Source organism: Beta vulgaris, chromosome 3 (genome assembly GCF_026745355.1).
Source record: "Beta vulgaris subsp. vulgaris cultivar EL10 chromosome 3, EL10.2, whole genome shotgun sequence".
NCBI classification, from domain to species: domain Eukaryota; kingdom Viridiplantae; phylum Streptophyta; class Magnoliopsida; order Caryophyllales; family Amaranthaceae; genus Beta; species Beta vulgaris.
The window spans coordinates 40,843,428-40,915,516 of NC_079204.1; the positions used below are offsets into that span (position 1 = coordinate 40,843,428).

At 35.8% G+C, this 72,089-nt stretch overlaps 3 protein-coding genes across 4 annotated transcripts; 1 reads left to right on the plus strand and 2 right to left on the minus strand.

Moving 5' to 3' along the window:
* The first annotated feature begins 803 nt into the window (after window positions 1–803).
* LOC104884209 (putative pectinesterase/pectinesterase inhibitor 28) lies at window positions 804–17,717 on the plus strand. The gene is made up of 4 exons (XM_010668819.4): window positions 804–1,594; window positions 3,163–3,520; window positions 5,404–5,763; window positions 16,842–17,717. The coding sequence occupies exons 1-4, from the start codon at window positions 1,241–1,243 to the stop codon at window positions 17,537–17,539; spliced, it is 1,770 nt and encodes a 589-aa protein (XP_010667121.3). The 5' UTR covers window positions 804–1,240; the 3' UTR covers window positions 17,540–17,717.
* Window positions 17,718–18,973: 1,256 nt separating this feature from the next.
* Window positions 18,974–42,854, minus strand: LOC104884208 (probable acyl-CoA dehydrogenase IBR3). Of its 2 annotated transcripts, none has more exons than XM_057393715.1 (17): window positions 42,579–42,854; window positions 37,386–37,520; window positions 37,122–37,262; window positions 36,848–36,983; window positions 35,664–35,845; window positions 35,396–35,473; window positions 34,428–34,547; window positions 31,131–31,229; window positions 30,908–31,025; window positions 30,243–30,508; window positions 25,480–25,674; window positions 22,544–22,686; window positions 20,842–20,926; window positions 20,531–20,740; window positions 20,270–20,422; window positions 20,021–20,125; window positions 18,974–19,619 (listed from the first exon to the last, which is right to left on the minus strand). In XM_057393715.1, the coding sequence occupies exons 1-17, from the start codon at window positions 42,723–42,725 to the stop codon at window positions 19,428–19,430; spliced, it is 2,505 nt and encodes an 834-aa protein (XP_057249698.1). In that variant the 5' UTR covers window positions 42,726–42,854; the 3' UTR covers window positions 18,974–19,427. The 2 variants fall into 2 exon arrangements, with proteins under 2 accessions (XP_057249698.1, XP_010667120.2); XM_010668818.4 differs by having other exon boundaries at window positions 35,664–35,849; window positions 36,852–36,983; window positions 42,579–42,852.
* An 8,052-nt stretch (window positions 42,855–50,906) lies between these two features.
* On the minus strand, window positions 50,907–51,350 carry LOC130590814 (uncharacterized). The gene has a single exon (XM_057393374.1). The coding sequence runs from the start codon at window positions 51,348–51,350 to the stop codon at window positions 50,907–50,909; it is 444 nt and encodes a 147-aa protein (XP_057249357.1).
* Window positions 51,351–72,089: the final 20,739 nt, after the last annotated feature.

Here is a 72,089-nt window from a genome sequence, read left to right on the forward strand (position 1 = left end):
ATGCATCGATTTTCTCTTATCTTTTCTTCTCCAAGCTAAGGGTGTTTAACCTCCTCTAGTTGTGGGTTTTTAGTTGCATGCTCCACCACCACACACCACCACCACGACGCAGCGTCACCTTCACTCTCTCCTCTCCTCCTCTTCTGGTAATTCCCCTCTTCTTCATTTTTTTTACTTTCCAAAAACATTAATGCAAATTGTTCGATTCTAAGCTAAGGGTGTTAGTTGTTTTTACTAAAATGTAGTGGGAACTGATTTTGGTAGGTTTGTAGTTGCTCTAGTTGGGTTAGGTGAATTATTAACCTCTCAAAGAAGAGAGAACAGAGATAATATAGTGAAACGAGTGTGTTTTTTTCTTCACATGAGTTAGGAGTTAGGACTTAGGAGTAGTGAATAAGAGATATTGGAGGAGAGTGAAAATAGTTAAGATGAGAAAGTAATGATGGATGGAGTAAGAGTAGAGTATGATGTAGAAGGTGGGCAGGGGTGTGGGAGGGTGCGCAGGGGTGGGGAGGGTGTGTGTGGGGGTGGGGGAGGGCTCGGGATGCTAGGCAGGGGGTGGGGGAGGGTGGGCAGGGTGTGGGGGAGGGCTAGGGAGGGTGGGTAGGGGGTGGGGGAAAGTAGGAATGATGGGGAAGATGTGTGTGGTGGTGGGGAGGGGGTGGGGATGGTGTTGTTTTTACTGAATTTGCTTGTCGTAATTCATATTATGTGATAAATGTGCAACTCTTTTAGTCATATACACATGATTTCCTAACAAGTCATCATTATGTCGCCTCTAATGACAATGTGGTAAGAATTGAACAAAATGTCATAGAAGCTATTTGTTTATAGGAAGAAAAATTGATAGGTTAAATTTTTTTCTTCATGTGATATTGCGTATATAATATTTTCTAAAAATTGATAAAAGAACAGCTAAGCACTTGTTATAACAACAACATTCAAGCTCTGTAAAAAAAAAAAAAAAAAAACATTCAAGCTGCATATTTTTAGCCTTTCATAATTATTTGTGTAATAGCGTGTGATTAAACTACATTACTTATACAAAAAAGCTTAATTATATTTAGAAAACTTCATCACAAAAATGGCCTGTCATTTGCTCCGTTCTCTTTTGTTGATCTTTGCTTGAAGGAAAAAAAAAACAACCACCTCGTAGAAAAATTAAGGAAAAAAAAGTAGGAGAAAGAAGACAACAAAAACCCCTTCACTTGTTGATATATGAACCTTAGGAATTGGTGAAATGGCAGGAGATAATGAATTTAATGTCAAAGAAAGGAAGAAAGAGAGGGTAGCAGTTTTAGGGGTATTTTCTGTAATGTTGTTAGCAATGGTTGTGGCCGTGACAGTTGGTATAAAAGGCACCGGTCATACTGATACATCGTATGAAGAGGAAGAGGATGATGATGGCTTGGCGACGTCGTCGAAGGCGGTCCGATCCATATGCCAAATGGTTGAGTATCAACGTGCCTGTGAAAGAACCCTTGCTCACGCCCACACCACGAACCCTAAGAAGCTTGTTCAGACCACTTTCAACGCTGCAATGGAAAAGCTTGAAGGTGCCTTGACCAATTCTAGTACCATCAAGGCAGCAAAGGTAAGTATATAAGATACTTTGTGAATGGCATTTATTGGTTTCAAACCCCACAAATGAGATTGGGATGCATAATATATCACTTTAAGATATTTTATTTAAGAAGAGTTAATGGTAGGATTATTACTAGACCATTCAAAAATCATAAGCATAATGTGTATAATTTGAAAACAACAGAGAGGAGACGTATGTATATATTGTAGATTATCAATAAACGTAATAAGGACGCCAAAAACCTTAGAATACATATATAATATATCACCTATGATAAACATAAATATATAATCACTTTTGTGCTTATTTGTTAGTAAATCTCCTAACATGCATGTCTTCACATGAATGTGGTAGTAATTCATAAAATGGACATTATGGGTGAACTTCTGTTTTACCTCTTATTTTTTCCAATAATTTTGAGAAACATGCATAATTCATGCATCAAACTGTTTATCCTAGCGTTAATAAAGAAGCATCTTTACCGCAAATCGTGGACTTGTTACTCATACAGAGATAAGTAAGCTAATAGAACATAATGGTTTTTTAAAGATCAACAATGAAGGTTAATTAAGAATATCCCCTTAACTTATATTTACTTCTAGCTGCAACACTTTTTTGGGGGGTCAAACTATGTAGTATATGTTGATTATATATTTTCACTAATATACATAAAAATATATATTTGTGATATATCTTTCATATATTTCTCTAATATCTAATATCCTTCCAATGTGCACGTTCAAAATAGGAAAATATATATGTCATAAATTACTTTATAAAACTATTTTTTGTGAAAAGAATGTTACAATGAAATGGATATTAAAGCCAAAATCTGTTATAAAGCTGCCTTTTGGCCGAATTTTGGTTGTTTACCACCTTTTTCGGCGTTCACCTTTTTCTTTTTCCCGTTATTTTCTCTCTTTTACTCTTCATGTTCAGCAAAATTTGCCAAACAATCGTATTCACTCGTACCAATTTTCAAATGATCTATTGAATATTTTTAGTGAAAATAGATGGGAAATGAAGGGGAAAAGTGAAAAACAAAAGAAGTAAGTCAACATCCTGAAAGTAGTTCAACGGTCGAAATTATGGTAAACGTAGCTTCGTACACCATTTTGCTCTAATAGGTAGTTTCTTACAACATTTTTTATGTAAGGTTGATTTTAAAAAAAATGTAATTTGGACAAGATTTCTTTCAAAATATAAAAGTTAACCATTTCCATGTACATAACTAAAGATGTTAATAGTGAAAGTTGTGTCCTAAAACTCTGTAAAGACAGAAGTTACAACTAATATTAAAACGTGGAACAATGAATTTCTTACAGCTCAAGATAATTCCTTGATCTTTTAATTTGTCCTTACTATGGGCATAATTGATTTTTATTTAGCTTAAGGTTTCTTTAAAAATAAACTCTTTTGAAACCCATAATTTGATTTTCAAGAAGGCAGGAAAAATTTAACTTCAACACCTCTGTTGTCATTGTGATTATATATGTTTTCGATTGTTTAAATATTTGCGCTTATATTGAATATGATTATTCGCCTAATATATATATCAATCTTTTACATTGAAATAGGATGATCGTAGGAATGCAGGAGCATTGGAAACATGTAAACAAGTGGTAGAGTATGCAATTACAGATCTTAAAAGATCAATAGACCAAATGGATCATTTTGATATGCATAAGAAGGAGGAGCATGTTGAGAACATGAGGATTTGGCTAAGTGGAGCCATGACATCCCAGGAGACTTGTATCGAGGCATTCCAAAATACCACCGGTGATGCCGGGGAAAAGATGAAGCTATTTTTGAATGCTTCACGAGAACTTACCAGTAATGGCCTCGACGTAGCAACAGAGCTCTCTACCGGTTTTAAGTCTTTGAATATATCTCACCAAAATCACAAGCACAAGCGGATGCTTCTCGAGGAACAAGGTACATTGCTTTGTTTAATTTGAACATGTAACTTAAGAGTAAATCATTCGATAATTTTTATCATAAAGTGACCATACGAGCTTTAATATTGATGAAGCATCTATTTATAAAGTTATCTTTAATTTGGAGCAATCTATATAAAAAATTACCTTAATATGAATCAAATGGACATAGGATAGTCTTTTGGGCATGAGTAATGGTTTTTAATGCAAATGGAACATCTTAATAAAGAATAAATGCTTTCAAAATAGGAAAACGCAGCAACTAAATAAAAATGGAGTGAATATAAGTTAAATAATTTCATTTAGCTACCAGATAACTAACACTACATAGCTTATAAACAATTTAAGTTTCATGAATTAAAGCATTTTCAAAACGAATAAAGATATGTTCCCACTCTTTTTCTGGTTTCAATAGGTTGCAAATGACTAGGACTTATGGAAACATTTCAAAAACAAGAAAATTATAATCTTGGAGATTTTTGTTTTACACAGCTAAAAGTTATTATGTTGTCAATTGCAACAAAAGAATTTTGTTTTCTAAAATTGACATCCATATGTAAGTGAATTCTAAGGAAAAGCAAAGATAGTCATTGAGGCTTGCTTTTTATATTTCTTTATACTTCCTTTGCTTTCTCATAATTCTATAAGATGGGTTGAGCACGCGATTTTGATTTAAGGATAAAGGTAAACTGACAAACTAGTTCAAAGAACTCAAACAATCAAACAGGGATACGAGTGGAGGCTTGGGTTATTAGGATTCAAAAAGTATTGGTGTATCATCGTGAGAGGCCATTTGGCCTCTCACAGGATGTACTAAAGTAAGAGTTACTTTTATATTACTGGTACTAAAGCTCAAAATTGGGGCCAAAGTAAGTATAATTGGGGCCAAAATAAGTACAATCGGTACCAAAACTTAAATTTGATATCAAAGTCCACTTACACTAGGTATCAAAATAAGAGTTATTTTGGTATTGGTACCAATTTTACTGAACTTTGCTATAAATTGATACCAAAGTTCGGATCTGTTTTTTGTCTTTTTGCACAAAATATCAAAAATGCCTCTGTGAGTGGCCATTTTGGCCTCTCACAATAAGACGCATATTCAAGCTTTATGAGTGGCCATTTTGGCCTTCTATATGTAACCTACCTGATGCAAGTATTAAAAGATAGCGAAAGCATGTAATGTCATAATGTAGTTTTACTTATCCAATACCTAAACCTCATGCCATGCACACTAGAAAAAAATCCTTTATCATAATAAATTTGCTAATTCTAAAAAAATTAAATAAACTTATATTTCTAATATTTATTTCAACTTTAATCTACGGGTGTCAGTTTTAAAAGTTTTTTTTTATTATGATCAATTTAGTGAAATATGTAAAGTTGTGTAATTGATAATGTGATAATTAAGGTTTTGTAAATTATACTAATGGTTACAACATTTTTTCTTCGTCTTAAAATAATTATCTTTAATTAAATTTAATTCTAATAAATAAAAAAATTTAAGAAAATTGATGAGTTTAAGTCAATAAAAATCAATTTCAACTAGTTAAAATGTTTTCATTTCAATAGATGGCAGTTGAAGAAAATAAGGTTCTAACAAAGTTGTTGTAGCCATTTATACATATTGACATAAATTCGACTTGTAAACTACTAAATTTATTTTGTTATTACTCAAATACGTTGGTCTAAATTGATAGTATATCATAGTGTTAAAATTCCAAACATTATTGCAACTAAAAACAACGGAGGAGATCACTTCAAAAAAAAAAAAAAATGAACGAAGGATATATATAATTGTTTATTGTTGGGATTTTACTTATCTATATGGATTGGTTTGAAAAGTATGCTAAAATAGGTATCACTATAACCACTTCTCAGGCGAGGCTAAAAACAAAGAGGAGATTCCACATTGGGTAGATACAAAGCAGCAAAAGCTCCTTCATGCGAGAGGACCAAATGTGAAGGCAGATGTAGTGGTAGCTAAAGATGGGAGCGGCAACTTCAAAACCATAACAGAGGCCTTAAAGCAAGCACCCATTATAGATGCAACAAAGGTGGAAAAAGGTACAAATAAAACGTTTGTGATTTACATTAAGGAAGGTGTTTATGAGGAAGAAGTTCAAGTGGAGGCAAATATGTGGTTTATTATGTTGATTGGTGATGGACCTACTAAGACTAAAATCACTGGGAAGAAGAACTTTGCTGATGGTTTTGTCCTCTTCAAAACCGCAACTGTCTGTAAGATATTCTCATAAGCTGCTTCTTCTCAATCTCTTTTTTTTCTTCTGTTGTTGCATGCATTTAAAATTGTTGAACCCACGTATGTTGTGCACATGTGAGTTGTCCCACATTGGAGAAAGATGAGAGAAAGTACCACAATATAAGCTAGAGGAGCTACTCCTACTATTGCCGATTGCTTTTGGTATGGAACCTCCTTTGGGCATGTATGTGGACCAAACTCTCCTCCTCCATATTGGGTTGCCCAAGCCCATTTTCAGTCATATCAAATTTAACAAAAATTGATAAGTTAACAATTTTTTTTAATAAGTTAAGACTTATAAGATGGCAGATTAAATGGACAGTTTGGTAGAACTACTAATTTAGGTAGTTGAAATTTTGTCGATTAACATTATACAAGGAAAAACTGATGACATTGCAATGTCACATTAGTGCTGCATTCAATGAAGTGATTAACACAGAATTTCATCATCTTTAGTGTTATCTCCCTTCATTCATTCATACTCTCTTAACTGTATAGTACAGCCCCATGCAGCCTTTTATATTGGCGGCACAAAATAATATCACCCTAGGTTTTAGGACCAACCTCTTACAGAGAGACACATAAGCACACTAGAAAACAAAGAACATATTCAACCTAGAAAGCATAAATACATCAGTGGGCCTATAGCACTTTTGGACTGAAATATATCTGGACCACTACTATTGCTCCTGTATAAGGACCCAGTATGGACTGTATATAGACCACTACTTTCATCACTCCCCCTCAAGATGTGAGTGAGGAGGAAGTTGAACTCCCAGCTTGGACAAGAGTTTCTGATGCTGTTGAATTGAGAGAAGTTTGGTGAATACATCTGCAACTTGCTGCTTGCTAGGCACATAGGAGGGAACAATCACACCTTCACTTGTTTTGTCTCTGATAAAATGACAGTCAATATCTACATGCTTGGTTTTTTCGTGATGCACTGGATTGGAAGCAATGGCAAGGGCTGCCTGATTGTCACAGTAAAGAGGAGTCTTGTCCATATGAGTGACTCCAAGATCCTTGAATAATTGGTTTAGCCACATAACTTCACAAATGGTCAAGGCCATTGACCTATACTCTGCTTCAGCACTACTTCTAGCCACTACAGACTGCCTTTTGGACTTCCATGAAATAGGAGAGTTGCCAAGAAGGATGCAAAAACCAGATGTTGATCTTCTAGTGCTGGCACATCCTGCCCAGTCACTGTCACAGAATGCTTGAAGATGAGCCTGAGAGCAATTTGCAAGAAGGATCCCTTGATTTATAGACCTTGAGAGGTACCTAAGCACCCTTTTGGCAGCTTGCATGTGAACTGTGGTAGGTTGATGCATGAACCTACTAAGAACATGGACAGTAAATGTCACATCTAGTCTAGTTAAAGACAAATAGATTAGCTTACCAACAAGCCTCTGATAAGGTTCAGCTTGAGGTAAAGGGGCACCTGCTGTTGTGCTTAGCTTGGTGTGACTATCCATGGGCAGTCTAATAGGCTTGCAGTTGATCATACCATATTCATGAAGATGATCTTGAACATATTTCTTCTGTGAGAGGAAGATACCTTGTTTGCATTGATCAACCTCAATTCCAAGGAAATACCTTAGTATTCCCAAGTCCTTCATCTGAAAATGGCAGCTCAATAACCTTTTTGTGTCTTGAATTTCATTCATATCATTGCTAGCAATGATGAGATCATCCACATAGACTAGGATTATGAGTATTGTACCCATTTTCTGTTTGCTAAACAGAGAGTAGTCAGACTTTGCTTGAACAAACCCATGTTGTTTCAGAGCACTGCTAAGTTTAGAGAACCATTGTCTGGGTGCTTGTTTAAGCCCATACAATGATTTCTGTAGTTTGCACACCTTAGTGTTTTAGGATATTTCTCATACACTCCATGTTGTTGCACTTCAAGCCTGTGACCCAGTCCTAGATATCTAGGTGGTAGCTTCATATAGACATGTTCTTGTAATTCTCCATGAAGGAAGGCATTTTTTACATCCATCTGATGTAAATGCCAACCTTGGATGGCAGCTATGGGAAGTAAAGACCTAACTGTGGCCATTTTTGCCACAGGGGCAAAAGTTTGCTCATAGTCAACACCATACTTTTGCCTATTCCCTAGGATTACAAGTCTAGCCTTGTATCTGCTTACACTTCCATCTGAGTTATACTTTATTTGTATAACCATTTGCTTCCTATGGCAGTTTTGTTGTGAGGGAGATCAGTAATGGACCAGGTTTGATTATCTTCAAGAGCATTCAGCTCTTCATTCATTGCTTCTACCCATCTGCTATCTTTGAGAGCTTCTTTAAATCCAGTGGGTTCATGTTGAGTGAGGGATTGAGACATGAAACATGAAAAAAGAGGGATGGTGTGTGTAACAGCCCGAATTCTCCCGACCAGCTTAGAGAGGATTAAGCACAGCGAAAGAAACTTTGGTCGAGATAACCCGAACTATTACCATCACACTCACCGAACTACATCGGAGAGTGTGGAACTCAATTCCCAACTCTATTTAAATAAATTAACTATTATAACTATGCTCTGATTCTCAGACTCTATTCCCATGAATTTCTACAGAAAATCCGGCAGAGTTTCCTTTGAAAATAGGACAACGCTAAAGCGAGAAATAATATGAACCTGTTGCAATTTCAATTTATAAAATATTTCCAAATCCCAGAACTCAACAATCTCAACGTTTCGCGGAGAAACAACCAGCAGAGAATCAGGAGCACTTAGCTAGCGATTCTTAAATAAAGAAAATATATTATAGAAATTAACGATTAACTATTACAAGTGGAGCGTCCTCACTTCAATAACAAATATAATACTGCACCATCTCGTATCCGTCTTCTGCTTGAAAAAAAAACTCACGGCTACAACCTGAAACATTTAAGATACTGCCACCCACCAAGTGACAGGCCACAGAAATGACAAAACAATGTACACACATCAGCAAAGCTGAGTACTAAACCCGTAAATAAGAGTAACACATGCTTTGGTGGTTTTTACTTGAAAACGACTCAGCAGTCAACATCGCGATTGTCTAACATGCATAACATCAACTAATGTTGACAACATACTTATACATCTTTATCTGATTGTTCCTTTTTACTACATCGTCGTCAATAAGCAACCCAACACGTGACTTCAAACAATCTTGTAAGAGATACATATCTCATATAGAAACTAATTAGTTAACTTTTCAACATATCACGATCCTTATAAGGAATCTGGGTTTACCAACTTTGATATAAGCAATATACTTTACTTCCTTTAATTGATTTCTTATCAGAAATCCAAACTTATGTTTTCATACTCTATCAATCACTTTCTTATATTCTATAAACAACCTCTTATCAGGCATAAATATCATAACTTTCACTATAACGATTCCTTATCGGAAATCCACATAACAATTATGTTCCTTATCGGGAATCCAACATTGGTATCACTTACCAAGATATGCCTCCTTATCAGGAAACCACTATCAATATTTGTATTCATATACTGAATAAACATTCATTACTTACCTGATATGATTCCTTATCGGGAATCCAATATCGAAACAACTTCACAATACGATTCCTTATCGGGAATCCTTATCGATATAACTTTCCTACTTTCGATGACATTCTTTTCAACCAGGGGAAAGAGAACGCGGCGGAGGAGACAAAGCTTACACTCCGACAGTGGGGGTCGTCACCCAACCATTCACTTTACTTTTGGCCAATAACCGCGACTAGTCCGGAGTACATTTTCCGCTGATTTCATCAGCCATCCACAGGTTTCACATTACCTGATATAACGCCCGATTATCGCCCCACAGAGCAATGGGCAGGTTTCCTGTGGCCCCCAAGGTTCACAGTCCATGGGGCACTGTTCATGTCACCTCATCCGTCGACTCAGACGAGGCTACTTTCCCCTTTCAAATTCCTTTCGATGATCATTCATAACACAACCAATCATTCTTGGAACTCATCCGCTAGCTTTATTAATTATAAACGATTGTTGCATAACCAACCACACTAGAAGACTTCACTCTAGAAAATATAATCACATGCTATCGTGCTTTCTTATGAATTTCAAGGTCAGTGTAGTTATGTGATTAGATTCAACTCAATTTCAATCATAGAACTTATAAATTACCACAACTCATAAGCAATCATATCTGGTGAATACCAACAACAATAGCAAATGGTCTCTCAGCTAGAATTAACTAACGAGAGTTACTAAACCAACTCCATACAACACATACTTTTGCGTATAGATAATTCATATTCTTTTTCACTTCACCAATATCTATATGGACTCATCTTAATAATGATAATAATGATTATCAAGCATCAACCATACTGGCAATAGGTCTCTCACCTAGAATTAACTAGGGAGAGTTAACTTACACATCCCAACTTGAGGTTCTTAAGACAATATTGATATGAAGTAGTTACTATTAGCTAAATACTTATTACAAAATCAACGATGTATTCACTCACAATAATGTACTCATAATCACATAGGCCAAGTCCAACTCATGTCCTTAGAGTACGACTCATACATATATTTGAGGCCTCTTTAAGGTATTTCACAACTTATATTTATTACGTAGTTGAACTCAAGCACTAATATAAACTAGTAGATACTAATCTGATAATCTAACTTTATTACTTTACTCCATCTATAGTCATTAAACGGAAACTCTTTATAAAACGCATCCTTGAAACATTACTAGGTAAGTTACTTCAATACTCTCCATTTCATCAAGATTGGTCAATTATATTAACTATTCCCAGCTCCAACCAACTCACATCCTTTATTAAAAGTCAATCAAACCGAATCTCTTATAAGTTAACCTTGATTAACTCAACTTTCAATCATGAAACAAAGAAGTGGATAATGTTTTGCCTTATAACCATCATAGGAATAGCGTACTGAACTACCAACTTTATTTAGCAAGTATTACTAAAAGAGTAGACATCTCAATCCCTTTTAGTAAATTATAAATAGTGTTCTAACTTTACTACATTAAGCCGTTTATAGGGTATTCCCTCATCACATTAACTCGATTATAATAGGAGATGGACCTTGCAATAGAGTTTACTTCTAACAATCTTGATATTATCAATACTTAATTAATCCTTTTTCTTTCTTTAGTTAACTGAACTGACATAACCAATTCCTTCTTAAAAGTTATACAAATAGTCATTGGCTAATCTATATATATATTAAGAACTTCTTAATCGTGATACTTTTAACTTACCAAGAACAATAAACTGAAATTATTACTATTCATGGCAATACGATAACCGTAGAAAGATTAACAACATTCTACTATCATTAGGACCAAAGGAACTTACATTACCCTTACTAAGTCATAGCTTTTAAATCCTATTAATTCAATGACGCACATAACTCAACTTGTTCAATTTCCTTAGTTAACAACCATCAACACCACAACATTAATGATACTCGGGAACTACTCCCACTGATTTCCGAAATATAAACCCATTTCGACTAACTTAGTTAATACAAACCATCCCATAAATCTTAATGGCAATTTCTAATTAAGATTATTAATCTAATTGTATAACTCACTATTTAATGTAACTAGAATAAAGCTTCCCATTAATCAAATGAAACTAGTAACTTTTATTGAGCTAACTTAAGAATTTCTAATCATACTTCTTTACCACAACCAACAACAAATCAACTATGTTTATTAATAAAGTGAAGGAGCTACTCCAATTTGAGTTTGTCGCAACCAATTCACAACCAAAGTGCCATACTTGATCAATCAACCAACATAAATACAAATCAAGTTGATATATCAATTCACCACAACACTAATCCAGCAACATCAACTATAATTATCGCAACATTAACCACCACCACCACCACAAGTTCAACACCACACAACAATAACGACAACACAGTGACAACAACGACCACACAGCAACAACACAACTGCCATAATAACAAAAACATTTCAACAACATCATTGGCTTTCTAATTTAAACACAATCGTTTAATATAGCTATTCACATAATCAACCACAGTAATAACAACAACAGTGGAGCAACAACAACCATTATAATCTCCACTTTAAACTAATATTCCATAATCATAATCAAATCTTGAATGAAACAAGAATCCAATTCTAGATTAACTTAGTAAAATCTAATTTAGGTTCAACTTACACAAACCAACAAGGATAATTACACTTGTGCTTAATCAGAATTTCAAAAGGGAAACAAAGAGGTGTGGGTGTACCTCTGCTCTTGTGAACAGCGAAGAACAAAGGAGAACCGAGAAACAGAGGGGTCGAGGGAGATTTCCGAAGCTTCAGGGCACATCATCGGAGCTTCGCGAGGCTTGCTGAGCGCCGGCGAGATAGCAGCAGGCCACGGTGGCCAACATCGCCACAACCGCAGCAGCCACAACCGACAACAGCAGCAACAACACCCGCGGTGGCTTGCGAGCAACACCGCCACGACGAAATACGAACACAGGAGAGAGAGAAACCAGAGAGTTTTAGCGACAGCAGGCGACAAGTTTCCGGCGAGATTGGGTAACACCGGCGAGCTTAGGTAACGCCGGTGAGGCAAGAGCGCAGGCGAGAGAGGGAGTTCGAGGGGCTGGGTTTTGGGTTTCACGGGAGAGAGGGAAAATAGGGTTTGGGGTTTAGAATACCCGAGAAGGAAATAGAAGAGCTAAGAGGTGGGCTTTTGGCTTATCACTAAACCGACAAAGGGGATGGGTTTGGATTTGGGTTTTGTTTCATCTAAAATAAACCAACTCTAGTTCGGAACTTTCGACAAATACTACTCAAATGATTTTAAATAACTAAAATCCAAAACATATATATAATATAGATAACTTCACAAAATTAAACAAATAAATATATTACAAATACAACACAATAAATATCCATAGTCCAACTCAAATATAAATAAGAGTATCTGAAAAATAATTAAATAAATAACTATGATTAGCTTTTAATAAAAGCTTTTTAAAACAAGTCTGTTACAGTGTGTGTTTGGGTTACATAGTTAATTTTGTGAGGGGTTAAGTTTTTTGTGGTGGTGTTGGCTGTGATGTAGTCTTGATGCCATACAGGTGTTTTATGAGTTCGATCTCATGGATCTCCTTACTTCCCTCTCTTCTCTTGTTTCTTCTGGTTCATGGGTAACCAGCTGCTCTTCTTCTTCCTGCCTTCCTTCATTTCCTTCTGCATCATCATCAGCACAGCTCCCCCTTATCATTTCCTTCCTTTCATTCCTTCCAGTCTCACCATTAAACACCTTGTAAGGGAACACACTTTCATAAAATTTAACATCTCTACTTACAAATGTTACATTTGTAAATAGATTTAGTAGTTTATATCCCTTTTGAGTGAAGGGGTACCCAAGAAATACACATGGTACACCCTTTGCATTAAATTTATCTTTCTCTGTACTTGGATTACTAGCACTAGCAAAGCAACCAAATGACTTTAAATGATCATAAGTAGGGGCAGTGTGATACAATACCTCATATGGTGTCTTGTTGTTCAGAATGACACTTGGCAGCCTGTTTGTGATGTGTACACCACACAACACACAGTCACCCCAGTACTGAAGTGGGAGACCACTTTGAAACCTGAGAGCCCTGGCCATCTCCAGGATGTTCCTATGCTTTCTCTCTGCCCTTCCATTTTGCTCAGGCCTGTCCACAAAGCTTGTTTGATGGATAATGCCCAGCTTTGCAAAGAATGGTCTACATTTTTTATCATCAAATTCAAGGGCATTGTCACTTCTAATCACCTTCACATTCTTCTCAAATTGTGTCCTTCCCATATGCACAAAATTTTCTATTGCTTCAAATGCACTAGATTTGTGCTTCAAGAGATGCACCCATGTGACCCTACTAAAATCATCAACAATGGTGAATCTTTGATTGTGTCTTGTTGCACATCTGTAGGGACCCCATATATCTATATGGACCAACTCAAATAGTCTTGATGCCCTAGATTCACTGATGTTAAATGGAAGCTTTGTGAATCTAGAGAGAGGACAAGTGATGCAGATGTTGTTCTTCTCCAAGTTGAACCCTTTAAGGTTCTTGATTTTACAGATTCTCTGTTGTGGAGCATGACCAAGCCTCCAGTGCCAGAGAGTTGCACCTGAGACATTTGGTACATGTTCAATAGTGCCAGGAACCTTCACATGAGTTTCAGCACTCATAGCATGACTACATTCTTTTTTCTTCTTGCTATCACCCTTTTCAGCCTCTTTCCTTTTCCATTCATTCACTATCTCATTCAGAGGTTTGTCAATTAAATAATACAAACCATGCATTGCCCTTCCTACTCCCAACACCTTCTTGTTTCTGACATCATAAATGATACAGAAATCTGAGTGAAAGTCCACCTTACAATCTTCATCTCTTGCAAGCTTTTGCATAGAGAGAAGATTGTGTCTGAAAGTAGGTATGTAGAGCACATTCTTAAGCTGTAGATCACATTTCAGCACAGCTTCTCCAGTGTGAGATATCACTGTTGTCTCTCCTATAGGAAGATTAATTCTCTGCTCCTTCTCCATTCTAATGGAGTTCTTCAGCATACTTAGAGATCCAGTCATATGGTCTGAAGCACCTGAGTCAATAGATTTTATACAATCAGCTAGATTACAGCTCACCATTCCTGCATAGCTGTAGTCCATTTCTTCTTCTATATCAGACCCTTGAGTCTTGGAGGGAGTTGGCAACAATTTCATGAGCTGCTCAAGCTGTTGAGCAGTAATGGTGGCACTCCCTCCTGCAGACGTTCCACTTTCTATACTGCTCTTCACATGTGCAGCACTTCTTCCTCCTCTATTGTTTCTTCCTCCTCTACTCCATGTTCCCCCTCTGTAACTATTCCATGGCTCTCTAACTTTCTCCTTGCCATCTCTCTGATACTTAGGGTTCTTAGTAGGATACCTTATAATCCTCCAGCATTTCTCTTTTGTGTGGCCTACTTTCCCACACTCTGCACAGCTTACTTCAACACTTTTGCTCAACATTGCAGTGGCTTCATATTCTTCTTTTACAGGCCTCAACACTTCCCTTTGACTTTCTTCTTGATGCAGATAACTGCACGCCACATCTACTGAGGGCAAGGGGTTCATCATCAAAATGTGACTTCTTTGCACACTATATCCTTCATCCGATCCATTCAACAACCGAAATAATTTTTGTTCCTCCTGTTGCTCATTCATAGCTTTTACAAAAGCATTTACTTCATTTGTCATATTGTTTATAGGTGGAAGGCTACTAAGAGAATCAAGTTCGTCCCATAACCCTCTCAATTCTGTGTAATAATCAGTAATATTCTTGTCACCTTGCTTAGTTTCATACACTTGCTTCGACAGTTTATACTTCCTAGACCCATTTGTCACCTCATATCTCTTCTCAAGCTGTTTCCATATTTCAGCTGAGCTATTCATGAACATAACTGATTTCTTTATGGATTCACTCACATTCCCTATAATCCAAGATATCACCATGTTATTGCAAGTATCCCATGCCTCTTGCTTTACAGCATCACTGGCATCTCTCTTTACCAAACCAGTCACAAACCCAAGTTTCCTTTTTGAGGCTAGACCTATTTCTAAGGATCTTTTCCAGGACCTATAGTTTGAAGAACCCTGAAGCTTCTCAACAACAATGGAGTTACTTCCATCTGAGGGATGGAGATATAGAGGACTACCATTATCTATTCCAGGTACCAATTTTTTTTAAAACAAACAACAACTAACAGAGATTTACTGATTACAGACAGCAGAGCAAGAACAAAAATGCAAACTTTCTTGCTTTAAGCCCAGATTCACAATTGAAGATTTTAGAGGAGAAGATTAAAACGAACCTGATGCTCTGATACCATGATGACATTGCAATGTCACATTAGTGCTGCATTCAATGAAGTAATTAACACAGAATTTCATCATCTTTAGTGTTATCTCCCTTCATTCATTCATACTCTCTTAACTGTATAGTACAGCCCCATGCAGCCTTTTATGTTGGCGGCACAAAATAATATCACCCTAGGTTTGAGGACCAACCTCTTACAAAGAGACGCATAAGCACACTAGAAAACAAAGAACATAATCAACCTAGAAAGCATAAATACATCAGTGGGCCTATAGCACTTTTGGACTGAAATATATCTGGATCACTACTACTGCTCCTGTATAAGGACCCAGTATGGACTGTATATAGACCACTACTTTCATCAAAAACTACTATGGTAATGACGGAGATAATGAAAAACTTCATAACTTTAATTTGAAAAGGTTACTCAAAGTAGCATATCAATTTAAATCATTTTTAATCCTTACAATTAAAGATAGATGCTAGATAACTCAAATGATTTCAACACCTCAAACAATTTTGCTATTTATCATTTAAGATAACTGGAATAAGTTATCAAATATAGATTTGAAATTAGCATACAGAAGATAAGAACTGGCAAAATGTGTTAACTCCTTTAGAACAGAAAAAAATAATAATGAAAAGTCCCTTACCTTTCTCCTAATTAAGTGAAAACAACAAACATTAACAATGGGATGTTTGGTACTTGAAAATTTTCATCTAATCCGCGGTAATCATGTAAAGGTAGGTTTTCACCCTAAATAAAATGTAAAGGTAGGTGTTTTAATCCATTTATTAGAAGTCTAAACAAGTAAATTTGCCTAAATCTAATAAAAAATATTAAGTTCGTCGATTAATTTTTTTTGGCTTAGTAGGATAAAAATGAATTTTATGTTTTAGAAAATAAAATTGATTTTAAAATTTTTAGAAGCCCATTAAGTTCCTACAAAGTAAATTGAGTAATAAAATATTTTCTTTCATTTATAATTTAAAAGCAATACGCCAACAACAAACTAACCTAAACATATTCCAAATGTATAAAACAATTGTCTAATTAGATAAAATTTGCACCAAACCTTAAAGTGTCCTTAAATAATTAATCAATGTGGATGTTCATTTACTCATACCTACTGTGGTTTTTTTTTTTTTTTTTGAACAAATGCAGCAATATTTGGGCACAATTTTATTGCCAAGGACATCGGATTCGAGAACTCAGCTGGTGCAGAAAAGCACCAAGCAATAGCTCTCTTAGTCCAATCTGACAAGTCAGTTTTCTATAATTGCCATATAAACGGTTACCAAGACACTTTGTATGCCCATAGCTATCGACAATTTTATCGACATTGCACCGTTTCGGGCACCATCGACTTCATCTTTGGTAACGCTGCTGCCGTGTTCCAAAATTGCAAGCTTGTAATTCGCAAGCCTTTAGAAGATGAAGGATGTGTTATAACTGCCCAAGCTCGACAACATGTGAGAGAGCCAACAGGGTTCGTCCTACAAAATTGTACCATTATGGCTGATCCATTGTACTACCCACTTCGCCTAAAGAGCAAAGCCTTCTTGGGACATCCATGGAAGAAGTTTTCTCGAACGATAATCATGCAATCTTTCTTACCCGACTCGATAGCTCCTGAAGGGTGGAAACCATGGATGGGGACATTTGGGCAAAGTAGTTGCTTTTTTAGTGAGTATGAGAATAGAGGTCCTGGTGCAACATTGCTAGGTCGAGTTAAGTGGCCTGGGATTAAGAAGATTACTCCACAACATGCTGATGGATTTACACCTAGCAAATTTTATCAAGGTAATCATTGGATTATTCCTACTGGAGTACCTTATGAGCCTGGGATGATGCATACATAGAATTAGCTACAAAAAAATTAAGATGGTGATCAAAGCTTATTGATAGGTAGATCTAGTTTAGTAGTGTATATAATAATGTAATGATTGTAAATTAAAGATTTGAATTAAATGTTTAAAACCTAAGTGTTACTATTATCTTCTTCTTTTCGTAATAATTTGTTCATTTTCTATCATTAATCCAAGCATGAAGCTCTCCTAGTTCAAAATCCTTTAGTCCTAAATTTTCAATAATGTGACGATGATGAACAACATTCTCCACATCAAGAGATCTTTTCAATTAAACTAGGCTTTGTCATGTGCTCATCAATTTGTAACTTGTGATTTGTTGTGAACTCCTAAATCAAGTTTGAATTCTCAAATTCATGGATGCAAATTTTCTTAGTAGGTCATACAATCCTGCTTATCCATAGAGCATACCCAGCCATTGAACTTTAATGCTAGCATGAAGAGAGGAGTATGATAAATTTTATTAAAAAATCAAGATAGAGAAAAATTTGGTAAGAAAATAAATATGTTAGCTCTTCACAATAAACCGGTTATTGACGAGGTAAGATGTTTGATGCAGACACTTGAAGGAGAAAAGAAAGCAACAGGTTTTTTAAAAAAAAAGAGTACAAAAGCATGAAAATACATCGACAGACATTAAAAAATTTAGGATCACATGGTGCAAATTGTCCCTTATATGTTGAATCAACGATTTCAAATGTGCCGAAGTATTTCATTATGACTACAAATTGAATGGAAATCATTAGAAGTAAGAAAAATATAAAAATGGGATGAATTGAGTATGAGTAAGATGGAAAAAAACTAATAAAATACTACCTCTGCTCCAAAAAGAATGCAATACTTGTAGATGGCACAAAGATTTAGAAGGGAAGTTCGTTGCGGGGTATTGTATCAATATATATATATAGATTACCAAGAGAGAAATCAGAAAATAGTTGTTTTGCGTTTGTAATCTCTCTTTCAATTTGATAGATTTTTTTCGAAAGTTCGAAAACTTTCTTTTTTGACTAAGTAATATAGTGTCATCAATCGTTGTCCTAATATTGTGATACATATACAAAATCTTTAACTTAAGCAGCGTTTGAGATACTGGTTCAACAACTCCATCTCGATTATCTTGGTCGATACATTTAAAATTTTTAGAAAGAGAAAGGGATTGTTGGTGATGTGAAATTGAAGGCTATACTTAAGTTCTTAATTAAAAGATAGGTTCTTTATTGTTTCTTGATTGAATCTTGAACTAAAAAAGTGAATCTTGAATGTTAATTCAAGACTTAGGTTCAAATTTCTTATGTATCACACACACGAAATTCAAGAACAAGGATATGAAATTATCAACTCCTAACCAAGGTTTGATAATAACTGAGATTGCATTCACTGCTAAAACTTTGGATTCACTCCTAAAACTTTAATTCCACAAGGAATAGATTAAACTCAAAACAAAACATACCTTTATTATGATGGCCGAAATCTTGGTTATATATAGTACAAGATTCTTAAACCTATTAAAACTCAAAACAAAGCATGAAAACTCCTTTTTACAGTCCACACAATATTATATTATTTTGTGACTAAATGGTTCATTGGTAAAACAGATTAGATGATCATATTACATATCAAATTTCCGTATTCCTTCCAGTCATGAAGTTGACAATAACGCGATCTAGATCTGACCAATTCCATCATAAAACTTTTCTTTCTATTCCATGCAACAGACGGTTCCAAGGTTTCACATATCCATATATTACAATTTTACATCTATTCCCAGCACAGTAATTATTTTTTGAAACTTATCTGTGTTTTCTTCAGCAGCAGTAGCAGGATCACGCAAAGCGGTTAGTAGCTCAGAAACTTATGTTTTTATTTCAGCATTATGTAATCCTTAAAGCCTGGATCTTTGCAGCTCCAATTTGGCAATAGTACCCAAGTGAACCTCATCTGGACCATCAGCAATTCTTAGGGTCCTTGCCGTTGCCCACAGATGTGACAATACAGTGTCAGAAGATAAGCCCAGGGCTCCATGCACCTGCATAGCCATGTCAAGCACCTGCAGCGCCATGGCTGGAGCAGCCACCTGTATGGTACAACCAGCAACTACATTGTAACAGTTCTTTTTGTATAAATGGGACCCAAGCTTTCATGCATATCTCAGGCTATTGATGCACGGTTATCTATTACCTCCTAACCCCTCCCTCCCCCCCAATTTCCCTTGGTGAGCAGCAAACCCACATCCAGGGATGGGAAGTGTGCATAGCCAACTACTTGGCACCCACCCCAAGCTCTAATTTTATGGTATCATATCAAAATCTGATAAGATCTGGATTGACAATGAAAAGTCTAATGCCTGAAACTGGAGATATGTCAAACATGAAACAAGCATCTCCTTCCTGTACCCCCCAATAAGTAAAAGGCTTGGCGATGGACAACATGGGTAGAAATGAACATATGGAAATCAGAGTTCGATCAGAGAAGTACCTTGGCCATTGCTATGGTCCCACGAGCCTTTTTGTTTCCAAGCCGATCAAGTTGGTCAGCAGCTTCGAGAACCAGAAGTCTGGTTTTCTCTAGCTCTATGCGACACTGCAAATAGTTCGATTAGATTACTGAAAAAGATATTAACAAGCACTCATGGAGTCCATCAATCATACAGATCAAACTCCTCAAGAACTGGAGAAGCTTCCGAGTTCTATTTACAGATAAACAATTTGGCACAGCAGGTGTTACCTTAGCTATATCTGAAAGGAACGAGCCTTGCTGCGCAATCAGTTTACCAAACACTTTACGTTGAAGGGCTCTTTCAGCCATCATCTGCATACCACGTTCAGCTGCTCCAACAAGTCTCATGCAATGATGCAGCCTTCCAGGTCCTAACCTACCCTGCAAGATCATTGAATGTCACGTTGTTGAGCAGAATGCTCTTCCTTTCTAGTCTGAAGCAGCAAACAAATTACAAGATTAGCAACATGTTTAGAAAATTAAAGTAACCTGAGCAATTTCAAATCCACGTCCTTCTCCAAGTAAGATATTCTTGGCTGGCACACGTACATTCTGGAAAGACACTTCAGCATGACCATGAGGAGCATCATCGAAACCAAACACCATAAGTGGTCTCTTTATATGTACACCAGGAGTTTTTACATCAACGAGGATCATGGACTGTTGCTTGTGTTTTGGAGCACTAAAATCTGTTTTACCCTGCATAACATCGCATGATTGTATTATACTATTACAGACATGGCTAACTTGCTTAAGACCTACGGTAATCATTCCTCTTACAACTCAAAAAAGGAACTAACCATAACGATGAGAAGTTTGCATCTCGGATCCATAGCCCCACTTGTCCACCACTTGGTTCCATTAATAACGTAACAATCTCCATCTCTACACAAAATTCGTACATATTATGGACAGTGAAAAAGATATGCAGCAAAATCTCAACTTTTTGTACATCACATGATGCAACAAATGATTTGAAGCAAACACCGAACTATACATGTACTCTCTCTCAAAAACAGAGCCACCTAACCCTTTCTTTCACATGTAGCTTCTCTGACAATATATATTTGATATGCCTGCAGGTTAGTACTAGAATATTCCTATAAGTAGTTAATACTACACACAACTTGAATAACGCAAAGACAAGGTCTACCGATCCCAAATCTAATACTTCCTTCGTTACAAAATTAATCAACACTTGCCTTTGCCACAGAGATTTAGGAGGCCGGGAGGGACTTGGAAGTGGGGTATTGTGTCAAAATTCATTTTAAAATAAGGAGAGAGAAAAGTTGTTTAGTGTAAGTGGTCCCATGTGTGAGTACACCTTTTTTTTCCATTATAGCCGTGTTGCATTAATAAAAGAACTACTAAAAAAGGCAAGTGTCGCAATAAGTTAGGAGGGGGGGGGGGAAGGAGCGGAGGAAATAAGCTTACCTTTCAAAAGTTGTTATAGATAGAGAAGTTTGTGTCCATATAGCTAGTGATGAGAATGCAAAAAAGGGACATTTACAACTCCGATCATGACATATACCCAAAATGTTGCAAGAGAACATGGATCAAAATCGATAACATAAGCTGAACCGACACCATGTACCTCTACAGGAAACACCTTTCAGGATAAGACAGCACATGCACAATTGGTCTACTATGTCCTGATCCAAGTATAGTACCAGTCCCCCAATTCACCCCATCATGCAGCACGAGACAAAAGCAGGATGCTATAGAAGCCAAACTTTCCTTCAAACTAGTAGACTTCATGAGATGATCAATAACTAACATAGGGCCTTGTTCAATTGTTTTGTAAAACCATCTTGCTCTTAGCTAAGATCCATAACTTTGAAGATTCTCCCAATGAAGGGTAGCCTTTGTACATAATCAAATCCGAGTTCAAAACACAATCAAGGTTTTCCAATTACGAATAGCATAAGCAGTCAATTGGTGGGGGGATGGCTAGGACAGGTTGGGTTTGTAGTGGATATGGTAGCCATAAGAGGTGGAAGTTTGGCTGGACTAATATATAAAAAAGCTTCAGGCGCATTGAGGTGAAAAGGATCTTGGTGAGGCGCAACTAAGAAAAATTCAAACCTGATGTAAAAAAAAAATTTCCCTTGGGTGCGCTTCTTCGTTCACCTAGGTGCAATTTCTTATACACTGGCTGCTGGACATAAGAGAGGTGGAGCCGTGGAGATAAAGAGCACCTAGGAATGGGAAAGGAAGGAGGAGAGAGGAAAAACAATAAAAGAAATTAAAACTTTTAGCGCCAATTAGATCTCAAAAAGTCCTTATTTGACCTGCTAAAGCGGTTTTTTCAGATCACCAGACTATTTTGAAAAGGCATCCCCAATAGTTGGAAATATTTTTTAAAAAAAAAAAGCCTAGTTGGGATTTATTATAACGAGTAGGCAATAGTTCGGATTACTCTTGTCAGTTTCCCAAGGAAAAACCTAAACACATGAAATTAATCAAGCAGGAAACTATATCGCAATTAGGCTATATACTTACCTTTTTATGGAACACTCAATATTAGTAGCGTCAGAAGATGCTACTTGTGGTTCTGTCATCGCAAACCCAGAACGTATTTGGCCTTCAAGCAAGGGAATAAGCCATTCTTCTAGTTGATCTTTAGTCCCATAGCGTAGTAAAACCTAAGACATCAAGTGTGTGATATCAAGATCAGCCTTCTATTTGTCAAAATCATTTGAGCATCTTCTCATTCATTGACAGAAGCAGCAGCAAATAAGTAAGCATAAATTGCAAAATTGTGTTACATTAAGATCAAGCATTTATATGTATAACAATGTCAATTAATTTTTAAAGCCTGATGAACATAAACCACTGAAATATCATTGAGAAGTGCAAGATGATCAACCCCTACAAACTAAAATTAGGATCTTCAAATTGAGAAGGTGATCATCGTCATTTCTTATTAGTGCTTGCCCTCTGGCAGCATGAGAAAATTCACCTAATCCTCCAAGGCTACTTGGCTGACCTAAATACAGCACATGAAGCATCAGAAACAATCATTGACAGAAGCAGCAGCAAATAAGTAAGCATAAATTGCAAAATTGTGTTACATTAAGATCAAGCATTTATATGTATAACAATGTCAATTAATTTTTAAAGCCTGATGAACATAAACCACTGCAAATATCATTGAGAAGTGCAAGATGATCAAACCCCTACAAACTAAAATTAGGATCTTCAAATTGAGAAGGTGATCATCGTCATTTCTTATTAGTGCTTTCCCTCTGGCAGCATGAGAAAATTCACCTAATCCTCCAAGGCTACTTGGCTGACCTAAATACAGCACATGAAGCATCAGAAACAATATGCTACCAAGTTTGACAGGATCCAGTAAAAAATACGTTGATATGCTTGCAATTGACACCTCAAATCAACATTAAGCAACAATTGAGACTTGAGAGCTTCATTTCGCCTATTCCAGAAATCTTTCTGCTTTGTTCCATTTCTTACAATTTTCTAATCTCCCTCAATTTCCAATTCATCATTTAATTCAGAACTAGGTTCAATTACAAATTTCCCTAGCTTCCCAAGAACTTGAAGTGGATTACAGTTTTTTTATGTAACGCTATCAACCCAAATCGATCACAAAAAAAGAAGGCATCGTAAAACTCATACTATCTGTCAAAGCCTGCTTCATATCATAGATATAAAAAATATTCTTACATCATCCTCATGATCAGTCGCTTTTTCAGAGATTTTTTCACCAGAAATCAGACCTTCCAAAAATTATGCAACAGGAAAACCAAATTAAAACCTACCTTGAAAATTAGGCCTTGAACTTTGAATACAATAATTTGACAGAAAGCCGCAGACAACCAGGACATATAACAGAAAAAATGATTTGGACCACAAGACAGACTTCAACCCCAACCAAAACTTACCCAACTTGGAACTCATCTGACAGCTCGTTTGACAGGTCAATCTAAACTGTGAAGTGATTATCCATGTTGAAAGACAGACAGGAATGTACCCATAGAAATTGTAACACAAGCTAACCTGTTAATTAGCTTTAATCAAATGAACTTCTGAGTTCAGCTTTAATATCTTTCAGTAAAAAGCGAAAAGCCCAGAACCAACTTTTAGTACCATTACCCAAAAGTGTTCACTTTTTCCATTTATCATTCAGAACTTCAGATTTTCGTTGATCATTACCTAAGCACGGTACGTCCCTGAATAAGCAATAGCTACGGAAGGTAACTTGTCCTTTGCTTCAGTTAACTAGGCTGCAAAAAGTTCGAAAACCAAGCATGACCCAGCAACTTTCACAGTAAGGGAGTACTGAGTATATAGGATAACACTGTCCACACCACTCGACAATATTCAGAATGCCATGTCATCACATTCACAAAAATGTTTTGTAAAACCAGCAACTTTCAAACCTTGAAAAACTAATATCTGACTAACATATAACTCATGAGTTGAATCAGAATTACCATTGCATTCACAGGAGCACACAACTCTGTAGGAAGTACTAATGTTGTCAAAAAGCTGGTGTACACTTCAATAAACATAATGGAATGAACATACTAAATCATGGTATTTTGGCATTCCAATTCTCTGTAAAACTAGTTCAACAAAGCTAAGTATGAGTTTCATTTTCCAGATAAAAGTGCTCCAAAAGATGTCAAGGAAGACAAGAGCATTTTTGTTCAAGTCATGGTATGGAAAGGAAATGGAATCATGTAGAGGAGTACAATGGTAACAGAATTTGTTATCGCTATAAGGTGTTTGGTTCAAGCTTGGAATGGAAAAGAAAAGGAAACCATTACCACATGGTATGGAACGGAAATGGAATCATATAGAGGAGTGCAATGGTAAAAAAATTTATTATCTCTATTAGGTGTTTGGTTCAAGCTTTGGAATGGAAAAGAAAAGGAAATCATTACCACCAACAGATGGATTATGTTTCTGTCTTACTGAGGAGAAAGACAAGGTAACAAACTAAGGAATCCATTACCACCAAGTAATGGTAATGGATTGAAGAGGGGTGGAACCAAACAAGAAGAAAGGGACTATATATTTAATTACGTTTCTTAGAGCCCGAAAATGTTGAACCAAAAATGTTCGTATATAAAGTATCCTGCTTTCATCCAACCAACCTAACAAGACTCTCTCTGCACATGGGAGCAAACGCAGCTTTCTCCCCAGCTTAAGAAAGCCTTCTCCCCAGCTTAAGAAAGCCTCAATTGCGGGAGCAAACCCAGCCTCCAAAGAGGGCAGTTTTGTTTCATATAATCTTGCTTTTAAGAAGCTAAAAGCCTAAAATAGAATAACCTGGATACAAGTAATAATTTGAATAAACTTACTTTAATTACTAAAGGGAAAGAAAACACATACATAAAGACATTCATGTCTATGTAAATGTATGCAAGCATGTGTACTTTAATGCTTATATATTAACCATGAAGCATTACCTCCATATTTCCGGTATCAGGTGCCCCACAGTTGAAAATCTGAGGAGCCCAAACAGAACGGCCCATAATTTCACAAAGATATCCATATTCAAGATTTGACAGCCCTGCTCCAAGTAATTGGCCACCTCTACCCTCGAAAGAATTCTGGCTTTTTCCATTGGAAAATAATTTTTTAACTCGCATTGCACTATCAAACTGCATGAAAACAAAAAGAATAAAGAAACATCCTCATGCCATCCCAATGAATGCGAAAAATTCTTTAAGGGAAGGAAACTGCTAACAACTGAGACAACACAGACATAAAGGCTATCCTTGACAGACATAAAGGGAGTTATCCCTTCAAAGAATCTGCGGCTGCCAATGCCATCCAAGAAATTTAATGTATCTTAATGCAAAATTGATGATTAAGTTCACTTAAGTATGAATTGGCCAAATGCACAACAAGGCCAACTTATGAAATCAGTTATTTCAGCTATTCCAGCCTTTTGGAGTGAATTCATGGTTTTTGCAAGCAAGTACACGAAATGTAGGAAGCTGCTTCTCAGAGCTCTGTTGTAGTGATGTGAGGTAAGAACTTCAAAGAAAGCCAAGTACCATTGAATATAAAGTGCTTGCAGAACCAGTAGGTAGCCTTTGTATAGTGGCCTAGTCATCCTGGAATTAGCTCTCATTCCTAAGCTTCTATGGTTACTGGATCAAAATAGAATAAATTGTAGATCAAGTGGACCTGCATTTATCAGATAAAAGACATGAATTTTGGCAAATGATTATTCCTGAAGGTATTTTTTGGATGTTGAAGACCATAAAATCTGAAAAATGCATGGTCAATGGCTTCAAGTAATCAGGGCCAACAAGTCTCTTGAGCAGTTGAGCAGCTAGTCCCTCCGTCCCTAAATAGAGTGCCCATTTTTCTATTTATGTCTGTCCCAGATAGCTTTCACATTTCCTTATTGGTATGGGTCCACCAATTAATATATTATTTTGCTTTCAATTTTTATAATATCACCCACTTCCCTATATGGGCCCACATTCTCTCTCCTTAATAAACAATTCGTAAAAAGTGTCCCAACTTCTATATTTAATTATGATTTCATACAACTAAGGTACTACAAATGATTTCTTCTTAATACTTGTGCCAAAAAGAAATGGGCAATCTATTTAGGGACGGAGGGAGTACTTGTCAATGTCTTACAGAAATGTGGGCTGGTAAATTAGTTATTTGTGAAAATGCTAACGCATAACTTTGCTCCATGTAATGTGACACCCTTCAGGCTTCTGGGGCGGCTTACAAAACTAAGGTGGGCGAAGTAAATTTAGTATCGTCATGATCCTTTGTGTGTTTAATGTGGCAAGTAAAATGGATCGGTCTAGCGCCTATCTTCAGACACTAGTTTAATGGACATATGGCAGAGGCTCCAACTTCGGACTTGCAAAAAAGGGAAAATTTGTCAGAAACCACCTTTTATAATCACTTTTTTGTGAGAAACCACCTTTTAAATTTTTTTGGTTAATTAGCCACCTTTTTTGTTCTTTTTTTTTGTTGGAAGCCACCACTTGCCGGAATCCGGCGTTGACCTTGATTTTCCGGCGTTGACCATCAGATTTTCGCCATTTTTCGCCCTTTATCTTTCTCCCCCCCTCCCCCCCCTCGCATCCCCGGCAACCCCCTCCCCCTCGCATCCCCGGCAACCCCCTCCCCCTCGCAACCCGCTGACAAACACCCCCCACGACCATCCCCACCCTCCCAGCCCTAAGCCCATCACCTCCCTCGCATCCCCGACATCTTAGGTGGAAGAAATAACGAAAATCTGGAAAAAAATGGCGAAAATCTGATGGTCAACGCCGGATTCCGGCAAGTGGTGGCTTCCAACAAAAAAAAGAACCAAAAAGGTGGCTAATTAACCAATTTTTTTTAAAAGGTGGTTTCTCACAAAAAAGTGATTATAAAAGGTGGTTTCTGACAAATTTTTCTGCAAAAAAGTTTATCAAAAGGATTTTGGTCAGTCTTCAAAAGTAGAGTGGTTAAACAAGAGGGCACAAGACACAGTGCTATAGCCATGAAACAAAAATAGGCCGTTCCATCAAAGAAAAGACAAGTTGCAATAAATTTTGGAGTTGTTGCACTGCAAAATCCTACAGAAAGCAGCAATAAAACTCACGTCCTTCTCACTGTGTCCATCATTAAGTAATTGTGACTAGTCAAGTTCAGACATGTTTACCCATGACTTCAAGTTATTGGTTCAAAATATTTAGTTCCTCCGTCTCTTAAAGCAATGCACATTTCTCTTGTGCGCATAGCTATAGGAAAAGTTATATCTCTATTATATAAGGGAAGGGGAGAGCAATGGTGTCCTCTTTTGAAACGCCTATTTTGCCCCCCTTCCCTTTCTAAATTACTAAAGGAACGTCAAAATCAAAATCGGCACTCAAAGAAAACTATCGAAAATAAATTTACAACACTCACTCACAAATCACTTAAAAGATGAAACTTTACAAATCACCCATTCAATTGAGAAGATCACGTTATAAAAATCACGCAAATCACTCAAATAATCAGGAAACTTTATTAAAACTTAAAATTAACATACAAACTAAAACTAGCTAATAACCTAGAACGTCAATACATACAAAAACATTTACCAAAATTTACTTACAATGCAAATCACTATTCTCAAGAACCATTCACAATTAATGGTGGGTCATGATAAAAAATAGAGGTGTATTTTTAGTGAAATCAGAATTTAGAAGTTAGACAAGGAAAAAAATTATTTACTTTTTTTTATAGTGTTTTCTATATATAATGAAACTTTTACATATATTTGGACCTATTTTTTTCTATTATATAATAATGATTAATTATCAAGGTAAAAAGGTTTATGTAAAATATCATTCAAGAATTAAAGTACAACATATCTCTATTATATAAGGGAAGGGGGGAGCTATGGTGTCCCCGAATGAAGAGACTATGTTACCGCCTTCCCATTCTAAATTACAAATTCACTTAGGGCATGTTCTCTTCAGCATAAAACAGCTGAACTGAACAGAACAGAACAGAACTGAGTTGAACTGAAATGAAATGAATTGAACTTAATTGAACTGAACTGATCTGAACTGAAATGAATAGTGATATGTGAGAGTAAAAGTATTGTCAAGAGCTGAACTGAACTGAACTGGTCTGAACTGAACTGATCTGAATTGAACTGAATTGAACTGAAAATAAGCTGGGGAGAACAGGCCCTTACAAATCAAAGGGGGCTTCAATTAAAAATATCAAAAATATAATTGTAACAATCTCTCACAAGTCAACTAAACTCATAAAATTGCATAATTTACGTTATGCAAATCACTAAAATGAAGAAACTTTATAAAAACTTAAAAATTCACTTACAAACTACAACCTGTGAAAAAATTGACTTGAAATCAAAGTGTTTATTTTCTTTACAATTTATGAAGTATTGTACTTAATTCAAAAATCAACTAAAAAATTATAATAATAATCATAAATAAATTCAATAAATTTTCTATTTTGTTCATATAATTTAACTTTGAAAAGTATATAAAAAAAAAAGAATAGTGAGAGACTTGAGTGACAGAAACTAAACCAATCAAATTTTGCAACTAAAAACAACTATACTTCGTATGTCTAATTAATGTTCAAATTTTGACTCTTATGCCCAAAAAAATCGAATTTCTGTTTCGAAAAAAAAATTCAAGCACGCATCGCGTGCAAAAAATTCTAGTTGCAATAGAGGAGAGCGGAAAAAGTGATTAAAGATGGTGGATTCAGGATCCTGATATGAGAAATAAGGAAAAAGTAGATTTGATGTGAGATATACGCTAATATTATATTGAGCAGATAGTAAGCTGAGATAGTGAATTCAATAAAAAAAGGGATGAGAAATCTAATTGGGACATACTAAAATGGAAAAATGGGCAATCCTTAAGGGACATAGAGAGTACTAATAACTTATCGATTATTGATTCACAAAGTACATAAATGACTTATATTATGATACTTCCTCCGTAACAGAAAGAATGCAACAATTGGGTATTATTTGTGAGGTATAAAATATTCAATTGTTGCATTCTGTGTTACGGAGGAAGTATATTATCTTGAAATAAGAGTTCTAAACTAAAAAATGAAAATGAGGTTTAACTACATAATATAGGGTTTTAGAAAAAATTTACACAGCATTGGCGGGGATCTTTCCATTCATCTGTTACAAGCCGCTTATGTGACAACACAACCATTCCTCTGAGCACAAGTGCTTCCACGATTTGGTTCCTTGGCTGTAGCTGCTATTGAGCCTTTTTGAAGCTGTGCGTAGCACTAGTAGTATAGGTGGTTGGCACAAAACAAAAGCTTGTATTTCTAATGCAAGGCTTCTCAGTGAGAACTAAAATTAATAAGATATTTTTGCGCCAGGTCTTCGAGTGCTCAGAACATGGCTGCATATATTAGAAGGTGGACTTGCGGGTATCACATGGCAACTGAATAACTTCTGTTTCTAAGTTAGCTCCTTATTTGGCATACTTCAAGGGCTCAAATGTTGCACTGGTAAGTAAATCTGAAGTAAATTCACGCAGATTCCACTGATATCCTGTGACTAGTTGGGGATTTCCCATCGCATAGTAATAAATACTTCTAAAACATTTTATTGATCACCAACAAGAACACTACATAAATGAATAATATGACAATCACTAGAGTAAGGAGAGCCACAGCAGGAAGATAAGAGTAAGAGAAGACCAAAGATACATACAGGTATAAATAAATTCCATAAACCTTCTCTCTTTGCCAGCTCCTTTAACTTCTGTTCCACAGGGTGAACACTCCAACGGGAGGGAGACAGAGCAAGTCTGTAGAACTCATTCTCCATGGAGTATATATGATTCTCCATAAATTTGATCAGTTTGTTCCTGAGTCCCATAACCCTTCCACTAGGAACATATTTACCTTCTTTCTTCATGAAATCTGGAATTTCATGTTGATTTCTATACTCTTGATTATGATGTTGAGAGCACCAGCCTATATATTTGTAACAATTGTTAGATTCTTTTTCCAAAAAAAAAAAAAAAGGCAGCGCCAATTACTCTCTCTCAAGTCTCACCAAGTCACATGACCTCAAAACAAATGCAATCAAAAAACGAATCCACTTTCTATAACAGTAAATCATGACTCAAACCACATCTTAAAACCTAGCAATACAAAGGTAGACTTCAGAGGTGCTGCCAAGGCAGAAAGCTCCATTGGAGGAAAGAGAAATCACTCCACCGGGCTAAATATTAGACACTTGCCTACAGGCTTGAAGGCGATGTTGCAAGCAAAATAACAATTAAGACACTTAATCATCCTGAACTAGCAAACGAGTACAAGTAGTAATTGCAAATCAAAAAATGTCTAGAATAGGCAAAAACTGCAGTATACCAGATGGGGGCCTCTCTGGAAGTACAGAAGTTTTAGCAATAAATGACCATGCATAGTCTACAAGAACATTAGCTTTTGTTCCAGCATGGATGGCCCGGTCTCCTCCTGAAGCATTACCCTGTAATTAAGTGAAGCAATATTTTAACCATCAGTGTGACGCGCAGCACCAAAGCTGCTCGGTACTCTTTGAAGAAAATTTGAGAGTTGGACGCAAAATCTCTACCATAATCCATCTGCTATAGACGCCTGTGTAGATAGCTGCCGCACGAAACAAAGAGAAAGCAACGTAAAACTTCCATTGAGCAGCAGGCCAAGGTTTTCCCTACAATTAAGAGATTACACTATTACTCCAGTGTAAAGTTCACCAGAATCTATATGAATCATGAAAACGTTTCCAGCTAAAAAGAGCAGGATAAACCCTTGTTCATACAGTCTATGGCTCTACGCCTTCTCATCCTTCTCCTCTCCAAAAAGTCTTTTCACATTGATATGCTGGAATATATTACCTCTGTTTCACAATACATGCACCATTTTCCTCTTCTAGGTGTTTCACAATACATGCACCATTTCCTCTTTTGGATGTTTCACAATACATCCCCTCCTTTAAAACATAATCACATGGGTTTAAAAAGCAATCACAACACTCTTTTTCCTCACCCTTGGTTTTTGTGCCATAACAAAATGGTGCATGTATTGTGAGACGGAGGGAGTACATAACATTTTCCACCTGAGATCCCTTAACTTAACCCCACAATGAGTTATTCCAACAGGATTTGCATCTCCACAGTTTCATGAGGTTCCGATCAAATGTGAGAGTTCAATTTGAAAGACCTGATGCCTGTAGGCCTTTTTTCTTAACCTTAAAATATAGTCCCTCTGTCTCAACTTGCAAAATTTGCTTTATACACAACTTTTAGGAAAAAAAAAAAAAAAAGTTAAGGAGAAAAATGTGGGGGAGTTAATATGGGGACTGTTTGGGATTAGTTTTACCCATTTATTTTAGTAGTCACACGATTGTCCATCAGTGGAGCACCATGGATAGAGTGGATCAATGATGTGGCGATGCCAAAGAAGCCCAGATCGATGAAATAAAAGTTGTGAAATCACATGCATGAAAAATAGACCAAGTCAAGATTTCACCAACCACCTTGTCCATAAAATCAGGAAGTTGTTATTCTCCAGCAACCTCAAATCAGTCAAGTGTAATAAGTGACTACAATGTCACTCTTTGTTAGCAAGCATCCCCTTAGAAAAGGATGGAATCTCTCACTAACAAGAACTTCATGGCTAGTTTAGGATGCCTATAAAAGGAAGATGTCATGCATTCTAAATGATTTCATTCTCTTCCTGTAAATACCTTCTATCTATTTATTCAATTATTTTCCCATCTCTCACACTTTTTCTGACATATCAAAATCATTTCAAAACTCCCAATGGCCCATCGGCTAGTTCCTCATTTTCAAGTCGTTGGTCCAACTTAGTCCGCAACTTATATTACTAATATCAAAGTTATGAATGTAGCCCATATTCTCAATTCTATAAGGGTTTTTCTACGTAGTGCCCCTCTGTGTTACGAAATTCTATGTTGTACCCGATCTTTTTGAACTCTCCACAGTGTACCCCTAAACTTTCTAAACGTCACACAAAATACCCTTACTAATAGAAAATCCTACTCCAAACCTCACTTAACCTTTTATCAGATCATATCCCAAACGTCAGTCAACTAACAAGGCTAAAAAATCCTACTCCATGCCTAAAGGGTAAGAAAGTCCCGAAATCGATTGTTTGATATCGTGCATAAGGGTATTTTGTGTAATGTTCAGAAAGCTTAGGAGTACATCGTGGAAATTTCAAAACATCGGGTAGAACATAGAATTTAGTAAAACACAAGGGCACTACGTAGAAAACCCCTTATTCATTTATCATGTGCATGACAAGTCTATCTAAAACTTGCCAAATAATTGTTGACCCTCACTCTTGGGTAAAAGTATAAAGCCATAGCTTACTATGAAGATATATATGAAACTAAATTGGGACATCTAAAAACCAAAAATGCTAAGTGATTTGAGATAGGGAGAGTAAGTTTTAAGTACAGTAAGTTCAAATAAGAGCCAATAAGCATATAGAAGTTCAGATAAAAGCTACCAAATCTATTCAAAACTGAAAATAAATTTGGATATGTTTGGGAACAAGCACATAGGGCCTATAAGTTCTTGTAAGTTCCAAGAGTTTAGATCACGGAAATTCTGATGAAAAGAATGAAGCCTAAATGCGTTTTATCTCCAAAACAAGGTAATACTGCCTGAAACGTAGCTGAAACTCAAGTATAGCTGAAACTGATAAGGTAGCTAACAGTTTACCGATTTGGCATAAATAGTTCCACAAGATCATTAATTATTTTAATTTTGTAATTTTTTATTATATATATTTCAACACTAATTTATTTCAATGTATTTAAAAAATAAAATAACAATATAAATATTTGAAATTATTACTCACTTGAACAAAAATATTTCACTACTTCTCCATAAGCAATTATGTAACGAATTTCTCTCAACTTATACTATCACATTATGCATAGAAACTGTCATAATACAAAAAATATGATACTTGTAAAATATAATAACTAAATTCAAGAGACAAAATGAGATTGAAAGCAAAGAAAAAGAATACAAAAAAAAAAAACACTTCGTGCTGCTCTATTGTGTTCGGAATTGTTCATAACTGAAATTCTTCATCATCCTAACACTTGATTTGCCCAATTCAAGAATTTCAAATGAATGTCCTGTTTCCAAACACAACATATGCAAACCCAACAACGAAAATAAAGAACGAAATTTGCATAAATTGCAAGAAAAATCATACGGCGATTTAAGGAGTTGAAGAACGAAATTGGAAGATACCTGATTTGAGAAATAAGATGTAGAAATTTGAGAAGAGATGTAGTAGAGGTATGGAAGACCAACAACGCGGTAGGTAGTATGAGAGAATGAGAGAGAAACATTATTTTCCAAGATTTTAGGTACCTGATTTTAGGTACCTGATTTTCACACGTTATCTTTTCACCTTGTCAATATCAATCATTTAGGAACTGAAATTTTATTTTAGATATTTCCCAAACACACCTGATTCATTTTAGCACCTAAAAGGTTTAGCAACTTATCATTTTAGGCACCTAAAATGCTTCCCCAAACAGGGTCAGTGTTTGAGCATCTGCGTGTATAAACATGTTTGTATGCACTTACATGCGAGAACATATTAAGTTAATAAGTGCAATCAATGATGGTAATACAGTGATGCATGTGTAAGATTTTGCGAATGATCCTAAGCTATGCATTTACATGGCTGAATTAGCATTTAGGTGATTGACATGATTCTTAAGGGAAAAAAAACTGGTTCTTGTGCTTGAGAACTCAGCTGAAAAAGGCTGACAAAACGCTGTAGAAGGAATATCAACAACTCAACTATAACAAGCATCCAAAATGATAGTCTAAGTGAAGCATCAAACTGCATATCTTACAGTTCCAGAGCAGTACTCTGCTACATATTCAGCCATTGATGGAATCCCCTCTGGTATTCCAATCTGATCCCATCCTTTGTCCTGACCTATCTTATCAATAGCAGAATCTACAATGTAAGGCTGCACATTAAATGTCACTCATCAACTTCTAGAAGATCCAAAACCATCAATGGAATAAAAAACTAAACAATGATTTGATAATGGAAAATCACAAACTATACAGAACAGAAAGGCTAGTAAATCCTGATTGAAATATGAAAGAAAAATCAGATCTACCAAAAAATATTAAACCAAATTGATCACTCTCTCCGTATCAAAGTATATTACTCATTGGCTATAGACACCAATTTTTAGGAGAAAGTATAAGGTGGCTTATTTGGAATATATTATACTGAGTTAAGAGAAAAAAAGCTAGATTTAATTGAAGAGTAAAAAACTTATATGGACCTAAACAGGGTCACCATGTTAAAAAACAATAGATATAAAAGAGAAGTAGGTATAAAAGTATAGATTGTAAAGGGTGATTATGTGAGGGAAAAAAGTTACTATATTATACAGTGTAACTTTCATTATAATAAACTAATGAAAAAAAGGGTGATTGTATGAAAAAAATTGTCACTATGTTAGATAATGGTTGATTAGTGTAATTCCGGATTGTAAAAGGTAACAATATGAAGAAAAAAAAGCATCAGCATCATGAGTGGCTTTAGTCCACACTAATATTAGTTTGGACCAAGTCCACACAAGTGGGCAACTATATATTGAGAAAAGAGGGGAAACTAGATTTGATGGAGGAGAGTGGATAATTATAGTTGAGATGTGGTCCCAACTCAAAAAAAGGAATTGGGTTGAGTATTCCGAGACATTTAAAAATGGCAATGGGTAATGTGTTTTGAGACAGAGGTAGTATAAGGACTATAATCTATAATGGTAGCTAAAAAGAAATAAGAACAATTGATCTTGCATACCAAACAATTGTAAGCAACATCACACATTTGGTTTCCAAGAGTAGACAATTCCCAGTCCAGAATTCCAATCACTCTATCCTGCAACATTCAAAAAATCCTCAAGTTTATTAAGATACAAGGTAGAAGAGACTATAATCTACAATGATAGAAACAAACAATAAAATGATGACTTCACACTGTTGTGCATAGATTGTAAGTACAAACATGACACTCTATCAACAACCAGTTGTTTCACAAACAAAAGAAAGAGAATTTTACAGCCCCAAACCTCAACCGGATGGAAGACAAGATTATCAATCCGAAAGTCACCATGAACAAGACCAGAAGCAGATCCAGATGAATCTTCCAAAGGTAAATTATCGTGCAACCAGCTGATCAGCTCAAGCATTTTAGGATTTCTTTCTGGCTTACCCCCTGCAGTTGATGCCACATATTGCTTTCCCCACCTTTCTACCTGGTTAACACCATTTTTATTAGAAAATTCTTCATCCACATTAAGCTGTATCAAAGATGCTTGGAGAAACTTTGGAATTTTTTTTTTTTCTATGACAAGCATTAATATTTGCAGCAGAAACTATTTGGACTTATAGAACAATGGCAACTTCTAAAAGCTGGTAATTGTCATTATCTTGTGTTCTATTCATGCAGTAGATATACTCAACAAAAACCAACAGCCTTAAATGAGAGAACGACATCAGATGCCTATTGTAGCACAAGTTGCTTCAGCAGCTAGACAAGATACCATCTTGACTTGTATGCACCTCTTAACTTCTAAGCTCTAGTTGTAATCTGGAAATGTACAAGATTAAGTAAGTAAGAAGCGTGTTCTTAAAACATGATAAACTGATATTCAAGTTTAAACTCCCTCCATACTCTAATAGATCGAGAAGAAAAGGGCAGTATCATCTATTCTTTCTTTCTTTTCTTTAAACCACTTTCATTTAGAATTATGGCATATTAGATGCACTAATTTTATTAATATTAGAATATGATAAGTTGTATAGGGTATTCAAACCCGGAAAACTAACTACTAAAGTGCAGAGGATATAGTATCGATTGAATGAAGGATGCCAGATTACTGATCAAGAGCTAAAAGGAGTGACATTGAAGACTGTGCACAAGTTCTCTTAAGATCTGACAGAAAGCTAGTTGCCAAACTCTGCCTCAACACTATATTCAGTTGAACATACAAAGCACATTGACTACCTATCATATATACACAGCTGTCTTTGGGAAGAAAGTCTTTATGATTAAGATGCTGGACAAAAGGTCAGATTTAATTATAAGCTGAACCAGGAAATTGCAAGAAGCTGCATTAACAAAGTTCAGTATTGTATATTAGTATCAAGATGTTGACAATTTCAGTAGTAAGTTGAAGAAACAGGTAATAAGTAGAGGATCAGGGTCCATTTGAAGTAAGGGGAGGAAATAAACGAAGAAGCTGATAATCACTTGCCTGTCTTTTACAATAGTTTTCACGGCGCCCAAAACTTCCCAGACCAATGCCATCAGCATCAATTAGATGCAAAGAAGCTAATGCTCGAGCAGACTCCCGATATATTGCACTCTTCCTCTGAGGTTCCAGACCCTACTAAAAGCAATATCAATAATAATTCGCAACCCAAGTTTCATGTTAGAGTGTAGACACAAACATGGCCATCTATATAGAAGATCATAAAATGTGACTGTACTATATAGCCTTCAAATAAGTATATTAAGCACATACCTGAATTGTTGGATCTAAAAATATGCGACCATCCAAATACTCCATTACATAAAAAGCAGTTCCAATCACACTCGTATCAGTGCATAAACAAAAGACCTTAGGAACTGGTACATTGGTATTAGTACCCAATGCATGTAAGACCTGTCACAAGAAAGTTTCTTTAGATCAAAGGGTTTCAATCAGTTAAAAGATATAGCTATTCACATGAATTTGTCAACATTGCTATGGTGTACAAGAAAGAGCAAAGCAAGAATCCTGAAACACCTTATATTCTCTCTCCACAGCATGAGCAGAAGGGAGCAGTTTCCCAGGAGGCCTTTTTCTCAAGACATACCGCTTCAATATACCACCGCCATCAACTTCCAACAAAAATGTAGGGTTTGATTGGCCATGTCCAAACTAAGCAAAAAATTACCACACATAATATCAGCAGTACAATTGGTGAAAGATACAGTTCAGTTTTACCGATAGAAAGGGTATATGTGTATTAGGTCTACATCCTTCTCCAAATAATTGACTATAGTTCTACTTTGAGAAATTACACAAATATAAGCTAAGTTTTTTATGTATTCAGGCAAGAGACCTTTGTATTTGTCCCACATATGATTTCATCATCAATTCCTTGTTTTACTGCATTCATTGTGGTCATTTATTTTTGCTAAGAAAGCGGAATTTAATGAGAAATGTTTAATAGAAAATACTCAAGAGCACCAATTTTCTCAGGAAATCCATGAAAAAAGGGAAGGGTTCTGTAATAGTGGGCTATAAAAGGAAGAATTCTGTTACCATTAGTTAGAATTCTGTTAGACTTAGAAAAGTTTAGGGGGAAAAGTGGTTAATCCTTTTCTTTGTATTTTCTTAGCTAGATTCTATACATAGCTACTTGTAATCACATTGACATTCATTCAGAAATATGATAAACACTCTCTCTTCTCTTCTCTTCTCGATCTATCTCACTCTAATTCTCCCTCTCTCTCTCACACGATTTCTCTATTCTATCTTGTTAATTGGAAAATCAGTTCAACTCATCTTGAGTTTCAGTAAGCTAATCTGAGCTTACTGTTAGAATTTCAACACGAGAGTATATTACAGCCAGATTAACTGCTTGAGTGGCTGTGTCTATTAGCTGAATGGGTGGAAGCACAGATTAATGACATAGCAAGGATGTGTGACGCACCCATATTTTGTCAAATGCTCACCAAATCCAACCATATTTTAGCAACATGAAGATCAGACAAGTCAGATGGACTCCAAGCTAAGGGGAAAGAGGGGGAAAATCCCCCAAGATAGGAGAAGATCAAGTTCAAAGACGTTCTATTCAACAGATGATTAGATGATATGAATCCGGTTAAGGATCCAAAGGGTTCTAAATCAGATTATAGGCTTCATTCACCAATAGCTCCATTTAGGAGGATAGTGCTAAGGGTAATTGCATTAATTAGCCTTAGTCATGATGTAATTCGATTTTTAGAAATTAGTTGCGTTTAGTTACTTTTGGCAGGAAAGTCAGTTAATTGGTTTTCCTGATTTTCAGCGAATCAGTTACTAGTTTGTTGTAACTTGTAATTAGTTAAGCTGGCAGCTTTTGCACTTGGTCATCAAGCTATAAATAGACTAAGAATAGGATGTAAAAAGGCATTTAACAATAATCACAAACCAATTGTTTCTCATCTCAAATTCTCTATCTCTTTCTATATTCTCTACTGTCAGAATTCTCTGAATTCTATTTCATATCTAAGTATTACAAGAAGGGTTGCCTTTCGTATAACATTGGTATCAAAGCTGAATGACAAAATCATTATCCGCCATTGTTCGTGTTGAAGAAATAATAACCAAAATATATGCGTTTATAATTTGTATAATGTATCCCAAAACAAAAGGTAATGTGTTATGAGTTACAATAAGTGTTATGATCACTTGTATATTTTTGTCTTTCAGTAGAAGTGTTGCAGCGTATTTAGAGATTCTAACACTTTTCGAATAATTGATTCATTTGTGTGCGTTATTTTAAAGATTATTGTTATTTCTACTAATCTGATTAATAAGGGAAGTTGCATAATTTCCTAACACTTAGAGCTTTATAAAGCTACTGCACTCCAACTGTTTGACAAATTGTCATACTGAATTTTCTTAAAAACATCAACTGAGTTCATCAAGAACCTGTGATTTCTTAAGTGTTTTTACTTGAATCTTCTATAGAAGTAATCCTGGCTCCAGAAATTACTAGAAAGGTAACAGCAATGGAAGAACAAATGAAGATTCAAAAACAAAAATGGAAAGAACACAAGCTCAAAACAAGGTGTTGCAGGACACTTTGAAAGAAGTAATGGTGTCCTTACAAGAGATGAATGTAAGGTTAGAAGCAATTGAAGAAAACAAGGATTTAGAGGAGAGATCACCTGCCAAACCTTCTTTCAGAACTACAGAACATGGTGATGGATTCAATCCCACCAGATTTCTAGGGTATGTTCCTAAATTAGAATTTCTTGAGGTAGCGTTTGGGAACCCGAATTTCATTTCAATTTTAGTATTTCAACTCTAGAAATTGAAATTATGCATTTGAATTCAAATTCCAATTCGTCAAACACGTTTGGGAAATATGGGAATTGAATTGCAAATACAATTTCTCAAACACGTTTGGTAAATATGGGAATTGAATTCCAAATCCAATTGCTCAAACTTGTTTGGAAACATTGGAATTGAATTTCAATTTGGGCGTGGGGTGGGGTTGCTGACAGAGGGGGAGGGAGGGAATAAAGGGGAACGTACAGGAGAGAGAAAACAGTATGGGAGAGAAATTGAATTGACGGGGGAGGGATAGGATTTATACCATGTGTTTTTAACTTGGGTTATAACTGTATTGGAATTAGCCCAATTCCAGATCTAATTTCATTGAGTAACCAAACAAGTGAATTGGGACAATTCCATCATTTCAAATGAAATGATGGTTCCCAAACAGGCCCTAAGTTTAATGGTACAAACCCAAGAAAGTGGATCAAAAAATGAAATAAATACTACCCAATATGCAAAATTCCTAAGATCAAAAAGTGGATTTAGCTTGTCTAAACATGGTAGAAAAGGCAGAAAACTAGGTTTGCAGTTACTTGTCAGTTAGAAGAAATGTGGATTGGTCTGAATTCACAATTGACTTGTGTGCTAGATTTAAAGATGAAATTGGCGTGAATGTTGTTGAGAAGTTTAATAAATCACAGCAAACTGGTTCGATTGAGGGATGCATTTGAAGACGTGAGATATTTGATGTTACAACAGAACCATATTCTGCCTGATTGCCACTTTTATGATAGTTTTACTGGTGATCTGAAGACAACAGTTAAACCCATGGTGAGAGCTTTCAAACCCAAAATTGTAGCTGAGGCAGTAGAGTATGCTAGGCTTCAAGACAAATCCATGAATGTTAACCTTACTCCATGAACAACCAAGTCCTAATGTCCTATAGAACTACTTTTTCAAATTATCCCACCAACAAACCTCTAGATACAGTTCCTGTTCGAGACAATTCTAAACCTCCCATTCTTCCTACCCATCAAACAGTACCCAACTACAAAAAATGGCCCTTTAAATACATTCCTGCAGATGTGAGACAAGTAAAGATTGCAAAAGGTTTATGCTATTATTGTCTTAAATTTTATGATATGAATCATAAGTGTAATTTCAAAGAACCACAATTGTTTACTTTGGAAGTGCCAGGTAGAATTTGTTGGATGATAGTGACATAGATGAGGTTGGTGATGACTTTACAGAGCTTAAAGGTGATAGTCCTGGAAGTAATGAACCTTGTATTTCAGTTCATGCTTTGACAGGAAACCAAATCTTCCAGTACAACAAGAGTGAAGGGATTAATGAATGGGGTTCCAAATCTTATCCTCATAGACTCTGGATATACTCACAACTTCCTTGACCTTTCCATGGCCAAGAAGCTTGGGTGTACAGTTAGTTAAATATCACTACAACTGTTACTGTGGCAGATGGGAACCACATTGCATGTCAACATAAATGTGAGTCTTTCTCTTGGGCTACGCAAGGCAAGCAGTTTACTACCGATGTGATGTTGATCTCTTTGGGATCTTGTGATATGGTATTGGGATATCAATGGCTGGCAACATTGGGTACTATTTGTTGGGATTTTAAGCAGTTATTGATGGAGTTTACTTTAAGGGGTGGCCGGTGCTAAGTACAGATTGAAGGGGGTTTCACCTTAAAGTTCAAGTGTTGAAGGAGGTCCTTGTGTCAACATGCTAGAAAGTGCAGCTCATTTGTTGAGCCACTATAACTAGATTGAATTTCTATTTACACTAGATTTCAATGACTCTTAAGAGTTCCATACTTCCATTATAACTTGGACTCTTTATAAAAAACCTAATTTCAATAAGGGTGTGTTTGGTATGGAGGAAAGTATTTTCCTGGAAAAATTATTTTCCTCACTTTCTTGTGTTTGGTTTGGATCGGATCAAGGAAGGGAAAATATGGGTTGAACTCCATTTTCCAAGGGTGGAAAATTACTTTCCCTAGGGAGGCAAGGGAAGCCACCCTCCCCCCCCCCCCCCTCTATCAAACATAACACATGACAAACAAAGGAAAATGGCTTCAAAGGAAAGTTCCTTTTCTTGCAACCAAACAAAGGAAAATGAATTTAGAATTGAGTTTTCTTTGGAAAATGGTTTTCATGGAAAACCACTTTCCATTAGAAATATTATCCATCCAACCAAATACACCCTAAAACTCTGCGATTTATAGAATCCTAACACGATGAAAACTCTTCGAAGAGTTGAATTATGGCTGCTCCTACATCAACCGATTACAACAACTGGAAAAGCGTCGTATAGTTAGCCTAGGGGTTTCCCATTACCGCTCACTACTCTCACTCTCTCCAATAATCTCACTCATCAGCATCGCACTCCATGGTTTAGACTGCATCATAGTGAATTGATGGAAAACAAGCTCCCCCATGGTTTTCCCCCAAGTACAGAGTGACAGTTTCCTATCCCATATCATCTAACGTTGAATGCTTAATTCCCTGATATTTCTCACAATTGAGTAGCCATATCCAAATTATTTGAGCTGCTGCTCGAAACACATCGAGTATTTTCCTTAATTTGTCCAAAACAAGCTATATAGGCTAACATTGCAAAACACAGGCGCATTTAGCAATTAGGTGCAGAATTGAATATGAAACATATAATTTAGATTGCTAAAACTTCCCTTTTTCACCAAAAAAACAAAGTGCTAAATTCAATCTTTGCCAGCTCAATTGTCAGATACATACGTATGAACAACCACCTAACTAACAACTCATCAAACAATCCGAACGAGGAAATAAAATAAGCATCATACTAATTCCAAAAAAAAAAGAGATGATACAATTTTTTTTTGATTAGAATCCAAAAAGCGCAAAATAAGAGATGATGCCGAAAGAGGAGAGAGAAAATGAAGAATTACCTGACGGACGGAGAAGTGGGAGGGAGAAACAGAAGAAGGGAAGCCCTGGATATGAGAAGCGCAGTAATTGAGGAGTGATACGACGTCGAATTGGGGATCTGACGAGGGTGAATTGTCGAGTATTAGCTCCGATGTAAGTTTCGCCATGGAAGTGTAAGGTAAGCTGACGCGGGCGCAAGTATGATAATGATGACTATGGTCTTATGGAGTATGGACGGGAGCTTCGTGGTTTTATACCTTGTTTATTAAAGCTTATCGACATTCCGGTAAGCTAAGCGTGCTTGTCGAATTCTACGATATAATACTTCCTCCGTTTAGAAATAGTTGCACCGTTTCTATTTTGTGCACTATTCACATCTTACACTTAGATTGTCTTTGGTGATTTATATTTTAGGAAAAATATAGTCATGTAAGATCTTGTTAGATTTGTCTCGATATAAATTTTTTTAATATATACTTTTTATAATATTTTCTTATTGATAATTAAAGATATTAATGGTTGAAATCATACATCAGCATGCGTGAAAAGTAGAATGGTGCAACTATTTCTAAACGGAGGAAGTATAAATCATTACCTCAACTTTTCTAATACGTGCTAGTGATGGCGACTGGTATGGGCTAGGCGGACGGGGTATACATAATAGCGGGCTCGGCTGAGATTTCACGATTCGGGATCGCCTCGTAAAATTCATGAGTTGGACGGGCTAGTATGTGGGCTGAAAAATCTTGGCACACACCGATCTATTATCGATTTTTACGGTTTGGGATGTGGTTCTGGCGGTTTGTGGGTCTAGTGGGCTAGACCGGGCTGGCGGGTCAGTATGAGATTTTTTTTTCAAAATTATTTAATTATTGAAATTATTCATTATTGTTACATAAAATCTTTAAAATGAAATGAAATTATTAATATTAATGAATAGTTTCATTATTTATAAATTTGATTGAATTATAATATATGCAATTTGATTAAAATATATACAATTTGATTAAATTATACACAATTTGGTTCAATATTTACTTGGACTGGGCTGGTCCGGTTCATGGGTCGGGCTGGGCGGTTTTAGTAGCGGGTTGGGCTCTAGAAATCTAGCCCACGGCCCACCCACCAATTCCACAGTTTGAGTTGGGCTAGACCGGGATTTTTGCGAGCCCGACCCACACAGCTCACAAGGTGAGCTGGACTGGATTGGCGTGGTGCATCATTTGCATCGTGATCTTGGGAGCACGGTAGATTTTTCACCACTTTTCCATATAACCCAATGTATTTTTCTGATCATTAATATTTTTAATTGCGCATAAGTGAAAATTATAAAAAATTGTTATTTGAAAAGTATATACATTAAGACGAATCTAGAAAGATCACGCTTCTCTATCTTTTTCTTTATATAATAGCGAGAAAATAGAGCCAAAGTTAGTCAATGAATAGTTTCAAATTACTAAACATAACATTTATTTAGAAATAGAGGAAGTACTAGTCTTATAAGCACACGACGGATGCAGGAGCAAATAAAAAGCAAAATTGTGTTATTATATCTAGCTAGTTTCTGGACTTGTGCATAATACACCAGAAGTTCTTTGTGTTAATTAATATATGTTTTCTTCTTTAAAAGTATAAAAATTAGTTCAATTGTTTGGTTATAATAGCATATTCTTTATAATGATGTGACTCTACTTTGTTTGTTGTATTAGACAAACTAATAAGGATAAAAGAAAATCATTTAATATGAACACAAGCGAAGACATATATCTTCATAACCATGTAAGAGATCATTTAATATGACCACAAAATAATTAATAAAATAAAGAATTGAATGTATTACAACTTAAAAGTTCTGAAAGACTTCCTTATAAAAAAATACAATGGTTGTAGTTCTACATCCCTCATTTCTTTTCGCGGTTTGGGTCGGTTTGAGGTGTTAAGATTGTGGGTTGCTTGTTTGGTTTGGTTTTGAATCTTTGTAAAGCTAAATTGCATTGTAAACCACATATATATGTGTGTGTGCGTGTGTGTGTGGGATTTTTTTATAAAAGAAATAAAGTTTATCTATTTTATTTTTAAAAAATATACACTTGAACACTTTGTTAGTTTGCTTCGAGGTTTGCTGAACATGCTCCTTTTGTAAGTTGTAGATTGTTGTCAGCTTTTTTGGCCTTAGGTGTTTTGTTGCTTATTATTGGTTTGGATGCTTGTTTAGTTTGGTTTGAGGCTTGGTCAAGCTTGCATATCTTTTTTATTTTCTTTGTACTTTGTATCTTAGTATCTAGTTTTAGAGAATTATATGTATTGGATTTTCAACAACTTTATACTACGTATTTTAGTAATTTATGAGTTACTTTTCTAACAACGTGTATCGCTAATTACAACCATAGTCCACAAATATTTAATTTTTTTATAATTCTTAGATTATGAAACTCATGTCGCGGAGGAAAAAATGGTTATGCCGCCAACGGACCGCACCAAACTGCGTTTCGTGCAGTGGGTTTGGGTTGGTTTGGGAAAAACTACGGTGTGGTTTGGGTTGGAAAATGTCAAACTGTATATTTGTGGTTTTGGTTTGGGTTATATCCCAACCCACTAATAGTCCTACTCTTCCTTACATATTGCATACGAACTTAAATATATGGTCTCTTCCAGGGAAATTCGAACATGAGCATTCGCCATCTCAAGGTGTTGGAGCAAATCAGTTTGTTGACCTTGCAAATAAGTCAATGCACATCCAATAGTTTGATACTGAATGCCACATGAGGCTTAGTCCCTGGGGTTACCGCTGTAATACCCCGTATTTTTTAGGCATTTATTGAGATTATTTAAAACAATTCTAAATTTTATCTTCAAAACTCTTTTTAAACTATTTTTAAAATCACATTGGAGGGAATCATTTGGAGGGAAATATAGTTTGAATTTTAAAGGTTATTTTAGTAATTTTTTTTTAATAATAGTTGCTCTTGTCATTATCTTATTTATTTAATTAATTATTTAAAAAAATATTTGATAAATAATTTTATAAAATCCAAAATTCAATTTTGGGTAATAAAATAATATTATACATTTTAGTATGTAATTTTCGGATTTTTTTATAAGTGTTGTTTTGAAAAATCGGTTTCTTTAAAGAAAAAAAACCGAAAAATTTATAAATTTAAAATATTTGGTTAAGTATTATAAAATCAATTTTTTATGAGATTTATATTGAGTTAGAAAGTATGGGATTTTAATTGATTTGGGAATATTTAACAATCTCTTTAAAATCAAACAAAATTGATTTTAGAAAAGAATTTTTATAAATAAAGGAAAATTCAAAAAAAAATTCTGCTGTAACTACAGTTGCATGGCAGCTTTGCATTGTGTAAGAAATGTTTTACATTCATTTTTCCCTAATTTAATAATTTAGGAAAGTTTTACCTCTTTTCTATCCTAGTTTACACTATAAATACCCCTCTAATCCTTCACTTTCTCTTCACCAAAAGTCTTGAGAGTTCTTTATAAAGTTTTCCCTAAAGTGAGTGGTCTCTTTGAGTAATTTTAGTTTTTCACCGAGGTTTTGTAAGTACTCTTTTTCAAGTTGTTTTAATTTCTAGTTTTTGATCTTTTTGAGTTTTTTAAAAACATGTTTTTATTGTTTGAGCATGAATCATGTTTACAATTAGTTAGTTTAGCATAATTTTATTTTAGAGTTCATATATTGTTCATCGTTTTGATTAGAACTAGTTATAATTGATAGGAGGATTTCATTCATGAGCATTCCTTTACTAGTTGATTTTCTTGTTTCGTGAATTATCAACATACGTTTACGTGGCTTGATCTTTAACTGTTATATGTATACATTAGTTATGTTTGTTTTAGTATAAATTATATAAATTGGCATATGCAATTGGTTTAATCGAACCTTGTTATCATTTAGGCTAGATAAATGCTTGTACTTTCTCTTGCTTTGTTGACTCGTAAATATGCTAAACCAACCAAATATTGTTTTGTTTGTTTTAGAAAAACAAAAAAAAAAAAAACAGTTTGCATGTATAGGCATCCAACTCTTAATATATGAATGAATCCACTTTTGCAAATCAGTGGCTTTGAGTAACTCAAAAATATTAGCATGAGTTTTATTTTGAAAAGTTTAAATAATTTTTTTAATCCCCTATAAATAAGTTTGTTTATCATAATTCTTTATTTGAATTAAAGGAAAAGTTTACCCCTATGTTATTCTTATTACAATTACCCCTTGGCTTTGTTCAAGAAGGGTTCTTCCAAGTCCACTATTTGGCATCAAGGTTACTCCAATGTCTTTGTATTCATAAAGGGATACTTGCTTGGGGTGTGCACACTTAGGATCTGTAGATCAAGGAAAGGGGTTTAAGTTAATTTCTTATCTTATTGTTTTTCACTTTTAATGAAACTATTAAAGGAGATATATTCTTTCGTGGTAACGTGGATTTAAGAATGGTTTAATCTTATCTTTTATTACTAGATTGCGAAATAAAACATGTTTATGAAAGTATGTGAATTATATATTTACAAAATTTACAAGTCTTGCATGTAATTGTACTCAGTATTTCAACCGACTCGTATTTCCTATTTGTTTTGGCTTTGCCCTACTTTACTTACGGGCCGGGGAGTAGTTTTCAGGTCTATTGATGATTCATGATGCATAGGAGGAACCTTTTGGGATCACTAGAACTAGATCACTATTTTAGTACTCTTTAGACTTTTCATATTAGTATTATGGTGTTTGGATAATAATATTATTTTTATAAATAAAGTTAAAAGTTTCCACTGCGTATTTTGTGTATCAAGTTATGGTATTGCCAAAATGTATTTAGACGTGGCGGTAATACCCTTATGTTTCTCCAAGTATTTTACGAAAGCATAAATTTTTAAAGTGGAGAAATTTGGGGGTGTTACAACCGGTTTTAATTAGATATAACCTTGCTAATGTACTTCGTTGCAATTTAATTAATGATTAAACTACAACGCTTATTAAATTCATGCGAAATGCAATAAATAGAGTACACATTGATTAATCTTTTAATTAAAGCAAAAAAATTCCCATACATACCACAAACTTGAAGAAAGATTTTACAACACATAAAAGGAAAAGCTAGGCTAGACAACTAAAGAGAAAGCACGAAGGTTGTTACCTCCATGGTTACTTGTGATATGATTACTATACCAAGAAGTCTAATAATCAAGTTATGAATATGAATCTTAAAGAAAAGACTTCAAGAACTCGAACACTCAAGGATAATAATCGAACTAGAGATATTTCTTGACTCAAGATCACTTCTGAAACTTGAATACAAGAATCTAAACACTCTTAAAATCACTCCTGAATTTAAGATGTTTAACATTAAAACTCAACACTCCTGAAGAATCTTTGATGGTTTGATTAATAAGCTCTTAAGCAAATAATCACAAGTAAGTTTGAACTCAAAATAATCTATGTATATTAATGAAATAACACCCTTTATATAGAGTACAACTTCTGCTAATCCAACTAGGAAAATATAAACTAACAAGATAAGAATTAAACTAATTCTATCCTAAATCACACGCCTAAAGATAACCATGTACAAGCACATGTTTATCCTATATAACTATAAAATATCTATGATATATATATATATATATATATATTATAATTATATATATATATTATATAATATTATATAATAACATAGCAATCCTAACATAACTAGGATTCTATGTAGCAAGTAAGAAGTAATCCTAACAGAACTAGGACTCCTTTTCACTCCATCCCACGCCATCCATGTCCCATGTCACCACATAAGCCAAGACTTGATTCTTACTCTTGATTTCACACCCTAGAGTGTCCATGATCAAGCCAATAGGTTCATGGATAACAAGTGCCTTTGCATCCATATCATTCTCCCCCTCCACAAATGAATTTGCCCTCAAATTCTCATCATTATAGTAAGGAGATAGATCACCCACATTGAAGGTAGCACTCACATTTCCAAACTCATCTGGCAAGTCTATCTTGTAAGCACTATCTCCAATGACTCCAATTACCTGAAATGGACCATCTGCTCGAGGCATGAGCTTATTCTTCCTCTTGCTACGGAACCTTTCCTTCCTCAAATGTATCCATACAAGATCACCAACCTTGAATCTATGTTGTTTGCGCCCTTTATTAGCCCTTGTCTTGTATTGGATGTTCATCTTCTCAATCCTAGCCTTTACTTGCTCATAAGTCTTGTGAAATGCTTCCAACCTCTTTTTTGCATCCGATCCGTATGTATGTCATGTTTAGGCATATCAATAAAATCGATAGGAAGCAAGGGATTAACACGATACACTTCCTCAAACGGAGAATAAGATGTAGTAAATGAATGTGCCCTATTGTATGCAAATTCTGCATGAGCAAGCTTGATGTCCCAATCCTTTTGTGTCTTACTCAATAAACCTCTTAGTAAAGACCCCAAAGTGCGATTGGTGACCTCAGTTTGACCATCTGCTTGGGGGTGATGATTAGTACTAAAGAGTAGCTTAGTACCTATCATGCGCCACAAACACCTCAAAAAATGACTTAGGAATTTAGAATCCCTATCAAATATAATGCTCCTTGGTATTCCATGTAGCTTAACGATCTCTCTAAAGTATAATTCAGCTACATGTGTTGCATCATCAGTCTTGTGCATAGGAACAAAGTGAGTCATCTTAGAGAAACGATCCACAACTACCATTATGGCATCCTTCCCCCTTTGAGTTCGAGGCAACCCTTCTATGAAATCCATGCTCACATTATCCCAAGGTTGATTAGGGACTGGTAAAGGTGTATAGAGACCCTTAGGAAAGGTACTCTTAGCCTTTTGACAAGCAGCACAATGTGTAACCACCAAGTGAATATCTTTGATCATGTGTGGCCAATAAAAATTCTCTTGAAGAGTGTCAAGAGTCTTTTACACTTTAAAATGACCAGCCACACCTCTACTATGGACCTCCCTTACTAGGAGTCCTCTCACGCCACACTTAGGCACACATAACTTGTTTCCCTTGAATAGGAAACCTTCATGAACCACATATAGACCCTCTGGATGAGCCATCTTTTCCGTAAAATCAACATCTTCTTTGTATAGTTCCTTCAAGTGTTCGAATCCTAACACGTGTGCAGCCACAATTGTCAATAAGTAGGAACGTCTAGATAGTGCATCTGCCACCAAATTTGCCTTACCTTACTTGTACTTTGAAGAAAATGTAGAAGATTGGAGAAACTCCACCCACTTAGCATGTCTATGATAGAGCTTTTGTTGTCCATGGATATACTTCAAAGCTTCATGATCAGAATGAAGTATAAATGATTTTAGTCTTAAATAGTGTGACCAATGATCCAAGGCACGTACAATAACATAGAATTCTCTATCATAGTTAGAATAATTGAGCTTAGCACCACTCAGTTTCTCACTAAAATACGAAATTGGACGCTTCTCTTGGAATAGAACAACCCCAATCCCTACTCCACTTGCATCATATTCCACCTCAAACAACTTGTGTAAATCTGGAAGTACTAATACAGGAGCACAACATAACTTACCTTTGATATATTCGAATGCTTGTTGTGCTAAAGAAGTCCAATTAAACTCTCCTTTCTTCAATAGCTTAGTGATAGCTGCCATGATAGAAGAGAAGTTTCGAATGAACCTCCTATGAAATGATTCCAATCCATGAAAGCTTCGACACTCATACACATTCTTAGGTGCTAATCAAGATGAAATTGCATTTACTTTCTTAGGATCAACATGAACTCCTTCTTGTGATACAATGTATCCCAAAAACGCCACTCTAGGTACTAGAAACTTACATTTCTCCATCTTACCATAGAGTTGTTGTTCTCTTAGTTTCATGAAGAGGCTACGCAAATGTAACAAGTGCTCCTCCACATTGTGGCTATAGATTAGGATATCATCTAAGTAAACAATCACAAACTTGTTAAGAAAAGGACAAAGTACCTCGTTCATCAACCTCATAAATGAACTTGGCGCATTGCATAAGCCAAATGGCATGACGATCCACTCATACAAGCCTTGCTTGGTCTTGAATGTTATCTTCCACTCATCCCCTTCTCTTATTCTCATTTGGTGATAGCCACTTCGAAGATCAGTCTTAGAAAAGATTGATGCACCACGTAACTCATCCAACATATCCTCCAATATAGGCATAGGAAACCTATACTTGATTGTAATGTTGTTGATTGCCCAACTATCTATGCACATCCTCCATGTACTATCTTTTTTAGGAACTAGTAAAGCTGACACAACACATGGACTCATGATTTCCCTCACATAACCCTTCTCAATGAGGTCTTCAATTTGGTATTACAACTCCCTAGTAACTACTGTATCACATCTATAACCAGGCTTGTTAGGTAAAGGGGTGACAGGTATAAGATCAATAGCATGTTTTATACCTCTTAAGGGTGGGAGTCCTTGTGGTAACTCGTCAAGAAAGACATCCGCAAACTCTTTCATCAATGATTCAAGCTTCTCATTACTAGGAGTCTTGATACTTGTGGTAGCATGTCTAACAACCAAGGCATAAGCACAACCTTGTTCCTCCACTTCTTGCTCGAACTCCTTTGAATTTAGAAAAAAACTTGGTGTCTTAGGTGGTTGTTTTGGCGCCAATGAATGAGGAGCTAGGGGCTGCAATCGAACCCTCTTAGAGCCAACCAACACTGAATACATATTAGAATCCCCCTCATGAATGACCTTTCTATCAAATTTCCATGGTCTTCCAAGTAGAAGATGACACGCACTCATAGGTAAAACATCACCCCATAGTTCATCCTTATAACCCCCTATAGAGAATGCAATTAGAGCTTGCTTCTTCACTCTCATACTAGTGCTATCATCAAGCCAACTCAACTTGTAAGGCTTAGGGTGTGCCTTTGTAGTTAGACTTAATTTTGATACAACTTCAGATGCAATCACATCAGTGCAAGAACCATATCTATGATCACATTACATGTATAATCACCTACCTTGCATCTAATGTGGAAAAGATTATCCCTTTGCTCCATGCTAGGTGTATGGTCGACATGTAAGGTGCGTCTTATGACCCATATTAGCCTTGTATCATCCTCAACAAAAGCATCTTCTTCTTCCCCTATGTGGTGCTCTTCTTCAGGGATGAAGTCATAGACATCCTCCTCTTCTTGTAAGGCCAAGAATTGTCTCATGGTGAGGGCTCTTTTGGTAGGACAATTACTTGCTATATGTCCTCTTTCTTGACACTTGAAACACTTTCTCATCTCTTCAAACTTTTCCTTAGGTACGGCCACCTTAGGTTTCTCCACTCTAGTGTCTTCTTTAGGTGGTGTGAGGTTCTTAGGTCCTTCATACCACATTGAATAAGGAACTATAGCCTTGCCTTTAGCATTAGGATCATATTTAGGTGTGTAAGAGCTCTTAGGCCTCTCGTCCTTCTCATATATGTTCTTCGAATTTCTTAGCCAATTTTATTACATCCTCAAAGGAGTGATAAGTTGATACTTCTACTTTCTTGGCTATGTGTCGATTCAAGCCTTTGATCTATCTTGCAATCTTGTATTGTTCTTTCTCTTTTATGTCACATATAAGCCCTAACTTGTTGAACTCCATGGTGTACTCATGTACACTAAGTGTATTTTGGCTTATGGTAGTGAGCCTTATGAACTGATTTTGTTCATAATCATTAGGCAAGAATTTTTCTTTAAGCTTTCCCTTCAACTTTGCCCAACTACACAACTTTGTTTTACCTTTCCTGACCCTTTATGCATTCAAACTTTCGAGCCATATACCAACATATTTCGCGAGCCTAATGGAGGCAACCTTGAATCTGTTCTTTTCATCAAAACCTCGATAGTCACACACCTTCTCTAGTTGTCGAATCCACTCCAACAGGTCTTTTGGATTGCGATCTCTAGTGTAATCATCCAGCTTCAAGCCACGATCATCATTGTATGTGTTCTTGGATGAGCTTTCTTCACGTTCATCTCCCTCTTCGTCCGAATTGGCGCATATGTAGTTAGCACTGTTCGGAATAAGTTTCTTGGTTATGATGGTTGTAATGGCATTCATGCGTGCCTCCAACATACTCATGTGACTGCCAATACCATTGATTGTATTAGTATTCTCATTGAGTCGAATTTGTGACTCAGTTTGTGAATTTGCTAGTGCTTGCATAACCATGGCAAGCTTATCCATCTCGGATGTCATGGTTAAGTGTTCTTTGATGGTTGTTACTCCTTTCTTGAACTTAAAGAATGGATCTTGGATGTGAAAGATGCAATCTTGGACGTGAAAGATTGGTTCTTGGATGTAAAAACCCTTCTTAACCCTTGCTCTAACAATCTTGAGGTGTCAAGATTGAGTACTCTTGGTAGCAAAAGATCGAGTCTTGAAGTTGTTGTAGTACTCGAACCAATTGCAAGCTTCGAACCTTGTTGATGCCCTTGGATCTTGGTTGATCAAAGAGAATCCTTTCTATTCTCTCCTCCCTGGAAAACTGATACCACTTGATATGATTACTAAACCAAGAAGTGTAATAATCAAGTTATGAATATAAATCTTGAAGAAAAGACTTCAAGAACTCGAACACTCAAGGATAATAGTCGAACTAGGGATATTTCTTGACTCAAGATCACTCTTGAAACTTGAATACAAGAATCTAAACACTCTTAAAATCACTCCTGAATTTAAGATGTTTAACACTAAAAATTCAACACTCCTGAAGAATCTTTAATAGTTTGATTAATAAGCTCTTAAGCAAATAATCACAAGTAAGTTTAAACTCAAAATAATCTATGTGTATTAATGAAATAAACGCCCCTTATATGGGGTACAACTTATGCTAATCCAACTAGGAAAACATAAACTAAGAAGATAAAAATTATAACAATCCTAACAGAACTAGGATTCTATGTAGCAAGCAAGAAGTAATCCTAACAGAACTAAGACTCCTCTTCACTCCATCCCACGCCATCCATGTCCCATATCACCATACAAGCCAAGACTTGATTCTTACTCTTGATTTCAAACCCTAGAGTGTCCATGTTCAAGTCAATAGGTTCATGGATAACAAGTGCCTTTGCATCCATATTAACTTGCTTCAATCGGAGAATTACAGAACTTGTCGCCATAACATGTTCTAAGTCTAAGGAACTAAACTATAACCCCATAAGTGGGTTGGCTAGACTAAGGCTAGGCTACGCTAAGAAGAGAGTATATGCAAACTGTTGTATGTTGTTTTTTGTTTTTTGCTTGATGATCGTTCCCCTATTTATAGAGAAACGTGTTATGTAACTTCTGTGCTCACTTGAAGGGAAAACATTTAAATCATCTTTGATTCAAATCTCAATCGTCTTCTAGCGCTGAATAACTGTAGCCTTGCACGTTCTTCCTTATGTGGATCCGTCTCATGATTGTTATTTATCCACATACACTTTTATTATTCTTGACTTTCATCTCCTGATGGTCTTGACGATCTTCTTCTGTTAACTCTAACTTACGTCGGCGTCGTCCAATGGGCTTTATGCTCTAGTTGGGCCTTCATATTAAGGTGAAATTAAACCTTTTGAGGTTAATATAATGTACCATAATAAATGCTACCATACATCTAAAAATGGTGGTAACTACAAATTACCCCCCTGATTTATGGAGTGATGTATTCAGCACCCACAAATTATGAGCAGAGAAGGACTTTAATGGTTGTAGCCAATATCATCTAGTAGTATTCTGAATGTGACTTCCTACATTGTTGTAAGGTGGTCGATGAACCTTATTTTAAAATGACTGAATTTGCAGGTTGAGAAGAATAACCTTTCGTGTATTCCTTCACCTTTCTTTCTAGCCATTGTGAAAACCACAAGATGCAAAACTTGTAGGATTATTTAATGATAACCAACAAGGACTTACATCATAGGTCATGAGATCGTAGCAAATTTGACATGTACATTTATATTGTACCACATCTCTTGATGATGACCCCTCCTCCATACTATAGATTTTTATTTTCTTTGTAGTTCCCTTGACAAAGAGCTTCTTTAGATAGAGCCAAGGCATGTTAGGTTTTCATATTTCTTCCGTAATGACTTTACCCCATGATTTCTAAACCATAAGAGATGTAGCTTGATCATTCCTTTAGAGTTTAGGAAATATCCAGTTCAGGTCTAAATTGGACCCTATTTGGAAGGCCTTAGATCCTCTTTTATTTTTCAGATCCTGTTGTATGACAAGATTATCTCCAAAATATTTTTGAATAGAAGAAACCCATTTGGTGGATTCATTCTTAATAATTTTATCTTTATCTCCATATATGACATTTAATGCCTTTGTGATAATATGGGCATTTTAATGGATATGGCATATGTTTTGGAGCAAATCTCAGCGGAAAACAACCTTAATTACACCTATATCTCGACTAATATTCCCACAAATTATATACAACGAAATATAAATAACTATTCTCAAATCAACTATCTAGATATACGACAATATCTTTATCTTGCTCCACTTCAAATTCCGAGCTCACAACACCAAATCTGCAAATTCAGAGAAGAAAATACAAAACAAACAAAATTCCAAAATGAGTGGAGAACTCGTAACCTTTACTTCAACCCGTTATAAACATTTTACTTGTTAAATCATTTCTTTTCGTTACAACGCTGGCATAACTCACTCTCTTAGACAGATTAGTGGCAAGTACATGCTTTGGACAAACGCTATCTCCAAGGTTCGTTATGGAGCCCAGCAATACTACCCCCAAGGTTCGTTATAGAGCGTAGCCGACTGTATCAGGTCAAAAGAGTAACCGTCCTCCACCCATACCTTGCCCACTTCCTATTTACAGTTCATAAACTAAGCCAGCAAAACAGTTTTGTATTCATAATCAAACAATGAAATTTCATCATCACATTCATATCTATGGCCATAGTACGAAGTTATTTACGAAAACAGAAAAGAGAGATGAACACACAGAAGGGCATAAGTAAATGATTTTACTAAACATAAAAGTTATCTGAAATGCAATCCAGTTCTAACAACACAATCAACTTCATAACCCGAAATGATTCTTCACTCCAAAATCATCCTCCAATAATCACCTCACAATTCTAAAGATAATCAATAACCAATCTTAAACTAATCTAAACTAAAAACACAATCATAATCAATTTCCAATTTAGAAGTCCTTTACAACCATGATTCCAAACTGTTAATTCTAAATTCTGTAAACTAATTGTACATATCTTTAGATCATATAACTAACCACAACTAACAACAACGCTTCACAACGACGATGCCTCATCAACAACATAACCTCAACCATAACAACAGAACAACAATAACCCAACAACACTATTACAACAGAGCAAAAACGACAATAACAACTTCACAGCAACTCCACCACAACTACCACAACAACTCGACAATAACCACCACAAATGACTACAACGACAATAACAACAACGACAACAACGTAATAACAATGCTAACAACATCGCAAGAACAACAAGAACAACAAAACAATATCACAAACAATAGCAACAACAACTCCCTAACAACTAAGTTATTTGAAATAAACCTAATGTTTCTAGCTAACTTAAATCTAACTTCAAACTAGAATAGATTAACTTTTCCCCAAAAGAAAACAAAGAAGAAATCAGATATAGAAACAAGAGGTACAAAGCTTTATACCTCTGCCATCCATGTAGCAGCGAAGAACAGAGGAACAAAGGGGGTTTCGAGGATTTGGTACACAGTGGCGGAGCACCGACGATAGCAGTGCATCGACGAGCAGCAGCAAGTCCAACGAACTGGGGACACCGACGAGAACAACAAAGAGAGAGAAAAAACAGGGGAATAACAACAACAACAGCAGCGTGGTGGCTTGCGAGCAGCACCACACGCACAGCTCCGATGAGCAGCAAGGTCAAGACAACGCGCGTCACTGGCGATGAAACAACCGGATTCTGGCGAGGCACGAAGCAGGGGACGAGAGAGAGAATGGGTTTGGGGTTTTCTTTTTCATGGAGATTGGGGTTTCATCGATTGGGGTTTGGGGTTTCTCGAAGAAGAAATAAATAGAAGGTTTGAGGATTTTGGGGTTTAGTCCTCACTTGACCGACAACCAAAAGAAACAGGGGGTTTTGGGTTTCTGTTTTGGGCGAAATACAACTCAACTAGTTGCACATAAAACTCAATATATAAATTTCTAACAATAATAACTTCATAAAATTAAGTAAATAAATATTTTACAATTCGACAAATAAAATTCATACTCCATAACTCAAATAAAATAAGAATTTCTAAAACATAATTAACTTAATAAATATATTTAACGTTTAAATAAACGCTCTCAAAAATAGGGTTATTACAATATGTGTAATCCATTTTGATTTTAAGTTTTGAATCTTTTAGAAACACCCCCCCCCCCCACACACACACAGATATATATATATATATATATATTATATAAAGACCTTGATGCCTTAAATGTCCGATAATTTCCCTTAACTGTCTAATTTTATGGGGACAATTTTTTTATGGAGTATAAGTATTAAATGGACACGTGTTTGTTTTTACTTCACTTTGGTGAACCAAAAACTAATGTTAAAGCAATTGAATCATTGAAAATATATTTAATAAGATTACCATTTGAGGTAATTTCATTATATTTATATTATGATTTATCTTTATGAAGATAAGATCATTAGTTACATTTTAATTGAAAATACTAGGGGTCTAGAGACAACATTTGGAAGTGATCCCTACACACTGTCTCTACCATAGCCTTATATTCGGTCGGTTTCTAACTCGTGACTTGCACTTCTCCTGATAACTGCAAGGTAGTAACCTTCTTAAGGGGAGTTGTTGAACCTTGCATCGAAGACGATCTTGTGGTATATGTTGTCTCAAGCGTACCTCATGTCGATCAACACGATGTACATCCACGAAAAGAAGTTTTCTTGGACCAACAACTCCCATAGTTTGCACATGCGCTTAAAGTGCACCATCCTCCATCGTCTTGGCCCTCTTCTATCCTCACCACTTTGAGGGAGGAGGACTCAGTGCAAGAAAGAGTTAAACTCTTGGCGTAGACCCAATTCATCCTTTGAGGCCTTGGGATATTTGAGACAGTGGAAACCTCTTTTCCCCACTTCTTACAAATTGTATGTTAGCAATTCGTCTTGTGATTTCTCGTCCAATTTGGGCCATACATTGGAAGACAAGAGATCAATATTTGAACTAACCTTTGTAGCGCTTGATTCGGCCAGCATAGGATCTCTTGGCCCCATTACAGGTTCATCGCCAAAGATACGTTCCATTTTTTCTGCCCATCTGACCCTCTCATTTGTGATGAAGAATTTTTTATCTTCCTCTATATTGTTGAGGCCGAAGCGATGATTGAAACAATCATCATCAAACTCAGATGCTAGTTTGCATATGCTTCATTGTTCATTTTGATTTTTTGAAATGAAAATGTGATGATGTGATGATCGGATGCTATGGCTAAGTCCCTTAAATTACCAGTTGATTTGTTCAATGGTTACTTTCATAATAACTTATAGGATCAGTGAGTAATTGAGTACTTTGACCCTTTTTTTCGAGAAGTTTATGGACTTTTTGCTGATTATTGTATACTTCAAGGTTATCAATTTCTTGATAAGTCTTAAAATTAATATACCACTTTTTAGGCATTTGGGCCTAAAATTATTTCCTTGGGTTATCAGGCATTTTACAAATCCTGATATTGAAGCCCGTAGTCTTTATTTGATATGGAAGTTATAAGGAACAACAAAAATAACAGTTACTTCATTGATTGATATAATATTTTTTAATAATAAAATATCTTTAAAAAGACAATTATTAACTGAACTAAAATATATTTTAGTTTATATAAGTACATAGTTTTCTAGGAAGATACAAACTATGTACTATCACTATGATTACTAAGATATTTGCCTTACCGCTTGATCTATCAAGCACGATGAAGGGCAAAGCTAATGGTGATTTGCGGCTCCTCATGTTCATCTACATCAGGATCATTATCATATGAGTAATCATCATCTAAGAGCATAGGGATGCCTCTTTATGATAGAGACATGCACATTTATTCTATATGAGTTTTTTGAAACTCATATTCTCGTCCACTTGGACTACCCTATACTTTCTAGTGGAAACGCCCAAACTGCTCTCATTGACTATGGACCTATGATACTTCAATGCGAGTTTAGGAGGAAAATATTGTTTTGCAATGCACTCTCCCCGTGCCTTGCAAATGCTTAGGAGTTTCAATAAATCTCTGTTTTCCATTTTTGGCCATAAATTTAGTGCTAGGAAGTCCACATCACTTCCCATAATAACACCAATAGACCTTTGTTTCTCCAAATGTCCAGGTTGGACCTTTAGGTCCCTTCCAAAGAGCTTCATGATTTTGGATTGCCATATTTTCGTTTCTTCTTCCTTGAACTCCTCCCGATCTTCTTGTGTAATGTCTTTATCAAATCTATGTCTCCAACATTCTCCAGGAAAGATTAATGAAGGAGCAATTTGTTGATTAGCCATTCTCAAGAATATTCTGGGTTTTTTTATGGTAGAGTAACATATTTATAATACGATTACCGTAACTTTCATCCCTTTTTGTTAGGGGTTTATGAAGCGATTGATAAAATATTTTTGGATAGTATATCACGTTATTTTTATAATTGATCTTAATCACTTCAAGTTATGGCGCTAGTGGGTAGGAATGAGTTTACCCTTAATGTGTCATATCACTGCTAGGAGTTGGCCATTAGTGGCGTGTGAAGTTAGATGGTAATTATTACTTTTTGAAGTAACTTCTTTCCATTTCATTGATACATTTTCAGAGTTAGCATCCCAAAAGATACTTTATTTCTCCTCCATTTAATCTTAAGCGTAGATTTTGCATTATATGATTTGAAAGTTATTTTTAATAACATAATATAATTTGCACAATTTAGTTTGAACAAAATAAATAAACAATGTAGTCATGTATAAAAATTGTAAAAACCTGAAAATGTAAAAACTAAATTTCACTAATTAAAAAGGGAAATTTACAACCTAGATTAAAAATTTTGTCTTAGGATAAAAATTTACAATTTTTGTTTAGAAATTTAGAATTCTAAACTCTAGGCCTAGGTCTAATCCCTTGAAGACCGTGCCTTGTCGCCATCAGAGTCTTCAATGGAGGTGTTATCATCGTCCCCATCATAATCATCAGAGCCATCTCCAAGAGGGTAGAAGAAGTGTTCCTCCCTGGCGAAAGGTTCCTCGAGGAGATCTTCCTCGTCAACCTTCCTCCGCTTGGCGGAGGGCTCATCGTCATCTTCATCCTCATCCTCCTCATCATCATCAGATTTATCTGATTATGGAGGAGTACTTTTCTCGTCTTCTTCTTATTCCTCTTCTTTCCTCCTCTTATTCTTCTCTCTCTTCTGGTATCTCTGGAGGAGGGAGGAAGGGATGGTTAACCTCTTGTGGGTTGATCTCTTAAATCCCGGTAATGCAAAGACTCGGCGGACGGTTGAGAAGCATCCATTTCTAGAGATAAAAGGTCTTTTGGAGAATGATGTTAAGTAGATAGGTTTTTGGGGGTGTTGTTTCAGGAGCTGAGTAGTGTGATAATTTCATAACACTTACCCCTTTCTATAAAGCAATTTACCGTCTCTTTAACAATGAAAAGTTACGCCCTTTGAAATGGGCTTCTAAGTAACTGGCCCCTTAATATGGGCTTTCAAGTCACGCACCCTTTGGAAATGGGCTATTTAATATGACTTCGGGACCTTACATTATAATTTGTTAAAACTAGGCTTTAACATGACCCAATTAAATCATGATCCAAAATAAAACATATCACGCATTGTGCACGTGTTTTCTTTTTAAATTGTTTCATTTTGGTTGTCTTCTCCATTAATACCCTTTTCAAGGATTTTAGAAAAATTTAAGATCTTTCAGACCAATTTAATTCATTTATTTACAAATTCACAACCATCACCAAACTTCAATTCATCATGTCTAATGAAAGAGTTCGTGAAGATGAAATTCGTGAAGCACTTGCTATGAAAAGTGACGCCATGAAATCTGAGGCAGTTCGTCAATTATGCAACGCCATTAGAATGAAGCTTGGGACTTCTAAGTCTCAAGTGTTCTGGTATGTGAATAAAAGCACTAACTTTAGTACTCCCTTAGAGGACATAACTGCCACTATTGGTCATTGTTTTCCTTTCAAGATTCAAAAAACAAGGCGCCAAACAATCTTAGAGCAACAATGCAATCCGTTCTTGGATCATATTATTTTAGAAGATAATAAATCCAGAACAATTCCATTTGCTCCAAAATCTCTCCAATATTTGCACTGGCCTTTATCCAGCAAGCCTTTTAAAATGTTGGATTTCAGGAGTGGATGCAAGAGCCTGGTTTGTACGCATGAAACCTTTTCATGATAAATGGTCTAAGAAAAAAAATATTGCGCTTCTTGAGATTGGCTTCTTATGAAACAATTCCCTTTGATGGAGCCATGTTGTCTGCTTTATTGGCTTGTTGGGACCCTGCCATCAACTGCTTCTTGTTCCGATGGGGGCCAATGACTGTAACATTGCCTGATATTGCCTTTATTACTGGGACTTCTCCAACAGGTAAATATGGAATATAACTCCCTATCTTTCACCATGTTAAATAATATAACCAGCAGTATAGCTAGTGTTTATCAACCTTTCGCCAAATTGCTAGTGCTAGCAAATGTGGCTTTCAGGAATTTGTTGATTTCTTCATCAATAAGGATTCTAGTGAAGAAGTAACTACTCAAGAGGAATTATTGTTCCTCACTTTTGCATTTTCCAAATTAATGATTTCTAAAGCTAGATAAGTTGTAACATTATGGCTATCTCTAGTTGTTAATATCTCATATAAATCTGAAGAAGTAGCTTTGGCTGTTGTTGTATTGTGACAACTTTATATATGTCTGCTGGGGCCACATGTACTTACTTGGTCTGATGGTTCTCAATCCCTCTTCGGCTTTTGAAGCACCTAAGGGTTCATATATGAAGAAGACCTTTCTTTTTGTTGTATTCCATGTTTTAATGATGCCAAATACTTAGGTTAATTTTACTATATAGTATTTATTTATTTAAGCGAAAATTATTAAAACCCAAAAATAATGTAATGTCCTAATTTGAATTTATAACTTGTTGAGAAAGATTAATTATTTAATCTAAGTCAAGATATTTATCTTATACTCTTTGAATTTTTATCATATGGTATGTTTAATATTCTGGTAACTTAGAAATCTTTGCATAAAAGATTTTTGAGTTAGTAGATATGTGGTGGCTGTTATTATGGAAGAAATCAGATGGAAAATAGCGTGGATGAGATCGTGGAGATGATTCCTTGAATATCTCCAACAAACTCCCATGGCGTTGCAAAGATTGTGGAGCTGATTCCTTGAAGCTCTCCAACCAACTCGCCACTAACGGCTAGTGCCAGACGGTTTATTTTCGTTGCAAAAAGCATGGAGGAAGTGCAGCGAAAATTGGCCCATGATCCCCATTATTCCACTTGCGAAATTTGAGGAGAAGATGGAGCACTACATGTCCAGATGGAAGGAAGGATTGCAGCAACTATTTAAGAAAGAAAATTGTACAAAGAAAAACTTAAGAACTTTCATAGAAGATCAAGTCAATTATTACTTTGAAAGTTTTTCTTGTAATTGCTTCTTCATTTAACATACACATTTGTAATATTCTTAGAGTGTGGGTTGAGAGAACTCAAATCTTGTATTCGAGAGTGAGAAAAGAGAAAGAGAAAGAGAAAGAGAAGAGAGAAAGAGAAGACTTCTAGTGAAGTCAAGTGAGGAAGTCACGTGTTCAGGGGTAACAAGGTGACTTGGAACTGGTTCCTAGAGGAACTAAGTGAGGATTGATTTATAATAAGTTGTAATAACTTTTATAAATAAAAGATCAAGGTTTCTTCCTAAATAATTGAGGAAGAGAACCTTGTTAAAAGGATCTTCGAGTGTTCTTCCTTATATTATTTCTCTTCATTATCTTTCAAGTCTTATTATCCGCAAAAAATTTAAAAATCTCCCCAACTACAATTGACCCCCCCCCTCTTGTAGTTGTTGTAGTGTTTATACTAGACTAAAAATTGGTATGAGAGCCCGGTTCCTCCAAAATAAGTTAACATTGAGGAGCTAGTACCTGGTAATCATGAACACTACGAGAGAAAGATTGGATGAAGGTTATTCAACTCAACGTTCACCTACGTTTAATGGCAATCACTATCCATACTGGAAGAATCGTATGAAAATTTTCATTAAGGCTAAAAACTATCAGAGAGTGATTGAAATTTGTGACTTTGAAGTCACAGAGATAAATGAAAAAGGCGATATATAGTATTCCCAAACCTCTCTCAAAATATGATCGATAAAGTTGACTTCGATAAGATGGAGATGAACAACTTAGCCAAGAAGATTCTTCATTGTGGTCTTGGTCCCCATGAACACAATAGAATCATGGGATGCAAATCAGCCAAGCAAATGTGGGAATTTCTACAGGTTAAGCACGAAGGAACAAGCGAAGTCAAGGGATTAAAGATAGATATGCTCATGAATAGGTATGAGTTATTTCAGGTGAAGCCTAAAGAGTCAGTTCATGATATGCTCACTAGGTTCTCCAACATTATAAATGAGCTTGACTCTTTAGGGAAGTCTATTACTCCAGAGGAACAGGTTCGAAAAGTTCTACGGAGTCTCCCACATGATGACAAATGGATGGCGAAAGTCACTGCTTTGCAATAAACCAAGGATTTCACAACATTCAATATCGAGCAACTTGCAGGTTCCTTGTTAACTCATGAGTTGCACCTAGGAACTCATGAGGCTGATCCTAGTAGACCTAAAGCCTTGGCTCTCAAATCTTAAGAATAAGATGATTCAAAACTGATGATGAGGAAGGGGCATTGATCGTGAAAAAGTTCAAGAAGTTCTTCAATACGAACTACAAAGGGAAAAGCACGAGAAAGCCCACAAAGCTAAGCTGCAATAAATGTGGAAGTCCTGATCACTTTATTAAGGAATGTCCTCTTTAGGAAAATGACAAGGGTAAAGGAAAATACAAGGAGAAAGGAAAGGAACAACAAAAGCCTTTCTCGAAAACGAAAATGAGAAGGGGCATGGTTGCAGCCTGGGGGAATCCGATTCTGACGAGGATCAGGAACAACCTGAAGAAGAAACATCTCATCTATGTCTCATGGCAAAGACAGATGATGAGGAGGACTTGCCGAACAATAATGTTTGTGTTAATGTTATTGAACAAGATTTATTAGAACTTAAAAAGAGCCAATTTATAAAACTACTTTTGGAGACTTTAGATGATTACAAGGCAATCTGCATTAGAGAGAAGAATATGGAGAATGCCTTGGAAGTCACCAAAGAACATTCAAACTGGTTTAAAACTTTAAACGCAAGTATTGAGGAAAGGTTCTTTGAGATATTTGATGAAAACCGACGTATTCAAGAAGCCTTTGAAAAAATTAAAAATGAAAACTACTTCTTGAATATGGAGATGGCATAATTGAAACTCTTTGTTCCTCAAGGAACCAGTTCCCCTAAGAATACCAGAACAAATTTCGAAAAATTAAAATCTGAATTTGATACAGTTTTATATAAAAATCTGGTACTTAAAGGGAGATTGGAATCTTCAAGAGTAAAACTTCCTGATCCAATAAGCTGGATACAAAAGTATAAAAATGAAGGAAGAAATGGACTAGGTTTCAATCTTAAGAAGAAAAATAAAATGAAAAAATATGTTAATCTGCCAAGCAACCGAGTATGCTCTTACTGTGGGAACAGTGGTCACTTAGTGTCTGACTGTTCCTCTAGAGAGAACATATTGAAATGAACACTTGCTTAATTAAGCAAGTGTGGAAAGTCAAAAGGAACTCAAGCCCGACAGAGGAACCCAAGTCAAATTGGGTTCCCACCACTAACTAATTGTTCTAGATATAGGCTAAAGTGAGGGGGAACAACCTGTGGTACCTCGATAGCGGTTGTTCTAAGCACATGACTGGAGACAAAACCAAATTTCTCCCACTTTCAGTCTATGAAGGAGGAACTGTGACATTTGGAGACAATCTTACAGGTAATATAGTAGCTGTAGGTAATGTTGGGAAAACTTAGTCACATTCCATAGATAATGTATTCTTGGTCGAGGGTTTGAAACATAACTTACTTAGTATTTCTCAGTTTTGTGACAAGGGGAACAATGTGAAGTTTACTGACGAATGTTGTGTAGTAAGTGATGTAGGTACATGTACCAAGATTCTGGAAGGAACTAGGAAGGGAAACACTTATGTTGTTGACCTACACCTGGTTCCTAGGAACAATCTGACTTGTCTAAGTGCGATAGATAATGAACCACTCCTTTGGCATAAAAGGTGTGGCCATGCAAGTATGTCCTTTCTCCATAAGCTAAGTGGTAAAGACTTAGTTGTTGGTCTTCCAACAATCAAGGTAACTAATCATGAAGTTTGTGGCGCGTGTGCAAAAGGAAAACATGTTAGATCCTCGTTCAAACCAAAGAAGATGGTAAGTACAAAAAGTCCACTTGAATTGATTCACATGGACTTATGTGGCCCTGTACGTATCCAAAGCAGATCAGGTATGAGATATGTACTAGTAATTGTTGATGATTTTTCAAGATACACTTGGGTTATTTTTCTTCATAGCAAAGATGAAACTTTTGATGAATTTGTGACCTTTACAAAAAGAATTCAAAGGGTAAGTGGTTTTAAATTGAAACATTTACGTTCTAACCATGGTAAGCAGTTTGAAAACTCCAAGTTTGATGAGTTCTTCAGCAATGAAGGACTAGACCACAACTTCTCTACTCCTAGGCCCCCACAACAAAATGGGGTGGTGGAAAGGAAAAATCGTACTCTGGAGGACATGGCAAGAACAATGCTAATAGCCAGTAATCTTCTAAAGAACTTTTGGGCAGAGGCAGTAAACACCGCTTGCTATATCATCAATAGGGTCATGCTGAGACCTATTACCTTGAAGACCCCCTATGAGCTTCTCAAAGGAAGAAATCCCAATATTTCTTACTTTAGAGTCTTTCGTTGTAGATGTTTTGTACACAACAATGGTATAGATAATCTAGGAAAATTTGATGCTAGAAGTGATAAAGCTGTTTTTATAGGATATGCTTTAAATAGTAAAGCGTATAGAATCTATAACAAAAAAATAGTGTGTGTTGAGGAAAGCGTCCATATCATATTTGATGAAACTAGCTCTCTGCAGGTACCATGTTATGAAAATGATTTTAAAACCGAATTGACTCACTCTAAAGAGTCAACCAATGTTGATGAGGAACTAGCACCTGTAGGTACTGATAATAAGCATATTCCTGAAAACGAGATGACTATTCCTGATCCTATTCCTCAAGAGGAACAGGCAGATGAAGGAACACAAGTAGAAGAAATACAACCAGAAATTGAAACAACTGGAGAATCTCAAGCTGAAGGAACATGAACAAGAGGTTTTGAACCAAGGCCCTGGAGACACCTAAGATCCCATCCACTGGATCTTATCATAGGCGACATTGAGAAGGAAACTCAGACAAGATCCCAACTCAAGAACTTCTGTGCATTCCAAGCCTTTCTGTCCATGACATAACCTCGAGATCACAATGATGCCCTACTAGAGTCTGATTGTTTAATGCCATGCAAGAGGAACTGAATGAGTTCCAGAGGAACAAGGTCTGTTATCTTGAGACCAAGCCTAAGAACCAAAAGGTAATTGGGCTAAAATGGGTCTTCAGGAACAAGCTGGATGAGCATGGAACAATCATAAGAAACAAGGCCAGACTTGTAGCTAAAGGGTACAATAAAAAAGAAGGTATTGATTTCGATGAGACCTTTGCTCCTTTTGCTAGAATAGAAGCCATAAGAATTTTGATTGCCTTTGCTGCATTCATGAGGTTTAGGTTGTACCAAATGGACGTTAAATGTATTTTCTTAAATGGATATTTAATGGAAGATGTCTATGTGGAACAACCTTCCGGATTTGAAAACCATGATCATCCAAACCATGTCTATAAGCTTGATAAAGCTCTTTATGGTTGAAACAAGCTCCTAGATCTTGGTATGAAAGACTCTCAAAATTCTTGCTTTCACATGATTTCATAAGAGGTAAAGTTGATAGGACCCTGTTCCTTTGATCTAAAGGAACAAACATTCTAGTAGTTCAAATTTATGTAAATGATATAATTTTTTGTGCTACTAATGAATCTCTTTGTAAGGAATTTACTGATCTAATGAGTAGTGAATTTGAGATGAGCATGATGGGAGAATTGAACTGCTTTCTCGGGTTGCAAATTAAGTAAACTGAAAGAGGAACAATGATCCATCAGCAAAAATATGTGAAGGAACTACTAAAAAAATATGGGCTTGAACAAGCAAAAACAACCATACTCCGATAGGAACAAGAACAAGGTTGGATGAGGATCCAAGTGGTAAATCCATAGATCAGAAACTATATAGAGGTATGATTGGATCCCTACATTACTTAACTGCAAGTAGACCTGATATTTCCTTTAGTGTTGGTTTATGTGCCAGATTCCAATCAAATCCTAAGTTAAAAGAATTTTTAGGTATTTGGAAGGAAGTGATGATCTTTGTTTGTTCTATCCTCGAAGTGACATATTTCATCTAGTTAGCTACTATGATGCTGACTATGCTGGAGACTTGGTAAATCGAAAAAGCATATCTAGAATTGCTCAGTTCCTAGGAACAAGCTTAGTTTCTTGGAGTTCAAAGAAACAAAACACTGTTTGCACTTTCAACAGCTGAGGCCGAGTATGTAGCAGCAGCCGCTTGTTGTTCCCAAGTATTATGGATCAAACAACAAGCATGTGACTTTGGCATAAAATTTAAGTGTGTTCCTATATTTTGTGATAATACTAGCACAATATGTATTTCCAAGGATCCAGTACAACACTCTAGGGTCAAGCATATTCATATTCGTCATCACTTTTTAAAGGACAATGTAGAAAAAGGATTAGTCAAAGTTGAATTTTGTCCCACTGAAAAATCAAATAGCTGATATCTTGACCAAACTACTTTTTAGAGATAGATTTGAAAAGACACGCTTGGAACTAGGGATGATCAGAATAATTTGAAAATGCCTTTATATTCATTTACCTAAGTAATAGTCATTGCTAAGTGTGTCCTGCAATTTTCATGAATCTTATTCATACACCTTGGTTAAGGTTGAGAACTCACATTAGTCTCATAATATTCCCCTTAGTGTCCTCACTAGTACATTGAGAATAATACAGTACTAACTTAGTTAGAAGGTATCATAAGCATGAGTTCAAATACTTCAATCTTTTTCTCTCTTTTATTTTTTTATTTTTATTTTTTTCCTATTTTATTTTATTTTATTTTATTTTTTCTTTTCTCGAATTGCCATTTCCTTATTTTCATACGTTGCATTGTTTCGAAAAATTAAAATGTATGCCCTTATGAAAAATTGAAAGTCTAAGAAAAGGGCAAAGCACCACATTAAACAAACCCTTCTTTCACACGCATAAAATCCCTTCATAAACATTTCCCTCCATATCATCATTACTCGCGCTATTATTCACTCTGCAAAACCATCACATCCGAAAATTTCTCTTCCTTTCTATCTCTTCTCAAAACCTTAATCTCCATGGCACCCAAACGCTCAAGCACCGAAAGTATCCCTCTTCCATATGAGAAAACTCCTCTTGTGGAATATGATGAAAGCGATAATTGTACCGAGGTCTCAAGCCAAGAATCCTCTGCATGCAAAGAAGAATCGGTGGAATTGGAACTCTCTTCCAAGCAATTGGAAGATGAAATTGAGGAAGAAGACGAAGTAGAGAGAGAAATTCAGATTCCCACGAAAATAGGTAAAAAGTCGAAGTCCTCAAAATTTTTAATTGGTTTTTGTATGAATTTGGCTTGGTGCAAGAAAGTGAAGTGGATGAAATTTCTTGTTACAGTTAAGTTTCAAAAATGGTAGGGAATTTTATGTATTCATGAGGGATTGTATGAAATAGAGATGACTGAATTTTGTTCCAAGTTTTTGAATACAAATGGTTTATGTATCACTGTTGCTGGGGGAAATCTAGTTCAGTTTGATGAACAAAAACTGAGTGAATGGTTCCATGAACCTGTTGCTGGGTACAAGGAGTATGTGAAGGGGAAGGCAAAACTAAATGTGGGTGGGGCTAAAAATGAAAAAGTTTTGAAATTTTTTTTGTGGTCATCCCTCTGATCCGTCTATGGTTCAAAAAGACCTAAGCCCTTTTCACAAATTTCTTTTTCAACTTGTTTGGCGGTTCCTTGTTTCTCGCACCTCAAAAAGAACCCAAGCCAATCTCCTTGATCTTTCTCTCATGTACTGCCTTGCCAACAACATTCATATCAATCTCCGTGCCTTAATCATCACCCACCTTACTCTTTGCATTACCCACAAAATTCGTATTGGTTATGGTAATCTCATTACCATAATTCTAAAAAAGTGCAAGATTAAACTGCCCTCCAAACCCTTTTTTGCCCTAGAACCCGAGAACTACCTAACCAAAGACACCTTCTCTCGCCTAAGTCTACAAGTTAATGGGGGTGTGTTGGGGTTCGAGGTTGAAGAGGTGAAGATTACGGTGGAGAAGGAGGCTACACCTGCTAGCAAGAGGAAGAGAGAAGAGGATGTAGGATCTGGGGTCAAGCAGGCTGTGAGGAAGAGCCAGAGGCTTGCTGAACCTAGGAGGAACCCGGTTAGTGGGATCATGATTGACCTGGAGGAGGAGCAAGGTCCTTCAGGAACATCTTCTCAAGCTGTGGGTTTCCCTCTTCTGTCTACTTCGGATCTGCATAGGATACTCAAGAAGATTCAAGCTTCAATTGCTCTACTAGGAATAAGGGTGCAAGCTTTGGAGGCTCGAATTGCACATCAAGATGTTCAGCATGATCAACTTCTTCATGATATGAACAAGGGTGCCTTCAACATGTGTACCAAGATAGAAAATGTTGCTGCGTCCTTTCCCATTCATGAACTTCCCTGATCCCAGTCCCTGCTCCTTTAGACCTTAAATATTTTGATTTTGGGCTGTATATTTGACGAACAATTGCATCATATTTTCTTTTGTTTTTCTTTTTCTTGTGGCAATCACAATAAGTATTTCAATATATGCAGCTTTCTTTTTCTATTTCTCATAATCTTCTCTTTTGCTTCTTAAACTCTGCTCCTGGTATACTTCTGTTGTGTTATGCTTGTTCCTGTGTCTTTCTCTTGGAATGTGTGGATGGCTAATATTCTGAGATAGTATGTTAGAGTTACTTGCCTTATTTTAAGATTGTTGACTCTACTACTGCTGCAGGTTTCATTACTTAGTTTTGATGTTGGCACTTGAAAAACTTTCTGAAATTTCTTAGTCTCTATTGTGTTTCTTGATGATCTTTGTCTCTGTTCCTAGTCACAGTTAAGTGTAAAGCTTTTTTTTCTTAGAGTTTTTATTTTCTTTCTTGTTTTTATCTTGAGATTTATTTTCTTGTTTTTCTTAATTTTTTCCAATCATTTGCCATCATAAAAAGGGGAAATATTGTTGTATTCCATGTTTTGATGATGCCAAATATTTAAGTTAATTTTACTATATAGTATTTATTTACTTAAGCAAAAATTATAAATACCCAAAAATAATGTAATGTCCTAATTTGAATCTATATCTTCTTGAGAAAGATTAATTATTTAATCTAAGTCAAGATATTTATCTTATACTCTATGAATTTTTATCATATGGTATGTTTAATATTCTGGTAACTTAGAAATCTTTGGATAAAAGATTTTTGAGTTAGTAGATATATTGTGACTGTTATTATGCAAGAAATTAGATGGAAAATAGCGTGGAGGAGATCGTGGAGTTGATTCCTTGAATATCTCAATAAACTCCCATGGCGTGGCAAAGATTGTGGAGCTGATTCCTTGAAGCTCTCCAACCAACTCGCCACTAACGGCTAGTGCAAGACGGTTTATTTCTGTTGCAAAAAGCATGCAGGAAGTGCAACAAAAATTGTCCCATGATCCCCATTATTCCACTTGCGAAATTTGAGGAGAAGATGAAGCACTACATGTCCAGATGGAAGGAAGGATTGCAGCAGCTATCTAAGAAAGAAAATTGTACAAAGAAAAACATAAGAACTTTCATAGAAGATCAAGTCAATTATTACTTCAAAAGTTTTTCTTGTAATTGTTTCTTCATTTAACATACACATTTGTAATATCTTAGACTGTGGGTTGAGAGAACTTAAATCTTGTATTCGAGAGTGAGAAAAGAGAAAGAGAAAGAGAAGACTTCTAGTGAAGAAGTGAGGAAGTCACGTGTTCAGGGGGAACAAGTTGACTGGAAACTGGTTCCTTGAGGAACTAAGTGAGGATTGATTTATAATAAGTTGTAATAAATAAATAAAAGATCAAGTTTTCTTCCCAAAGAATTGAGGAAGAGAACCTTGCTAAAAGGATCTTCGAGTGTTCTTCCTTATATTATTTCTCTTTATTATCTTTCAAGTCTTATTATCCGCAAAAAGTACAAAAATCTCCCGAACTATAATTCACCCCCTCTTGTAGTTGTTCTAGTGTTTATACTAGACTAACACTTTTGATCCTCTTTTGTTCCTCTTTAGTCTTGATGATTGTAGCTGTTACGGTGAAGTCAGCTTCAATCTTATATCTCAAGATAGTAAATGGTACCATATATCTAAAAATGGTGGTAACACCAAGCCACAATCTCGTGAGTAGGAGCAAAAATAGTCCTCTCTTTTGAAAAATTTTAGGTTCCTATAAATGTTCCTCTAGGAATAAATATGTGTTGGATGTGATAATCAGAAACCTTTATAGCAGCCTCACCATGATTTGGCTCTCTAATTTTGTCGTCTGCCACCTCTAATATCCATTCTGAAAATGCTTTTATTTCTTTCTCTTTTACCTCATAATACCGTCATTGTAAACACATATTTCGTATTATTTTTTTAGAATTCCCATAATTAATAGGTATCGACAATACACAAAGATATTAAAATTTTGATATTCTATTGTACATATTCCTGATATTTTCAACTGCTGGTTAAAAACATTATAATATATCATTAGGTGTTCAATAGGCATTATAAAATAGGTATCTACAATGCACAAAGATATTAAATATAAAAATTACCCTTTTACATATTTATTGTAAGTATAAAAAATTTGATTAATAACATGCTTCAAAAAATTAAATAAACCATTAGATTCATGCTGGACTTCTAAACAATTGTTCCACCTCCGTCACGCCTAAAGGTTATTATATGTTTTCTATTTTGTCTGGTAACCTTCATTGTAGATCATTTTGATGGATAATCTCAAGCCACATGTTTGTGTGGATAATCATAATTAAAATAGAAAGACAATAAGTATCAAATTAAAATATACATAAATGAATGGAT

Coding starts and splice junctions, on each gene's coding strand:
- LOC104884209 (XM_010668819.4), top strand. CDS start 1,241: ATGGCAGGAGATAATGAATTTAATGTCAAAGAAAGGAAGAAAGAGAGG. Junction 3,521..5,403: donor GATGCTTCTCGAGGAACAAG/GTACATTGCTTT, acceptor ACCACTTCTCAG/GCGAGGCTAAAAACAAAGAG. Junction 5,764..16,841: donor CTTCAAAACCGCAACTGTCT/GTAAGATATTCT, acceptor GAACAAATGCAG/CAATATTTGGGCACAATTTT.
- LOC104884208 (XM_057393715.1), bottom strand. CDS start 42,725: ATGGCGAAACTTACATCGGAGCTAATACTCGACAATTCACCCTCGTCA. Junction 35,474..35,663: donor TTGTCTTCCATCCGGTTGAG/GTTTGGGGCTGT, acceptor TGAATGTTGCAG/GATAGAGTGATTGGAATTCT. Junction 30,509..30,907: donor TCCAGAGAGGCCCCCATCTG/GTATACTGCAGT, acceptor ACAAATATATAG/GCTGGTGCTCTCAACATCAT.
- LOC130590814 (XM_057393374.1), bottom strand. CDS start 51,350: ATGAGTGCGTGTCATCTTCTACTTGGAAGACCATGGAAATTTGATAGA.